Here is a 71,640-nt window from a genome sequence, read left to right as displayed (position 1 = left end):
AGAGACACCTAAGCGCTGGATGTCATGAATCAAGTCCAATTTTTGTGAAGGCTTTTTAACTGGAGCCATTATGATCATCTTCACTTTTTCCTTCAGTTCTTGGGCACGTTGCTTAGCTTTGATGTTTGTTTCCTACAAAAACAGATTGAAAGGCCATTAAAAAGATAGGAACTTCAGCATGCAAATTTAAACCATGAATCTCTAGTAATGAAAATATATATATATATATATATATATATATATACATATTCAAAATAATTGTTGCAGATACGAAGTATATATAGTATTAGCCTACCACAGAAGCATATGACAGAAAATGATAGCCCCACATGCTCGGAGAAAAATTAGCACAACGTCGATTAACATCATCAGGAGTGGCCTTAGGGGTTTGAGGTTGATCCGATGCAAGTGAAACTTGAACAGACATTGTATTGCTAGCTTAGAATCTGGAAGAGATCGGAGGTAGAGAATAATAATCTTAATTGCTCAAGGATTGGTGTGAGTTGAAGAGCTATGGTTCTTACCTATTTATAGTGAAAGCGTCTGTCTTTGTCTCTCCCTCACCCTCTCTAACCTAGCTATATAACTATAGATGGGCACAGCTGGAAGATATCCAACATGTGTTAAACATGAATCCCAACAGAAATTAAACGATCTCTCTGGAAGTGTTGGGATTTTGAATTTCTTTCACAATTAATTTTAATCCTTTGTTCATATTTTCTTATTGGGTTTGTTTGAATATAGTACATATTACAACAAATTTTATCCTGAAAGCACATGAGAACATTGATAAGACGTTGAAGGCTGTGGAGGCTGTGTTGAGATTTTTTTTCCCTAAGTTCTTACAAGTCATTTTATAAAGAGGTAAATTTGTTTTTAAAATTTTGAAGATAAAGTGTGTGGGAAATAAGAAAGGTGGGTGGAAATAGTAACACTCTTAAACTAACGTACTCATCAATTTTTTGCAAAATAACCACAATATGAAGGAAAGGTGCCATATTTGATTGGAGGATATGTCTTAGGTTCAACTCATATACGAACGTCGAGACGGTGTATATAATCGGTCTACTACTACCAATATTATTGATATTGTCCCCAACTCAACCACATATAATCTATCAGACCAATTAAGTCGGCACCCTTTGATACCAAATTATTTGAGAATTTATGCATGTATATATTAATCTCCATAAAGAGGGATTTACAAAGGGATTTGGATCCTTAATTTGCTGCGATTTTCTTTGCTAGAATCCCCTTGACCTTTTTTTAATATAAACTTTACGGCTTCATTCCGTCAAAATTGCCATTAAATAAACATAAATGATCTTTTTTCTCTTTTTTGTTGAAAACCTATAAACTTATTTGAAATTGAGCTGGGAGAAAGATAGGAGAGAAGCGAAAGATAGCTGGGAGAAAGATAGGAGAGAAGAGAAAAGGCTTTTAGATCTTTTTCTTTTTCTTTTTTTCTAACAAGGGAACTAGCCGTAATTTTAATTTGGCAACATAAACGCGGTTCTCTCACTATCCGAACTTACCACCGTCTCTCCTCTCTCTTCCAATCTCCCAATCTGCGATCCTCATACCCACCGATCCCTTTTAAAACCCACAAAATTCTTTCTCCTCTCACAGCAAAGTAAGTAAATAAGCAAAAGACTCTAGCTATATAGCTTCTCCGGTATTGCAGGCTGTTGCTGTGGTAGGCCAAAATCCAAATCCACAAAAACTAAAAACTATAGTGGTTTTTTACTGAAATAATATTATCCAACGTTAACTGAGAATTAACCCATCAATAATTCGATCGATATTTTGTAAACATGCTGTCATGACACGCCTTTGCCTCCCACGCTGAAAACATGCATGAAAAGGATATTAAAAGGGGCGGCCTTAACATGGCGCAAGTGGCAGCACTGCACTCCATTTTTAGTATTTTTTTTCTTCTTTTAATTGAGAAAAAAAGTAAGTTTTTTTTTCTTCCCTTTAATGCTGAAAATGGAGTGTAAGTTAGAAAATTAAGTATAAAGAAAAAGAAATAATATAAAAGTGAAGTAAAAAGGAAATTAATGTAGAATAATGGTAGAATAAGAAAGAGAATGAACAAAATTGATTAAAAAGTATTTAAAAGCAAAAGGGACTGTAAGTAGAGAAAAGAGGAGTGGGGAAATCAGCTCCCAAAATAAAAGGGAAAGATACAACAAAACTAACAATAGTATATATATCACATCCTTCTTTCTAACAGTATACTTTTCCTAAAAAAAGTACTTTCTTCCACTCAAAACAAAACCAAAACAAAAATTCATGTCGCCTTCTTTCTCTTAAACTCTAATTTTCTTACCAAACATTTATGATTGATTTGAAAAGAGTTTAATTACCATGCATGCACCTGTGGTTTTCATAGGGTGAAATTTTCATATACTCAATCCTCGTTTATCATATTCCCGTTACTTTAAGTAAGAGGAAAGAGAGTACTTTTGTCCACTACCTTAAATCATGTTGTAGCATTATCATTCTATTAATAATAATGCTAGGGACAGCAGCGGATTATAGCTGTTCAGGATTAGTGACTAATTCTGTACATTTAGTTAGCTACATTCCAGCTTAGTTAGTCACACAGTCTTTGTATTAACATGGGTATAAATACCAGAATACTTCATTTTGTAACCACTGGTTCATTCTAATACAAAGAGACGATTTTTCTCATCAGGGGTATTAGAGTACTACAAGAAAAATGCCCATTTACGAGGGTTGACGTGGCCTGAGTTTGGTAATGAGCCGAGAAACTTGAGATTGGCTCTTTCATCTGATGGATTCAATCCCCACAGTTCTCTAAGTAGCAAATATAGTTGTTGGCCGGTTATCTTAGTTACATATAATCTCCCTTCATGGCTGTGCATGAAACGAAAGTTCATGATGTTAACCTTATTGATTTCCGGTCCTAAACAACCCGAAAATGATATAGACGTCTACTTGGAGCCTTTGATTGATGATTTAAAATCTTTGTGGGTTGGGATTAGAGGAGTGTATGATGCACATAATGGAGAATACTTTACACTCCGAGCTGCATTAATGTGGACAATTAATGATTTCCCCGCCTATGGAAACTTATCTGGTTGTGTTGTTAAAGGATATAAAGCTTGTCAAATATGCGGCGATGATACACCTAGTCACAGGTTGAAAAATGGCCACAAAATTTGTTACATTGGGCATAGAAAATGGTTACCAATCAATCATCCATATAGGAGGCAACGTGCAGCTTTTAATGGGAAACCTGAATATGGCATACCTCCAGAGCCATTAACCGGAGAAGAAGTGCTGCATATGGTTGAAAATGGTGACAGAGTTTGTTGGAAGAAGAAATCAATATTCTTTGATCTCGAGTATTGGAAATACCTTCCTGTGAGGCATGCCCTAGATGTTATGCACATTGAGAAGAATGTTTGCGATAGTATCATTGGTACATTGCTGGAGATCCTTGGAAAAAATAAAGATGGGATTGCTGCTCGATTAGATTTATTGAACATGGGGGTCAAAACTGATTTGCAAACCCAGTATGGAGAAAGACGTACTCGTTTGCCTCCTGGGCCTTGGAATTTGTCAAGAGCAGAGAAGAGAGAGGTTTGCAATTCTTTCTATGGTATGAAGGTCCCCGAAGGTTATTCTTCAAATATTAAAAATCTTGTATCTTTACAAGATTCAAGACTTCTTGGCCTTAAATCACATGATTGTCATACCTTAATGCAACAATTGCTCCCTGTGGCAATTCGTTCTGTTTTGGAGAAGCTTGCAAGGTATGCAATAACTCGTTTGTGCTTCTTCTTCAATGCTATATGTGCAAAGACTGTTGATGTTTCCAAGCTAGATAAGTTGGAAGAAGATGTAGTAGTTACTCTGTGTTTGCTTGAGAAGTACTTCCCCCCTTCATTCTTTGATATCATGGTTCATCTAGTAGTACATCTTGTCAGAGAAGTTCGTCTATGTGGGCCAGTATATTTTAGGTGGATGTATCCGTTTGAAAGATATATGAAAGTGCTGAAGGGGTATGTTAAGAATCGTACTCGTCCCGAAGGTTGCATTGCTGAGCGGTATATAGCTGAAGAAGCGGTAGAGTTTTGTACTCAGCATTTATCTGATGTTAATACAGTTGGAGTGCCTTCAAGCCAAAAGATGGGAGTTTCAAAGCCATTATCAGGTTGCACAGTGAGCGTAGTTGATCAGGACCTGTTGAATCAAGCACATCTATATGTCTTGGAGAATACGGAAGAAGTCCTACCTTATATCGAGTACGTATGAGTTTTATTCTTTAAGTTTCCATTTTAAATTATTTCTTATGTTTATCTTATATATTTGGGACCGTAATGCTTGAATTTTTAGTGTCATGTAGGCAACATATGATCCACATCAAGACTGCTTATCCAAAATTTAGAAAGAGAACAAAGTGGCTGCTGGATAAGCACAATAGCACTTTCATTCAATGGCTACGCTTCAAGGTATATGTTGTTGAATAACATATTTCTCTTTTAATTTTCTTCTTATTTCTATGTTAGATTGAATTAAGATTTGATTAATTTGCAGGTTCAAAGTGAACTTGAGGGAGACAATCATGGCGTATCAGAAAATTTAAGGTGGCTAGCAGCTGGTCCAAACATGGCAGTGCCATTATATAGGAGCTATCTTATTAAAGGTATTAAATTCAATATCAAGGCACAAGATGATGTGTGGACAACTCAAAATAGTGGAGTTTATTTACTTGCACATACCATGCAAGTTGCTAGTGCCAAGGATAAAAACCCAATTCTCTCAAATATGGGTTTCTATGGTGTCATTCAAGAAATTTGGGACCTTGACTACCAAAAGTTTACAATCCCAGTCTTTAGGTGTGATTGGATTGATAGTTCTGGTCTTGTAGTCGACGAACTTGGATTTACCCTTGTAGATTTGAGTAAAATTGGACATAGGAATGACCAATTTGTTTTGGCTTCTCAAGTCAAACAAATATTTTTTTGTTGACGACCCGATGCATCGTGGTTGGTCGGTAGTGTTATCAATGCCTAATAGAGAATATAATGATGTTATTGGTGATGAAGTCTTAGGTGATGTGATAATTGAGTGTGAGCCATTTACTAGAGGGATGCCAAATGTTGACACATTTGATGAACTGGTGGGTGAGTTAGGTGGTCAAAATATTCGAGGTGGGTGTGAAGATATATGGATTGAATGATGCTTATGTAATTGGTAGTGTATGACATTAATTTTGTAATATATTGTAATGTGATTTCTTCACTTTCATTATACAGGTTTTGGCCACAAAACAATCAGTGCAAAAAATACTGGATCCAGATTATATCATTATATTCTGCATAAAAAACAACGTCTGTTCAAATAAAACACGACGTTATGGTGAACCAGTTATTCAGCATATTTACCGACGTCTTAAAGCAACGTAACAATGAAGAACCACGATGCTATTGTGAAGCAATTATTCAGGATATCACGTCGGGGAAGGATTAAGAACCGCCATGTAATTCTAAATAACACGACTCCAATCCCATAATACCGACGTCTAAAAAGCGAGATAAATAATCTGAACGTTAAAAAATACGACGTCATCATACATTTTCCACGTCGCAAGTTCTTTTATAAACGAAGAGGAATGAAATGAATTCCGACGGTAATTCATTATAACCACCATCTAATATCAATTAAACGACGTTATTTGTAATACGGCTCTAATCATAATCAACGCCGTCTATATGTTCTGTAATACGGCTCTCATTTATTTGGAACCGACGTTGTTTAGAAGTTCAACGTCGTCTACATTAATAAGTGCGTCGTGAGTAATGAATACATATAAATACAACGTCGACTATATAAATGCCACCGACGTTGTTTAGCATTTCAACGTCAACTATATAAATACATACGTCGTAAATAATGACACTGACAACTATTTCCACGTCATCTTTTTTAAAAAAATCGAAGTGGAAAATTTATTTCACGACGGTTGTTTGTAAATAAGAGACGTAGTAGATTTCAATAACGTCGTCTTCTCATGTATTTAAAGGCGTCATATTTTTTCTTGTCGTGAAAATTATATTTAACGGCGTAGTGTTTTAGATGTCGTCGTTGTATGTCTATCTTGCGGCCTTGTTCTTTTAATATGTGTCATATTTTTCCTTTTTAAAGACGGTGATTTGTTTGAGTTGGTCGTCTATTCTCATCCTCGACTATTTTTTAAAACTTTAGCAGACTAAACACGTCTTTTTTTATTTGTTTTCGACGTTGTTTTATTTAACAACGTCTAATATTTATCGTCGTTGTTTGTTTCTGAAAATAGGGCGTATAAATTTTGTAATACGACTCTCATATATTTGTAACCGACGTTGTTTCGTTGTTCAACGTCTACTCTATAAATACATACGTCGTAAATAATGACACTGACAACTATTTCCCCGTCATCTTTTATAGAAAAATCGAAGTGGAAAATTTATTTTACGACGGCTGTTTTTATATAGGCGACGTAGTAGGAATCAATAACGTCGTCTTCTAATGTATTTAAAGGCGTCATATTTTTTATTGTCGTGAAAATGATATTTAACGGCGTCTTATTTTAATTTTCGTCGTTGTATGTCTATCTTGCGACCTTGTTCTGTTAATATGTGTCATATTTTTCCTTTTTAACGACAGTTTTTTTAGAGAGTTGGTCGTCTATTCTCATCCTCGACTGCTTTTTTAGATCTTTTTGCAGTACAAAGGCGTCGTTTTGTATTTGTTGATGACGTTGTATATTTTAACAACGACGGTGATTTAGCGTCGTGGTTTATGAGGAAACATGAATGAAGAGGTGATTAAAACATCGTTCTGATTGATTGGAAAAGAGTTTAATTACCATGCATGCGCCTGGTTTTCCATAGGGTGAAATTTTCATATACTCAATCCTTGTTTACCATATTCCCATTACTTTAAGTAAGAGGAAAGAGAACGTGTTTTTGTCCACTAACTTTAACCATGTTGTAGCATTATCATTCTATTAACAATAATGCTAGGGACGGCAGCAGATTATAGCTCTTCAGGATTAGTAACTAATTCTGTACATTTAGTTTGCTACATTCCAGCTTAGTTAGTCACACAGTCTTTGTATTAACATTGGTATAAATACCAGAATACTTCATTTTGTAACCACTGGTTCATTCTAATACAAAGAGACGATTTTTCTCATCAGGGGTATTAGAGCACTACAAGAAAAATGCCCATTTGCGACGGTCGACGTGGCCCTTGCAAATACATGTAATTTTACACGCGGGTGATTCCCGCCAACATAATTGCGATACCATAATTAGTAACGTCGCATCTCACATCGCAAATAGGTTTGGAAGTGTTAAATTTGCGACATTACTTGATTATCGTCATATATCTCCTCTTAGGATGAGAGACAAAGCGTTGAAACTCTGTAGGGTAGGTGGTAGTTACTATTGGGATTTTGTACCTCTAGATTGGTTGTTTAATACCTTAGTTGGAGATGCTAATGTTCGTGTTCGCTTTAATAAAAGTATTTGATTCTTGGAGAAAAAAAAAATTCAATTTTGTCCAAAATAACCACAATGTGAAGGAAAGGTGCCATATTTGATTGGAGGATATGTCTCAGGTTCAACTCATATATGAATGTAGAGAGGTGTATATCTACTACCAATATTATTGATATTGTCCATAACTTAACCACTTATAATCTATCAGACCCATTAAATCGGCACCCTCTGATACCTTTAGTTTTAAAACACAATATAGTTTACTAATTTGGACGATAGGAATACAATTTCATCTAAGAGTAATGCTACACTTACCACATTTTTATCCCACATTTCTATACCACATGATGTGGCATGTCCATATCATATGCCACATCAATAAAATGAATGAAGTGTATTTTAATAAATAAAATTAGAAAAACAGAAACAATTATTTTACATGATGTGGTATGTACAATCAGCTGCCACATCGTGTGGTATAAAATTGTGGTATAAAAATATGGTAAGACTAGTATTATTCTTTCATCTAATTAGCATAAGGCCAAAGACCAAAATGTAGTACCTAATTTTACAAAAACATCATTAAAAAATATCAAAATTACACACAATGCCACTTCTTCTGAAGCAAGCATACGATGCCACATGTTCATATCTAATCAATCGCCACCGCCAGCCACCAACGCTACCTGCCACCTCCGTAGGCCACCTGCCACCACCACCACCGCCCGTCGCTGGCTTGCCATCTTCTGCAAGGGACCAACTCCGTTGCCCTTAATTCACCTTTAAAAAAAAAATTGTGCCCTTAATTCACTTTCCACACCAAATCTTCATACAAATTCATCTCCTTCCAATATTTTTCACTTTCCGCACCAAATTTTCTACTTCAAAATTCCATTTGTACAAAAATACAAATGGCCTCTTCCATCGAAGCCTTAGGGTCGTGGACAAACGTTCGAAGCTGTCAAAATTTTGGAGATGAGGTAAAAAAAAATTAATTGCCGTTTTATTCAATTTAATGTCATTTTTTATTATTTATATTTCTTGCATTTCCAATTTTATCTTTTTAATAGATTATTCAAGGCAAAACAAAAAAGAGGAAAACCATTACACATGGCTCCTTAAGTGAACAATGCCCGCAGTCGATTCCATTGGTGCATTCCATGTTAGAAATAATGACACTATTATGTCCTCCGAAGGAAAATACTCCCCCACGCCATGATTTTGGTGAAACCGCCTCCGCCAATGATTGAGTCGCCCTTATACTCAATTGTGTCAGACTATAAGGACCAGAAGTATTTTAATTGTATGATGAGTGAGATGTGAATTTTATAATAAATATGGACACATGGTAACCGAAAATCTTATTTGAAAATTTAATCCTAAAATTTAATTCGAAAATATTATCTGAAATTTGAGATGAAAATTTTATAATAAATAATGACGCATGGCAACCGAAATTTTTGTCTGAAAATCTTATCAAAATTAATGGTTTAAGTATAAAAAATAGAAAATAAATCAAAATGAATAGTAATTGCCATTTCCCTTGCTCTTTGGGGTGGAAACAAAAAAAAGGCAAGGCTACTACTATTCACGTGAATAGTGACAAACCTTGCCTTGCCTTTGCCTTTGCCTTTGCCTTGCCTTGTCCTTTGGGGTGGAGGTGCTCTTAGGAATCGTCCCTACTTGTAAGTTGTCATGGAACCCTTCAAACGGAGAGAAACTTTCATGTAACGGGGATAACACGTTTTACTATCCCCGACCAATAACGCAATGACAGGTAGGATAACTTTTCCACATGTTATTGTGTTATTGGTCGGAAATAGCAAAACAGTATTATCCTTATTATAGGTGAGTTTTTTTGCTTCAAACGATAAGATTTTGGGTAGTTGGGTCGATTTGGTGGTGTGAGGGCTGGTTGGAAGTAATTATTTAAATAAAGAAAAGGATGGGAATTCATTTTTAAAAGAAATAAAAACAAAGTCGAATTCAATATTGTCAGATACAAAGTACAAAAGCAGTGTTGACAATGTTAAAAAAGTCCTCAAAATGGAGCTCTACTCACTTTTTAAGAAATAGGTGAAAATGGCAGGATTAACCTTTGAAAGCAAAAGGTTTGAAAAAAAAAAAAGTAAAGCTACTACAACAATCAGAAATAATGGCCTTTTTTGTTGTCCGACTTATTTTCCTTTCATATCATGTACGACCTTTTCTCTTTTTAAAGAAAATATTAAAATGACAATTATTAAATAGAAAATTAATTAAATACCCATTTCTAAACATAAAACTATAAAAATATCATACACTATTTAATGTATATAAACACACCCAAAATAAACCCAAAAATAGACATTGAGTCTGTATATTTTTTTCAATTTAATTATTAAGATGAAATACCTTTATTACCCTTTTAACATAAAATTGGAATTTCTAATAAACACCATATCAGAACTCACGACCTCCAGTCTCTCATCTTCATCTTCAACCCCAATTTTCAGTTTTTGTTCTTCCACCTCAGTTTTGACAATGAAATCCTAAGCTCTGTTCTCAAGTAACTCTCTCTCTCTCTCTCTCTCTCTCTCTCTCTCTCTCTCTCTCTAAAAAAGAATAAAAATGATGAAGTCATAGGATTCTGGTTGTGTAAGGTAACTATTTCTTCTAATTCTAATTAATTAGTTTTTTGGATATAGGAAAACTAGGAGACCCCTTTCCAAGCCCGTGGATCAAAACTTTGTAGCCATCTTAATTTAGGGAACATCAAGCAGTAATGTTTTGGAAGATGGAGTTGACGAAGGCTCTGCCTTCAAGCATGTTAGTCCAAATGGCACGACAGAAGCTGAAGTCAGAGGCGTTGGCACTGGCAATCCATTAGATGCTGGATCTGTGAAAAATTTGGAGGATTTGCAACATAAGCAAATGGACAATGACTTGGCAGATTCAGGGGATGAAATGGCTCATGGTGCATTGGTGACTTGGCTCAGTATAAAATCCTATTCGATCTGCAATTTTGAGGTATTTGATTTTTTTTAATTTGAATTCATATTCAATTTTATTGTAGTCTGATTTGGGTGATTTCGTGTTCGATTAATTAAGTTGTTGGTTAAGTTTTCATAATTTTTTCAGTTTGTAGTTTAAATTTGAAATGTAGATCCAATTCTTCTTGATTTTATGTGTTCATTTTTGTTATTGTCGATTTGGAGATAAGCTATTGAATTTTCTGATTTCGTTCTAATTTGTATTTAGATATTTGTTTGAGTTTTAAATTGTGATTTTAATTTCTTTTTGTTTATAATTTTGATTGATTCCAGATTCGGTTTGGTTATGGATTTGCTTTTGTGTTTTGGTTTGAACTATGGTTACAAATTTGTGATATTTGATTCGGTTTTCATATTAATTTAGGTATGTTTTTTCAATTGAATCTGAGTATATTCGTGTTTTTTCTATTTATGCACTATTGATTTTTGAGTCGACTATAATTTGCTATTAGGTAGCAGTATTATTACCTTATATTGGAACTTTACAGACATGCGTTAGAAATAGGATTTCATTGGAAACAAGCAGTGTTATTACCTTATACTGGAACTTTACAGTAGTAGACATGCATTAGAAATAGGATTTTATATGAAACTAGCAGTGTTATTACCCTATATTGGAACTTGACAAGGGGTAAACATACACTAGAAATAGGATTTCAAAGGAATCTAGCAGTATTATTACCCTATGCTGGAACTTTACAAGGGGGTAGACATGCATTAGAAATTGGATTTCATAAGAATCTAGTAGTGTTATTACCCTATACTGAAACTTTACAATGGTAGACATGCATTAGAAATTGGATTTCATAGGAAACAAGCAGTGTTATTACCCTGTACTGGAACTTTACAGTGGTAGACATGCATTCAAAATACAATTTCATTGGAAACAAGCAGTGTCATTACCTTGTACTGGAACTTTACAGTGGTAGACATGCATTCGAAATAGGATTGCAGAGGAAACAATCAGTGTTATTATCCCATACTGGAACTTTACAGCCATTAATCAACATGAAAGTATACTAGCAGTGTTATTACCTTATACTGGAACTTTGCAGCCATTAATCAACATGACAGTAAACTATCAGTGTTAAGAATCTGTATTTGACTAAATATCTCTTTCTTTTTTGAGTAGCAGAAAACCGACTATTTTACAGTCATATGCAGTTAGTCCAATAGTGAAAATCCAATATAGTTTCAAGATTTTGTCTTGGATTTGAATCTAAAATACTGTTATTACCATAGACTGGAACTTTACAGTAATTAATCAACATTACAATAAAGGTTTGATTTTTAAATGTCTTACCTTCGAAGCCTTTTCTTGTTGAAATTGTTCTTTGAAATTTTGTCTTTATTTTGTAGGTGGAGGTTAGTGTGTGGTGTTGGTTTTTGAAAGTAGATCAAGCTTGGTGGTAGTTATGGAGTTTCAGTTTGCATAAATGATGAAGATGGTAAAATGAAGAGACGTTTTGCAGAGATGGTTTAATGAAGATGCGTGCTTGAAGTTACGGTTTTCGAGACAGTTTTGTGTTGTAATAAAATGTTTGGACTTTTTGTAACCAAAAAATAAAAAATAAAAAATTGGGCTTCTTTAAAAAATTGGGCTGAGCTTGTTTTGGGTGTTTTTTGAGTTTTTTTTTTTTTTTTTTTCTATTGGGCATCAGTGGCAATCCTGTAATTTATAGGAACTTCAACACTAATTTATTATATAGTAAATGAATTTTGGGTGTGTTTCTAAAGTGCATTCCATGTGGAGTTTTTTTTAAATATAATTTCAGCTCCTATTTTGGGTATATTAGTAAATGATTTAGAATTCGAGTGATTTTTTGAACGCATGATCTTTGAGACCCTTATGACATCTCTTATATACTTATTATGCTGGGTTTTTATCACAAAATATCAATGAGATTCACGAACTGTCTTTTGTTCTTGCGGCTTTTTTCTATCAAGAATAGTCCTCCAAATTCGTACTTCAAGTTGGTCCATGTTGTTCGATTCTGTTAAAAAGCCTATTAAATTGTTGACGTGGCACAGAACCACCTCTCCCTATAACCCCCTCCCGCAGCACCCAACTCCCCAACCCCTCACCCCTCTCCCATGTATTATACTATATATATACATGTGCCTTATTTTACTAAGCAAAGGAATAATTGTGTTCAATAATATTTATTTCTATGTCGTTTTGTCAATGGTGAAGCTTGATGGTTGGATAGAGCCTATGAGTCTATGACCACGAAAGAGCAAATGGGTATTTCTACCATACCTTCATAAGTTGTATAGGTATGGAACATGAGTCAATTGGTAAACTCATGCAAGAGATACGTGACCAAGTTTATTCTCAAAGAGAAGATTTGCAGTGGATCCAGGCCCATGTAAAGAACTGTGTATCAACTAAGCCATTTACCTCTTAATAATATAAACAAAACCAGATTCTCACTCTAAAATTGGATTGAATTGGCTTACAATGGAACTTCCCCTACAAGTCCCTACAACTGCAATTGGATTGTATATGCTAAAAAGTTAAACAAATTTTATTTCATTCATAGCATCAAGAACAAACAGAAACACCAAACTAATTAATTCAAATAATGGTTCCAATCATGGAAGACTGGCTCCTTATTTTACTACAGGACTTAGGTAAGGGATATTCTGATTCTACTATGATATTTCTAGACACTGATTTGGGCATCTGTGTGTTCTCTTGCAGGTACTCCCTTCTCTCTCATTTGTGGCAAGCGAAGTATGGTGATCGGCTTCTGAACAAGGACATAAGATTACTTGTTGGAGGACCAGAAATTTTATGCTCCAACAAAGGACAAGTTCAAATTCTAGGCCTATAGGGGCACAGGTTCTACAAACAGAGAAACTACAGAATCCTTGAGAAAAATTCCAGCATGAGTAAAGCCATCACCATGCTTGTATAAAACTTCAACCACACGTGCAAGATTCAAAATTCGCAGTAAGAGGGGCACGGGGATGGTGGTGTTCTGGATGCTCGTTTCGTTTATGTCCTTCCATGCATTATTCACTTGCTTGCTTAGTTCGATATTTGCTTCTTCTTCTGTGGCACCATATTCTTTCATGTAGCATTCCACAGCTGAGGCAACATGTCCTCTCTTTTGCTCAAACTGCATGAATATACACATGAAGGTTAAGGCTTGAAAGGGGTAAGTTATGGGGGACAATTCAAATAATTAAGAAACGAAAAAAACAAAATGTCTACATTAGAATTTTCAAAAAAAGTAATCTTATCTTATACACGTACGAGGCAAAGGACTTAGATCAACAACAACAAATGCGTGAACTAAACCCAACTTTTGGTTGAATTTTTGGATCTACCTGAAGTTAAAAGTTTGGTTTTGAGATCTATCTCAAGTTCTCTATAATTCAAATAAACTACTGTTATTTTAGTTAGTACTTTTGATATATAAAAGTACCTGGTGGGATTTGATGTCATTCATGATTCTACCAATTAATGATGCAGCCTTTACCATCTTAGGGTCGTCGAACACCCAATCCATGGAGTCTTTGGTAGCAATATCTCCCATTCCAACAAAGGATGTGGTTGCCAACGCGAAGTTGGATGCATTAAGCGCTGCCGACATGTAGTCATCCATTGTTGGTGTGTATTTCTGATGGAACCATTTGGCTTTTTGGAAGTAAGCTCTAACTAGGACTTTCATCTGAAAGACCAAACCATGTAAATAATAAAATATTCAAAATACTAAAAAATGCCCTTACTAATATTTATTATAAATTTTTTTTAAAAAAACTTTAATTGGTAATGGCATAATATTATGGGCACGAAATTATTAATACATGAGGCTCACTGCTTCTCTTGCGTAGTGGATGCTATATAAGTTTCCCTCATTTGCAAGATTTTCTTCAATTTCAACGTAAACATCCAATAGTGCTTGATAGCAAACTTTCATGTACTCTGGCAGATGATCCATAGCGGAGATGTCCCACCTTATCATACAAATAAAGATAATATAAGATGATATGAGACTATGCATGTCTTGTTACGGCTTATTCAGACACTCCAAAAAAAGTTGTCCTTTCATAATTATTTTGGATGAGTGCATGATGACTTTTTTGGAGTGTCATCTATAAAATTTCCTCAATCACTGAGGTTTTTTTTTTCAAAATACTAATACTAACAAAATAAAGACTATTATTTTGAACCTTTCAACAGCTTCAGTAAAGAGCTCTAGTTCCTCATGTGTGCCGTACACATCATAGATGTCATTAAGGATGGTTATCAAAGCAATAACTTTGCATAGTGTAATCCTAGCAAAGTAATATTGAGGCTCAAAGTGTACTCCCGAAGCCCAAAAGTAGCTCTCAACTACTCTGTCTCTTGCAAAAGGTAGCTTGTTTACAAAGTCTAAGTCCTTCCACCACCTGCATGAATTAATTACATTATGCTAATGTAAATAGGAGATTAATACTGATTGACAAAATATAATACATTAACCTTGAAATTTCACTTAGTTCTCTTTGATGAACTTGTTGCAGTAGATTGAAATCCAGCTTTGCGAAATTCAGGAGAGTCTCGTTCTGTGAATCGCGTTCCTGATAGAGAGACAGGTAATGCCTTGTTTCTAGCCTTGGCAAGCCCTTCCAGAATGGCTGGTACAGGGCATGAGTGACTTGTTTCGAAAGTATGGGGCTTAAACGGTGCGTTGCGGATTCAAGATGAGTGGTGGTGAAGGTTAAGGCCTCATCAAGTATATCCTCTCCGTGGATCCTAAGATGTGTGGCTTCGTACAAGCTTAAAAGTCCTACTACATCATTCACCAGAGATTCCTTAAATTTCCCATCACTGTCCTTGAAATTATTGAATATATCTGCATGATGAGGCATTTTTAAAACAAACCATGATCAGAGGAAGAAAATTATCCATAATTATAAAACAAACCATGAGGGCTACGTACCGCATGAAATATTATAACCTTGTTGTCTGAGTAATCGAAATCGAAGCGCTGCAGTGTAAAGCTCATTATCAGTTTCTTGGTCCCCAGACTCAGTATTGCAATGGGAGCTGGTGTGAATTTGCTGCAGAAGTTCCTCAATCTCATTTTCAAAATGGTGAGAGACACCTAAGCGCTGGATGTCATGAATCAAGTCCAATTTTTGTGAAGGCTTTTTAACTGGAGCCATTATGATCATCTTCACTTTTTCCTTCAGTTCTTGGGCACGTTGCTTAGCGTTGATGTTTGTTTCCTACAAAAACAGATTGAAAGGCCATTAAAAAGATAGGAACTTCAGCATGGTGCATGCAAATTTAAACCATGAATCTCTAGTAATGAAAATATACATATTTATTCCCCTCTTGTTCATAAAAAACACACACACACATATATATATATATATACATATTCAAAATAATTGTTGCAGATACGAAGTATATATAGTATTAGCCTACCACTGAAGCATATGACAGAAAATGATAGCCCCACATGCTCGGAGAAAAATTAGCACAACGTCGATTAACATCATCAGGTGTGGCCTTAGGGGTTTGAGGTTGATCCGATGCAAGTGAAACTTGAACAGACATTGTATTGCTAGTTTAGAATCTGGAAGAGATCGAAGGTACATAATAATCTTACTTGCTCAAGGATTGGTGTGAGTTGAAGAGCTATGGTTCTTACCTATTTATAGTGAAAGCGTCTGTCTTTGTCTCTCCCTCACCCTCTCTAACCTAGCTATATAACTATAGATGGGCACAGCTGGAAGATATCCAACATGTGTTAAACATGAATCCCAACAGAAATTAAACGATCTCTCAGGAAGTGTTGGGATTTTGAATTTCTTTCACAATTTTAATCCTTTGTTCATATTTTCTTATTGGGTTTGTTTGAATATAGTATATACAAATTTTATCCTGAAAGCACATGAGAACATTGATAAGACGTTGAAGGCTGCGGAGGTTGCGGAGGCTACAGGTGTGTTGAGATTTTTTCCCTAAGTCCTTAGAAGTCATTTTACAAAAGGGTAAATTTGTTTTTAAAATTTTGAAGATAAAGTGGGTGGGGAAATAGGACAAGTGGGTGGAAATAGTAACACTCTTAAACTAATGTACTCATCAATTTTGTGCAAAATAACCAAAATATATATGAAGGAAAGGTGCCATATTTGATTTGGAGGATATGTCTTAGGTTCAACTCATATATGAACGTCGAGACGGTGTATATCATCGGTCTACTACTACCGATATTATTGATATTGTCCCTAACTCAACCACTTATAATCTATCAGACCAATTGAGTCGGCACCCTCTGATACCAAATTATTTAAAAATTTATGCATGTATATTTCCATAAACAGGGATTTACAAAGGGATTCGGATCCTTAATTTGCTGCGATTTTCTTTGCTAGAAACCCCTTGACTTTTTTTTAATATAAACTTTACGGCTTCATTCCGTCAAAATTGCCATTAAATAAACTTAAATGATCTTTTTTCTCTTTTTTGTTGAAAACCTATAAACTTATTTGAAATTGATTTTAAAAATTGAATTAATTTAAAAATATATTGAAACTTCATTAAAACCAAAACCTAACAGTAGGAAGAAAGAAAAAAAAAGTGGATGGGCATAATCAGGGAGGGGGAGAGGCTGCCCAGCGATTTCAGAAAGGAAGGGGGGGCTGGTGTGTGTAGTGGGGCGACGACCAGAGTGGGCTAGAGGATCTGGGTGGCGCAGCTGGGGATGGGACAAATGGCCAGGGAATGGTGGCGTTGGGGAAGATCTTGTTGGGACATGGTCGGGCGGTGGGGGTTGTTTGAGAGAGAGAGAGAGAGAGAGAGAGAGAGAGAGAGAGAGAGCTCAGGGGTGGGGAGGATTCGTGTTCAGGAGGTGAGTGTGGCCAAGGTCTAAAATATCGATGGTATTGGAAATATTGAGAGTCCAAAATGTGAGATCCCACATCGACCAAACGGAGAGCGGGTGATGTGCCTTATATGGCACACCTCGCATCCTCATAGCGCGAGGCCTTTTGGGAGCTCACTGACTTCGGAGTTGTAAGAACTCCAAAGTTAAGCGAGTTGGAGGCTAGAGCAATCCCAGGATGGGTGACCACCCTGGGAAGTTGCTCTGTGAGCTCCCAGGAACAAAACCGTGCGGGCTGGTGAGAATGTAGCCAGGCCCAAAGCGGACAATATCGCGCTACGGCGGAGCCGGTCCGGGGTGTGACAGTTTGGTATCAGAGCCACTCTGCCGTGTGGTGCGAGTGTGCCGACGAGGACGTCGGATCCCTTAAGGGGGTGGATTGTGAGATCCCACATCGACCAAACGGAGAGGGGGTGATGTGCCTTATATGGCACACCTCGCATCCATCTAGCACGAGGCCTTTTGGGAGCTCACTGGCTTCGGAGTTGTAAGAACTCCAAAGTTAAGCGAGTTGGAGGCTAGAGCAATCCCAGGATGGGTGACCACCCTGGGAAGTTGCTCTGTGAGCTCCCAGAAACAAAACCGTGCGGGCTGGTGAGAATGTAGCCAGGCCCAAAGCGGACAATATCGCACTACGGCGGAGCCGGTCCGGGGTGTGACACAAAAACACGGAAATTTCGATGAAAATATTGGGATATTATAAATATCGATAAAAATTGAATAAAAACCACGAAAATTGTCAGAAAAACTTGAAATTTTTTATTGAAACTTTGGAGGATGTTTATTTTGTCAATTATCTATTAGTTTATCACAAAAAATTGGAAGGAAATTCATTGCATGATGGGTTTAATTTATTTAAGTTGATTATATAGCGAGCTGATAAACACTGTGAATGTAAAAAATATGTAGTAATTAATGAAAGAAAATTAAACACACCATAATCATTTATATATAATAATTTACTACAATATTTTACACTTTATACATTGCATGGTAAGATACATGAGTGACTATGATGTTCAAAAAATTTCAATATCTTCATCATCTCTATGTGTAGAGTAAGTGTATTGTGAGTAGTCATCAAATGATAAATCCCCAAAATAGTTTTCCATGTAATTGCTAACATGCCACCCATATGAATCCGAGATTGGTTGACATTGTCTATAAGCAAAATCATTTGAAGATTGGGTCTCGGATTCTTTCCATGAGCCGCCCGACTCCATCCCAAAAGGAAAGGTCAAAAACTCACATTCTCATGTGAAAATCTAATTATTGCAAAAAACAGTTCAAAACAAAACAATATAAATATACATATTTTAGCTTATTATCATAAAAACATAAGCAACATGGTGGTTAAGGCATTGGAGGAGTGAAATGGCAAGGGTTTGAATTCCCTTTACGTGTGTGCTTTATGTTTCTTTTTTTCCATTACATCGATATTTTCGATATTATAGCGATATTTTGACAAAATATTACTGAAGTGTGAGCGAAATTATCGTCATCGATATTTTCAGATATTATCGTCATCGATATTTTCAGATATTATCGATATTTATATAATATGTATATGGATACATTCCGAAATATCCGTGACCCAAAAGAATGATAATATCCTCGATATTTCGTCGATATTATCGATATTTTAGACTATGGGTGTGGCTAGGGGAGTTGGGGCCTTTGGGTCTAGCTGCGGAGAGTAGCTGGGAGAAAGATAGGAGAGAAGAGAAAAGGGTGGTAGGGGTGGCGTCCAGATTGGATGGTGGTATCATCCCTTGATTTTAATTTCTTTAGTTTTAGATCTTTTTCTTTTTCTTTTTTTGTAACAAGGGGACTAGCCGTAATTTTATTTTGGCAACATAAACACCGTTCTCTCACTATTCCAACTTACCACCGTCTCCTCTCTCTCTTCCAATCTCCTAATCTGCCATCCTCATACCCACCGATCACTTTCGCAACCCACAAAATTCTTTCTCCTCTCATAGCAAAGTAAGTAAATAACCAAAAGACTCTAGCTATATAGCTTCTCCGGTATTGCAGGCTTTGCTGTGGTAGGCCAAAATCCAAATCCACAAAAACTAAAAACTATAGTGGTTTTTTACTGCAATAAAATTATCCAATGTTAACTAAGAATTAACCCGTCAATAATTCGATCGATATTTTGTAAAGTAAACATGCTATCATGACATGCCTCTGCCTCCCACGCTGAAAACATGCATGAAAAGGAGATTAAAAGGGGCGGCCTTAATATGGTGCAAGTGGGACCATTGCACAGGATCCTCATTTTTTAGGGCCTCGTATTTTTTTTACTTTATAATATATATTAATGTTATAAAAACTTTATATATACTCAGGCATGCAACACATTGACACAAAAGTGTATTTGGTGGAGATGACTTCTATTGCATATCCTTAAAGCACTTCCACCCATTTTCCATTGCAAAGGACAAGGGGAGGAAAGGGCTGTTACTATTCACGTGAATAGGCAGCCCTTGCAAAAGGCTTGTAGTATATCCACCCATTGTCATGGCAACCACTATTCACATGAGATATGAAGAGAGGAATTTGTATAGAGTTTTCGTGTGGGAGGTGAAAAATATGAGTAAGTATTTATTTTTAAAAAAAATATGAAATTTTTAGTATTTTTTTAGATTTTTTTAAAAAAAATTTGGTTGCTGACGTCAGCAAACCCATGCTAGAGCAAGGGCTCGTTTTGTCTGCGGGCTGGGCTAGTTTCGTGGGACCCACAACTTGCTCTATCAAGTTTGGGCGGCTGGAAGGCGTCGCTTGGGCTTGGGCCCTGTCCTGCCTTGGCTTGGGGCAACCGGTGGAAACACTCTTAGTACAAGGCCCATGTGTTTTGTCTTAGTGATGTTATTCTATTTGTATTTTTATTCTTTTTTCATTATAACAAAAAAAAAAAATTTAATTGTTTAAAAAATAAAAACTGAAGCACATGAAAAATTAAAGGGATATGATTTCCTCACTCCCCTTTTCTCCACTTACACTCCCTTTTGCTTTTTAATCAATTTTGTTCATTCTCTTTCCTATTCTACCCTTACCCTACATTAATTTCTTTTTACTTCACTTTTATATTAGTTCTTTTTCTTTATACTTGATTTTCTAACTTGCACTCCATTTTTAGTATTTTTTTCTTTTAATTGAGTAAAAAAAATTAAGTTTTTTTTTTCTTCCCTTTAATACTGAAAATGGAGTGTAAGTTAGAAAATAAGTATAAAGAAAAAGAAATAATATAAAAGTGAAGTAAAAAAGAAATTAATGTAGGATAATGGTAGAATAAGAAAGAGAATAAACAAAATTGATTAAAAAGTATTTAAAAGCAAAAGGAGGTGTAGGTGGAGAAAAGGGGAGTGGAGAAATCAGCTGCCAAAATAAAAGGGAAAGATCCAACTAAATTAACAATAGTATATACCACATCCATATGATTTTTCCTAAAAAATGTACTTTCTTCCACTCAAAACAAAACCAAAACAAAAATTCATGCCGCCTTCTTTCTCTTGAACTCTAATTTTTTTACCAAACATTTATGATTGATTTGAAAACATCATTTTGATTGATTTGAAAAGGGTTTAATTACCATGCATGCACCTGTGTTTTCATAGGGTGAAATTTGATTGAGTATTGTTTATCATATTCCCATTAAGTAAGAGGAAAGAGAAAGTATTTTTGTCCACTACCTTTAACCAGGAAGTGTTGAGATTTTGAATTTCTTTCACAATTTTAATCCTTTGTTCATATTTTCTTATTGGGTTTGTTTGAATATAGTACATACAAATTTTATCCTGAAAGCACATGAGAACATTGATAAGACGTTGAAGGCTGTGGAGGCTACAGGTGTGTTGAGATTTTTTCCCTAAGTCCTTAGAAGTCATTTTACAAAGGGGTAAATTTGTTTTTAAAATTTTGAAGATGAAGTGGGTGGAAATAGTAACACCCTTAAACTAATGTACTCATCAATTTTGTGCAAAATAACCACAATATATATGAAGGAAAGGTGCCATATTTGATTGGAGGATATGTCTTAGGTTCAACTCATATATGAACGTCGAGACGGTGTATATCATCGGTCTACTACTACCGATATTATTGATATTGTCCCTAATGTAAGAACCCAAAACAAAATATCTAAAAAGAAAGAAGATATCTAAAAAAAGTAAGGAAAATATCTTCTTGCAAAAAGACGATTTTGCCCTCGCATTATTTAATGGGGGAAAATTTGACTTTTTGATCGAGAAAGAATTTGGGAATTTCGCTTACGCCATTGCGTAGAGCGCGGCGAAAGGAGTTCGTAGACACGAAGTAGACCTGAATCGGAGTCGTAACGAAGAAGTTATGGTCTAAAAACTGCGAAGGGCAAAACGGTAATTTGGTCAAAAAGTCAGATTTATATATCTCTCTCTCTCCTCTCCCCCGTCAGCTCTCTCTCTCTCCTCCCGAAGCTATCCCCGCCTGCGACCTTCTTCCCTTCCCGACGTCGCACCGGCCACCCTGCTTGGTGCTGATCTCCGAGACCGGTGCCAAACGAACCAGCACACGACGGCCGACATTTCCCGACCCACCTCCTCCGCTTCCGTGGTCGGAATCGGCCGGAATCCGCCATTGAAGCCGACGGTGCAGTTCGAACTTCCAGTTCAGATTTCTCCTCCGTTTCTCCACCAAATCTATCGAGTAAGGTATGGTTTCTCAGCTATTTTACACGTTCTAGCTGATGGTTGTATGGGCTTCGATCGATTTTAGCTCTAAGGGGTTCGATTTTCGAATTGAAATCTGGCCGGAACTTCGGCCGCTCGAAAATACCATTTCCGGCCACTTTTTGGGGGTGGTCCAAGAACAAAACTGACTCCAAATGGCGTGTTTTACCTAGGGTAGGAGTTTGGAGTCTCGGTTCCAAGATTTTTCGGCGCACCCAAATCGCTTTGGACACAGGATCTGCCCGCGCGTGTGGCGGCGCGTGGGCCGGGGTGGTAGCATGGCTCTTGCCAGTTTTAAGGTCCTTGTGTCGTCACGAGCGCGTGGGATTTCGCAGATCTCGATTCGGAGTCCGTTTGAGCACCGAACGGATTTTTCATATCGCGCGATCCGTGGGTGCAGTGTCGTGTAATCGTTGGATCGCGCTGAATTTTGGATATGTCGGTCTAAGTGATTTCAGGAGCACGTAGGATTCGACGGATTGCGAATCGGAGTCCCGGATACTCCGGAATCACGAACCCTGGTGCTAGGGTTTGGATTTTAAGCGATAACGCAATTTTAGCTAATCCGACCGTCCATTTCAAGCCAAATTCGCAGAACATGGTTCCCTCTCTGTAAGGAACCTTCAGGGAAGCCCAGATTGGCCATCAGAGATCATGGACCCACGGGGTCCTGGGTCGGCCGATCGGGCAGTGTATCACTTAGCTCAGCATTGGACCTTTTAAAACTGGTCCAATTGTCTGAAAAGGCTAATGTGGGCTTAGGAGTAACTTGGATTTGAACGCATGTATTTCTAGGAGCCGGGGACAGGGTGTTTAATTGAAATTCTTTTATTCAACAGTTTATTAATTTATTATTCATGGTTAATCAGGCATCAGAGGTCCAGCCGACTAGCAGGAGAAACCTTCGAAGGGTCGAAGTAGCTCGGACCAGCTGTGAGTGGACTTTCTTTCATGAATTATTCTATATGAATGAGTTATACAGAGGATTTCTATAAGTAAGATTTTATAAGTGATTTTATAGTGATTTTACATAAATGAGTTTTTATAAATGAGTTTATTTAAGTAAATTTCCTTATTTGATCTTGAGTAAGTTTTATTATGGTTCCGAACACAATTATTACAGTAATAGTTTTATAAATCTGGGCTGCTTATTTACCAGTTATAGAAACAGAGTTTGAGATTGGAATCAGTTGAAATAGCAGCACCATTTGAGATTTCAGATATTAATCAGATTTTCTTATTCTAAAGGAATTTATTTTAAACCCACCTCGTACCCATTTTCTTTGGTGATTACCCATAGTTGGGCCGATGTCTACGGACATCCAGCCCGATTTCAGTTTATGTCAGTGCACTCGACTTTGCCTCACGAGTTTCGGGGACTCTCGAACCGTGAGTACCAGGATTGCGGCTCGGCTGACTCTGTGTCCCCGAGACCTGCCAAGATTGCGGATCAGGCTGACTACGGTCCCCTGCATCCTGCCAGAGCGACTCGAGCTGACTTGGTGTCATCGAGGAATCTGCCGGCGGGACAGGCTGATCATAGTCCCCTGATTTCGCCAGTTTGCGGCTCGGGTAGCCTGTGTGACGCCCGAGACCTGCCAGGGAATTGACGGATATAACAGGGGTACAAATTGGTGGTATTTTCGAAGAATTTTGAGTTTCTTTTATATAAGTATGATTTCCAGTTACTTTATATCAGCTTTTCTGATTTTTCAAGCATGGATACCTTTACATTTGTTCAATTATGCAAGGTTTGAGTACAGAGTTTTTATACACGTTTGATTTCAGCATTTTTATGCAAGCTTTGATTTCAGTAGTTTTGTATGAAACTTTCGAGCTTGAATATGACTGATATAGAATGCCTTGAGTTGAATATGCTTGATGTAAAGAGTACGTATTCAGTTTTATTTAGCTAAATTGTTTACAATGGGGGATATTATGTTTATGAAAATTGTTTTGAAGAACATTATTTTTGTCCACACACATTTTCAACCTGTTTTTCGCCCCCAGGCCGTAGAAGTACGCGGGATCCACCACCGGGCCACTCATAGCTTCTGTGCCTCAAAGCCAGGTATAATGTTGCAAGAAATCCTCACAACCCTGAAGGACCTAGAAAACGCTCTGATATCTAGTTGAAAATTTAGTGATTAGAGTTGAAATTGGTTACTGGAAACATTCTGGCAGTTGGGAGGAAATATTTGAGATTGTTTGACAGGTGAAAATTTTTTGGGATTAGTCAAAAATACAGGGGAGATTCTGCCGAATTTTCGGCAGAAGTCTAAGGAAATTTTAAAGAGAAATTGAAGTAAGAAGGGTAAAAAGGTCTTTTGTGCCCGACCTTCGCCAGGTGTCGGACACGCACAGGACTTGGCTCGAATTCCAAAGTGGAAATTGGGTCGGGTCCTGTCACCTAACTCAACCACTTATAATCTATCAGACCAATTGAGTCGGCACCCTCTGATACCAAATTATTTAAAAATTCATGCATGTATATCTCCATAAAGAGGGATTTACAAAGGGATTCGGATCCTTAATTTGCTGCGATTTTCTTTGCTAGAATCCCCTTGACTTTTTTTTAATATAAACTTTACGGCTTCATTCCGTCAAAATTGCCATTAAATAAACTTAAATGATCTTTTTTCTCTATTTTGTTGAAAACCTATAAACTTATTTGAAATTGATTTTAAAAATTGAATTAATTTAAAAATATATTGAAACTTCATTAAAACCAAAACCTAACAGTAGGAAGAAAGAAAAAAAAAAGTGGATGGGCATAATCAGGGAGGGGGAGAGGCTGCTCAGCGATTTCAGAAAGGAAGGGGGGCCTGGTGTGTGTAGTGGGGCGACGACCAGAGTGGGCTAGAGGATCTGGGTGGCGCAGCTGGGGATGGGACAAATGGCCAAGGAATGGTGGCGTTGGGGAAGATCTTGTTGGGACATGGTCGGGCGGTGGGGGTTGTTTGAGAGAGAGAGAGAGAGAGAGAGAGAGAGAGAGAGAGAGAGCTCAGGGGTGGGGAGGATTCGTGTTCAGGAGGTGAGTGTGGCCAAGGTCTAAAATATCGATGGTATTGGAAATATCGAGAGTCCAAAAACACGGAAATTTCGATGGAAATATTGGGATATTATAAATATCGATAAAAATTGAATAAAAACCACGAAAATTGTCAGAAAAACTTGAAATTTTTTATTGAAACTTTGGAGGATGTTTATTTTGTCAATTATCTATTAGTTTATCACAAAAAATTGGAAGGAAATTCATTGCATGATGGGTTTAATTTATTTAAGTTGATTATATAGCGAGCTGATAAACACTGTGAATGTAAAAAATATGTAGTAATTAATGAAAGAAAATTAAACACACCATAATCATTTATATATAATAATTTACTACAATATTTTACACTTTATACATTGCATGGTAAGATACATGAGTGACTATGATGTTCAAAAAATTTCAATATCTTCATCATCTCTATGTGTAGAGTAAGTGTATTGTGAGTAGTCATCAAATGATAAATCCCCAAAATAGTTTTCCATGTAATTGCTAACATGCCACCCATATGAATCCGAGATTGGTTGACATTGTCTATAAGCAAAATCATTTGAAGATTGGGTCTCGGATTCTTTCCATGAGCCGCCCGACTCCATCCCAAAAGGAAAGGTCAAAAACTCACATTCTCATGTGAAAATCTAATTATTGCAAAAAACAGTTCAAAACAAAACAATATAAATATACATATTTTAGCTTATTATCATAAAAACATAAGCAACATGGTGGTTAAGGCATTGGAGGAGTGAAATGGCAAGGGTTTGAATTCCCTTTACGTGTGTGCTTTATGTTTCTTTTTTTCCATTACATCGATATTTTCGATATTATAGCGATATTTTGACAAAATATTACTGAAGTGTGAGCGAAATTATCGTCATCGATATTTTCAGATATTATCGTCATCGATATTTTCAGATATTATCGATATTTATATAATATGTATATGGATACATTCCGAAATATCCGTGACCCAAAAGAATGATAATATCCTCGATATTTCGTCGATATTATCGATATTTTAGACTATGGGTGTGGCTAGGGGAGTTGGGGCCTTTGGGTCTAGCTGCGGAGAGTAGCTGGGAGAAAGATAGGAGAGAAGAGAAAAGGGTGGTAGGGGTGGCGTCCAGATTGGATGGTGGTATCATCCCTTGATTTTAATTTCTTTAGTTTTAGATCTTTTTCTTTTTCTTTTTTTGTAACAAGGGGACTAGCCGTAATTTTATTTTGGCAACATAAACACCGTTCTCTCACTATTCCAACTTACCACCGTCTCCTCTCTCTCTTCCAATCTCCTAATCTGCCATCCTCATACCCACCGATCACTTTCGCAACCCACAAAATTCTTTCTCCTCTCATAGCAAAGTAAGTAAATAACCAAAAGACTCTAGCTATATAGCTTCTCCGGTATTGCAGGCTTTGCTGTGGTAGGCCAAAATCCAAATCCACAAAAACTAAAAACTATAGTGGTTTTTTACTGCAATAATATTATCCAATGTTAACTAAGAATTAACCCGTCAATAATTCGATCGATATTTTGTAAAGTAAACATGCTATCATGACATGCCTCTGCCTCCCACGCTGAAAACATGCATGAAAAGGAGATTAAAAGGGGCGGCCTTAATATGGTGCAAGTGGGACCATTGCACAGGATCCTCATTTTTTAGGGCCTCGTATTTTTTTTACTTTATAATATATATTAATGTTATAAAAACTTTATATATACTCAGGCATGCAACACATTGACACAAAAGTGTATTTGGTGGAGATGATTTCTATTGCATATCCTTAAAGCACTTCCACCCATTTTCCATTGCAAAGGACAAGGGGAGGCAAGGGCTGTTACTATTCACGTGAATAGGCAGCCCTTGCAAAAGGCTTGTAGTATATCCACCCATTATCATGGCAACCGCTATTCACATGAGATATGAAGAGAGGAATTTGTATAGAGTTTTCGTGTGGGAAGTGAAAAATATGAGTAAGTATTTATTTTTTAAAAAAATATGAAATTTTTAGTATTTTTTTAGATTTTTTTAAAAAAAATTTGGTTGCTGACGTCAGCAAACCCATGCTAGAGCAAGGGCTCGTTTTGTCTGCGGGCTGGGCTAGTTTCGTGGGACCCACAACTTGCTCTATCAAGTTTGGGCGGCTGGAAGGCGTCGCTTGGGCTTGGGCCCTGTCCTGCCTTGGCTTGGGGCAACCGGTGGAAACACTCTTAGTACAAGGCCCATGTGTTTTGTCTTAGTGATGTTATTCTATTTGTATTTTTATTCTTTTTTGATTATAACAAAAAAAAGAAATTAATTGTTTTTAAAAAAAAAAACTGAAGCACATGAAAAATTAAAGGGATATGATTTCCTCACTCCCCTTTTCTCCACTTACACTCCCTTTTGCTTTTTAATCAATTTTGTTCATTCTCTTTCCTATTCTACCCTTACCCTACATTAATTTCTTTTTACTTCACTTTTATATTAGTTCTTTTTCTTTATACTTGATTTTCTAACTTGCACTCCATTTTTAGTATTTTTTTCTTTTAATTGAGTAAAAAAAATTAAGTTTTTTTTTTCTTCCCTTTAATACTGAAAATGGAGTGTAAGTTAGAAAATAAGTATAAAGAAAAAGAAATAATATAAAAGTGAAGTAAAAAAGAAATTAATGTAGGATAATGGTAGAATAAGAAAGAGAATAAACAAAATTGATTAAAAAGTATTTAAAAGCAAAAGGAGGTGTAGGTGGAGAAAAGGGGAGTGGAGAAATCAGCTGCCAAAATAAAAGGGAAAGATCCAACTAAATTAACAATAGTATATAACACATCCATATGATTTTTCCTAAAAAATGTACTTTCTTCCACTCAAAACAAAACCAAAACAAAAATTCATGCCGCCTTCTTTCTCTTGAACTCTAATTTTTTTACCAAACATTTATGATTGATTTGAAAAGGGTTTAATTACCATGCATGCACCTGTGTTTTCATAGGGTGAAATTTGATTGAGTATTGTTTATCATATTCCCATTAAGTAAGAGGAAAGAGAAAGTATTTTTGTCCACTACCTTTAACCAGGAAGTGTTGGGATTTTGAATTTCTTTCACAATTTTAATCCTTTGTTCATATTTTCTTATTGGGTTTGTTTGAATATAGTACATACAAATTTTATCCTGAAAGCACATGAGAACATTGATAAGACGTTGAAGGCTGTGGAGGCTGCGGAGGCTACAGGTGTGTTGAGATTTTTTCCCTAAGTCGTTAGAAGTCATTTTACAAAGGGGTAAATTTGTTTTTAAAATTTTGAAGATAAAGTGGGTGGAAATAGTAACACCCTTAAACTAATGTACTCATCAATTTTGTGCAAAATAACCACAATATATATGAAGGAAAGGTGCCATATTTGATTGGAGGATATGTCTTAGGTTCAACTCATATATGAACGTCGAGACGGTGTATATCATCGGTCTACTACTACCGATATTATTGATATTGTCCCTAACTCAACCACTTATAATCTATCAGACCAATTGAGTCGGCACCCTCTGATACAAAATTATTTCAAAATTTATGCATGTATATATTAATCTCCATAAAGAGGGATTTACAAAGGGATTCGGATCCTTAATTTCCTGCGATTTTCTTTGCTAGAAACCCCTTGACTTTTTTTTTAATATAAACTTTACGGCTTCATTCCGTCAAAATTGCCATTAAATAGACTTAAATGATCTTTTTTCTCTTTTTTGTTGAAAACCTATAAACTTATTTGAAATTGATTTTCTCTTTCCGCCGATTTTCAGTCGAAACTTCATCTCCTTCGTTCTCCTTCGTTTCTCAACAAAATATTTCGAGTAAGGTATGGTTTCTCAGCTATTTTTCATGCTCTAACTGATGGTTGGCTGGGTTTCGATCAATTTTTGCTGTAGAACACTCGATTTTCAATTTGAAAATCGGCCGAAATTCGGCCGCTGTGATCGGCCATTTCCGGCCACTTTTTGGGGTATATCCAAGAACAAAAGTGACTCCAAATGGGGTGTTTTACCTAGGATAGGAGTTTGGAGTCTTGGTTTCGAGTTTTTCCAGCGACCCGTTATCGCTTTGGACACCCAAACTGCCCGCGCGTGTGGCGGCTAGTGGATGAGGGTAGTGAAGTGACTCTATATAGTTTTGCGATCCTTGTGTTGTCACGAGCGCGTAGGATTTCACGGATCTCGATTTGGAGTCCGTTTGAGCCCCGAACGGATTTTCCATATTGCGCGATCCACGGGTGGAGTGTCTTCGGGCCATTGGATCGCACCCAAATTCAGATATGTCGTTCTACATGATTTCAGGATCGTGTAGGATTCGACGGATTGCGAATCGGAGTCCCGGATACTCCGAAATCACGAACCCTGGGGCTAGGGTTTGGATTTTAAGCGATAACACGATTTTGGCTAATCCGACCGTCCATTTCGGACCAAACTCGCAGGAAATGGTTCTTTCTCCGTGAGAAACCTTTAGAGAATTCCAGATTGGCCATCGGAGATCGTGGACCCCACGGGGTTCCGGATTGGCCGGTCTGGCAGTTTTTCGCTTAGTATAGTTTCGGGTCTTTCAAGGCTGTTCTAATTGTCCGAAAGGCTAAAGTGGGCATATGAGTGACTTTACAATGAGTGCACGCATTTCTAGGAGGCAGGGCAGGGTGTTTAATTTAATTCTTTTATTGAGCAGTTTATTAATTTAATATTCTTGGTTAATCAGGCACCAGAGGCCCGATCGACCCATAGGAGGGACCTTCAAAGGGTCCAGCTAGCTCATACCAGCAGTGAGTGGACTTTTCTTTCCTAAACGATTTTATAATTAAATTTTATATTTGATCTTGAATAAGTATTATTGCATGTTTTCTGAGCATGAGTTGCATCGTGAAATATCTTTATTTTTATAGTATTTAGTTGAGCAGCAGAGTTGAGATTTATATCACAGAAATAGCAGCAGAATTGAAATTACAGTTATTTATCAGATTTTCGTATAGTAAATTAGTTAAGACCACCACGTACCCGCTTTTGATTTGGTGATTACCCTCAGATGGACCGATGTCTACGGACATCCAGTCTGTTTACAGTTCTGTCAGTGCACTTGACATCGCCTCACGAGCTTCGGGGACGCTCGGACCGTGAGTGCCAGGATTTGCGACTCGACAGACTTGGTGTCCCGAGACCTACCAGGATTTGCGGCTCGGCTGACTCTGTGTCCCCGAGACCTGCCAGGATTGCGGATCAGGCTGAATACGGTCCCCTGTATCCTGCCAGAGCAGCTCGAGTTGACTTGGTGTCATCGAGACCTGCCGGCGGATCAGGCTGACTATAGTCCCCTGAATCCTGCCAGTTGCGGCTCGGTTAGACTTTGTGTCTCCGAGACCTGCCAGGGGATTTGACGGATGTTACAGTGGTACAATTAGGTGGTAGTTTTAAAGGAATTTGAGGTACTTTTATACAGCTGTTGTTTTCAGTCATTTTATATCAATTTTCTCGATATTCGAGCATGTTTCATACGGCATAGATATATATACATATACTTGTTGATTTAAATGCTTTACATTTGAATACAGATGAACTTTAGGTTTATATACATAGGTATTTTAACCACGGGGGTTATTATGTTATAACTTGTTTTTAAGAACATTATTTTTGTCCACTCACAATTTCAAACTTGTTTTTCGCCCCCAGGCCGTAGAAGTGCGAAGGAATCCACCCCGGGCCATTCTCCCAACTTCCGCACCACCACAAAATGTAGGATTTCGTTGTAAATTCTTAAAAGTCTTGTAAATATTTAGAAAATGCTCTGATATCTGGTTGAAATTGAGAACCAAAGTTGAGACTTGTTTAGTTGAGTTATTCTGGCAGTTGGTGTGGAATTATTTGTTTGATTGACAGGTGGAAGATTTTGGGTTTAGACAAAATACAGGGGAGACTCTGCCGAATTTTCGGCAGGAGTCTAAGAGAAATTTTGAAAATAGTTGTAACGAGAAGGGTAAAAAGGTCATTTGTGCTCGACATTCGCCAGGTGTCGAACACGCACAGGACTTGGCTCGAATTCCAAAGTGAAATTGGGTTCGGGTCCTGTCAATTATAGCTCTTCAGGATTAGTAACTAATTCTGTACATTTATTTAGCTACATTCCAGCTTAGTTAGTCACACAGTCTTTGTATTAACATGGGTATAAATACCAGAATATTTCATTTTGTAACCACTGGTTCATTTAATACAAAGAGATGATTTTTCTCATCAAGGGTATCAGAGCACTACAAGAAAAATGCCCATTTGCGACGGTCGACGTGGCCCTCGCAAGTATATGTAATTTTACGCGCGAGTGATTCCTGCCAACATAATTGCGACACCTTAATTAGTAACATCGCATCTACATCGCAAGTAGGTTTGGAAGTGTTAAATTTGCGACATTACTTGATTGCTGTCATATATCTCCTCTTAGGATGGGAGACAAAGCGCTGAAACTCAAAATTTTGAGGAGGCGTTTCAGTTTCCCGCACGAAATCAAAACCGATATCTTCTGATTTGTCATAGCCCCAAATCAATATCCTTATGCTTCTGATTACTCTTAGCCCCAAATCGATACCCCAAAAGGCCAGAGATCACTTCAACATTCGGTTGGTTTCTCTTTCTTCCTCATTCTCTCTCTCCCTCCCTCTGTCAGTCTCTCTATTGGGCTTCTCTAATTTGTTTGTGTTTTGAATTTCGTGTATTGATGCAAAATTTCTAGGTTTTCAGGCAATTCAAAGAGACGATTCTAACTTTATCAACGACTTCTAGATTTTGGGAAATTTTCCTCCTCTTATCAAGGTATGTATTTGGTGTGGATTTTTTTTTCTCAATTTTGTATTTCATTGGTTTTATGCTTTATGGAATTGCTTGGTTTTGCTCCCTTTTCCTATTTGGTTTATGGATTTTCTATTGTCTTAGTATTTGTCTTTGGGATTGTATCATGCCTTGCCTTTAGCCCTGTGTTGTTTGGCTTTTACTGAAATACAAAAAATAAAATAAAATTGTTATTTGAGTATTTGGTGTTCATATGATTAATCGTTGATTTTATTTAGTCCTATTTATCATATTTTGTTTTTGTATTGTATAGAATTTGGTTTCCCTGTTCTTTTACACGAAACTACCATGATTAGGGGTGGGCATAAAAACCGATAAATCGAACGAACCGACTGAACCAAATCAAATCGAACCGAAAAATGAGGTTTTTTTTACCAAACCGAAAAAGTCAACACTGGACCTGACCCGAACCGAAGTCAACAGTTCGGCCTTCGGTTCAAATTTTTTTGGAACCGGTGAACCTGACCCGAACCGAGCATTAATTAATAATATATAAATATACCACGTGGCCTCTGTTTATTGAGTAAAAGAAGAGTTTACCTTGAGGATGCTTGCACTAGATCACAACCACAACTAAACCTAGCTCCTTCCCCTTTCTCTCAAATTCAATCGACCTCCCTCTGTCAGTTTCATTCGCCGCCTCTCTCTCACCCTCTACCTCTATCGTTTCTCTCCCGACCTCACCCTCTACATCTATCGTTTCTCTCCCGACCTCACCCTCACCCTCACCCTCACCGTAATCTCTCTCTCTCTCTCTCTCTCTCTCTCTCTCTCTCTCTCTCTCTCTCTCTCTCGCGTCTCGCCTCATCTCTCTCTATCTCATGTCCTGTCTCACCTCATCCTATCTCATCTTCTGGTTTTTATTTATGTTCTTGTATCTTATTTGAATAACGATTTGTTGATGGCGGAACTGTGTTAATTTTGTTATGCAGGTTTCGACTGTGTTAATTTTGTTGATGGTGGAACTGTGTTAATATATGGAAGGTTTTCAAATTTTGGCTTCAATGGATGTAAATATTTGTTGCTAACCTTATATTTGTTTTGTTTTGAGTGTGTTTAATATGTTGATTTCTGTTGCTAGCCTTGAAACTGTTTTTGATTATTTAGTTCGATTTCTGATTTCTGATTTCTCGTTATTTAGTTTAATTTCTTATTTTTAACTGTGTCTTTTAGGTTCGATTGTTAGCCTTGAATCTATTTCAATTTATTTAATTGAGTTGTCTTGAATCTGTGTTTTTGGCATGAATCTGCTTAACTCGTTGTTGATTAAATGCATTCATTGTTTTATCTATGCAAGTTTGAAGCTTCATCTTACAAATGCTAATATATGTTTTATATAATTTTAGAACAGAGCTTATATAGTTTGGTTTGCTTTTCTCTTTTTTTGGAACAGAGCTTATAAGATGTTTTGATCTGTGTATTTGAGTTGATTAAGGTGTTATAACTTGTTTTGATTTGTTAAAATGATTTGAGACAAAAACTGCAAACACTTACTTTTTTGGGTGAAATTAACAGACCAAATCAAAACGTTTACTGTTTTTTTTATCCTTACTGATTCAGTGCCTTCGAGAAACGCTCTCTTAAATAATTGTAAGTTCTTGTTTCATTTTGAATCACCATAAATTCAAAAGTGTCTTGCTTATTTTTGCTATTTTATGTTTTTTTTTTCTTTGCCAATTTGACCTGATGAGCTATATGAAATTTTCTCTTTTCTGGTATATAGAGACACTTTTGAATTGGGATGGGTTTGGCTTAGTTTTTAATTCTTGTGATTTTTTATTTTTTTTTTGGCTTAATCTGTAATGGGTTATGTGATTCTTTCCTGTTTCTGGTATAAACTTTGATAATTTCTCTCGTGTGGTTTAATCTGACATGAGTTCATGGGTCATGTTCATGTAGATGGAGGATGACGAAGAAGAGGAACAGTAATCATTCTCTAAACTATGTGGCTAATGCTTTTCAGTTAGGGGGTTTTTAATATGGTGCTGGGAAAGCACAGGGACATAAAGCCTCTTTTGTTGAAATTTGGGGTGGCCTTTGCCCTCTCTTTTGCTGGATTTCTCTTTTCTCGTCTCTTTTACTGGTACAAGTCTATTTTTTTGCAGCTCCCTTAACTGATACAAGGGAATCTGTTTGGTATTTAAAATCTAATTTGGTATTTTACTTATATTTTTTGTCATGGGTTGTAAAATATAATTTGGTGCTTTGGTTTTTTTGTCATGGGATGTAACTTGTAAGAAACAACTAATTTGATAGTTGGATGATGCATGTGCTTGTGATTGTGATTTAGTTTAGAAACTTTAAGAAAGCAAGTTATAGTTGAGTTGAATTTACATGATTTGTGTATAGGAAAAACAAAATGGGCTTTAATGGATGGCCTGTTTGAAAAATTGGCAATGGGAAAAAAAACCTTAAAAAATTGGGCTTTTGAATAAATGAACTAATTAGGTTTTAGCAATTTGGCCCAAGAAAAAGGGACTTCGGCCAAAAAAATAGTGATTTGGGCTAAAGCCCAAAACTGACCAGAAAGCCAGAACCGAACCAGACCTTAACGAGTCGGCTCATTTTTGGCTTTGAGTTTGGGGCCGACCCAACCCGAGAATTGATAAATTGCTTGGTTTGGCTTAGATCCCATCCGAACCGTGCCCAGGCCTAACCATGATACTTAGCTCCAAATTTTCCATGTTTGTAATTGTGTGAATAGGCTAGGATTTATTATAGTAATGAGTCTTTGAATTTGACCACAGTTTGGTTTGGAGTTGGTGTAATAATAGTGTAAATAAGGTTGGAGTTGGAACTTGATTTGTTTGTCCATAGTTATATAAAAAAGAAGTGAATTGGATTGAAATCTTAGACTTGTTTTGTCCTGACTCTCTTATTTCCATTTAGCACTGTATGTGAATGGAATAAAAAATGCCAGTTGAGAGAGAGAGAGAGAGAGAGAGAGAGAGAGAGACTCAATCTTAGAAAAATATGAATTTCTAATGAAATATCTTTTGATTAAAAAAAATGAAGTCAAAAAGTCAGTCATTAATATTGTACATATTGACACTCAATCTACGGTGGCAGATCCTATGACAAAGGGTTTAACAGGGAGTGGCCAAGGGCTGGTTTCTCAAATGAGAATGCATGATTCTTTCAATTCAGTTGATCAGTGGGATTATATTCATAGAAATAACCTTGGAAGTATTCACCATTGGGTCAAGGTCAATCCACGTTGCTTAAAGACGTTGATTCAAGAGATTGGTTCCTTGAAGACGTTGCTTATTAAGAGATTGGTTGTGATCTTGAGTGCTAGCTGACATATTGTTTAGGATGTAATCTTACATGTTTGACATATTGGTTCCTTCAACAAATCATATAGGTACCTAAATACGAAATAGAGTTAGTCATCAATGTTCTGAATTTGAATTGTGAAATGAACTAGCAATCATATAAATTTGTTTGTTACCTCATGTATATAGCTACAACAGTGGATTCAATTTTTGTCATGGCACCAATATGCAAAATATCTTCATGCAAGATGTGGGTATCACGACTTTGGACTTTAGCGTCCTCAGTTCTACTAACAAAGTTAAAATGTTTCCCTTCCTAATAGATGATCTCCCTTAATCCAATTATACTTTCAGGTTTGACATTTTCCCTTTAGTTTCAAAAGGTTGTAGGATACAGCCGAAAAATAATAATAGATCTAACTCCAACTGATTTAGCTTTCTCCAATATCCTACTTAACTTCATGAATATGTGTGTGTATATATATATATCCACCAACTTCAGATAATATTCTAATTATTCCCATAAAAAAAAACTTAATATGTTTTAACAATGGAGAACTAAATTAAAATGGCACATATAATACTTGAGCTCGCCTTACTTACGATGGCAAGAACTCACGTTCACTTATTATTACCAAGCATCTAGAATGGATGAAGATTCGAATGATTGGTCATAGTCAGGCAGGAAGAACGCATATGAGTCATGCGAATCTTGCAAAATAATTCATAACCCCGACGTTTTTTTTCTTCTTCAATTAGAATAATCTACAACATTCCTGATTGAAAATAGCTAGGTACTAACAGTGAAATGGTCGGGGCCAGGTTGTTTGCCGCCCTCGGTGTAATTTTTCTACTTTTCAATAAAGTTTCCTTCTTACTGTTGAGGTTCTCTAAAAAAATTTAATAAATATTGGCCATAATCTTTTCCTTCAGGGTTAGATTGGATTATAAGAACTTTCAAATGGAATTTTGGATTATGATTTAGAAAAAATAGTACAAGTGGGGGAAAGAGAGAGTCCATAGACACACTTCGACCTGAAATTGTTGTGGTTGTCCCTATAAAATTTGAGAAAGGCTATAGGTCTTCGTTTTTAAAAATTTTGGATACATAGTTTTTATTTCAGAAATTGGATGTAGAGTTAATGTAAATGATCAGAGAAATGAGAATTAGATAATAAAAGTAAAAAAGAATACTCATGTTTGTGATGTTTATTCTTTTATTATCAACGAGGTTGAAGGAATTTAAACTTACAACATTTTCTAACATTAAAAAAAATGTATCACTAAATTAAAAAAAATTTCGTTAAATCACTAAATTAAGGGTGAGTTGACAGAAAATTACTCATAACGTACAAATTGCTCAAATAGAAACCTTTAAGCAGCATTACTTAACCAGAAAAAGTGTGACACTAAATTCCTTTTGCTCATTACCTCTATCTCCCTGTTCAGTTTATTTTCAAAATTGCTAAATGTGCTTCATCATGCCCCCATCAATCTGAGACATCCAGTCACAACCACCATTCATTGATCCATCAGCCACGTGGCATGGGCCCCATACAAACACTCAATCTATATGTGCCACACAGTGAAAATAATTTTCCCAACAAAACGAAGGGCTTGTTGTGAGTTGTGATGCGACGCCCCAAGATAAAATGTGGATAGAAAGATATGAGTTGGAGATGCTTAAAAATCCTTTGAAGCCTTCTCATTGGTTGATTCAAACCCTCAGAATCCCCACCATAATTTCCCCCCCCTCCATTTTCAGCCACCCATCTGTGCATAATATTGCACACAGCAGCTTCCCTTTCTACACACTTCCAAGCTGCAACACAAATCTTATTAACTTATCAGAAGACAAAGTCAACTGAATTTCCTGAAAAGCTTGAAAGTCATGGCATCTACACTAATGGCAGCAACTGCTAGCTCCAGCACTCTTCTTAGACCAACCCCATTTCTTGGCCAAACCAGAGGGCCAAGTTTCAACACTCTTAGAGATGTTGCCCCAATGGGAACTGGGAAATACACCATGGTATGCATGTTTTCCAAGTTTCCAACTATCTTTGTAATTGGTTTGAATTTGGGTTTATGAATTGGGTGGCCAAGGCTTATTTATGGGTGTCAACTTCTAACTTGTTGGTGACATGAACAGGGAAATGAGTTGTGGTATGGGCCAGACAGAGTGAAGTATTTGGGACCCTTTTCTGCTCAGACTCCTTCGTACCTCACCGGAGAATTTCCCGGTGATTACGGATGGGACACTGCAGGGTTATCAGCTGACCCAGAGGCCTTTGCTAAGAACAGGGCTCTTGAGGTAAGTTCAACAGTTCTACCATTATTTCTTACTCTCATCTTTCTTTGACAACTACCCAAATGACCCAAGTGCTTGGAAAAGATTATGAACTAATGAAACAAGAAAAGGATGTTCAACAAAAATGACTTTGAAGTCTTATTGCCTGCTCTATTTTCCAATACTGTATGAAAGTAATTTGACACTTACTTATAGCTGGCTTTGATTAGCAGCATCACAATTCATGATTGAACATGCCCCTCTATAAACCCACCCCCCCTCCCCCAAAAAATAGATACATCATCAAATTGCTTTTCTTTTTTTTTTTTTATATTAAAAAAAAAAATTCAAAACGAGTCGAACCTAAGTGGGAAATTTTCTCTTGCCAAACTATCTGACATGTTGAACAAGAATCAAAACTGTTAGATGAGCATGATGAAAAGTGAATGTGCGGTTTTGATTCACAATCTGTAAATATTTCCAAGATCTAGCAAGAGACCCTTACCTCATATATATAATTTGGATTATGTGGTGGTAGCAGCAATTCAATTTTTTTAGTGACGGTACTTTATTAATGATGTGCAACTTAATTTAGGTGATCCACGGCCGGTGGGCTATGCTTGGAGCACTAGGCTGCATCACCCCCGAGGTGCTTGAAAAATGGGTTAGAGTGGACTTCAAAGAGCCAGTGTGGTTCAAAGCCGGAGCTCAAATTTTCTCAGAAGGTGGCCTTGACTATTTAGGCAACCCCAACCTTGTCCATGCTCAGAGCATCCTAGCAGTGCTAGGATTCCAAGTCATTCTCATGGGGCTTGTTGAGGGATTTCGCATCAACGGTCTTGACGGCGTAGGAGAGGGCAACAACCTCTACCCTGGAGGGCAATACTTCGACCCTCTCGGCCTTGCCGATGACCCTGCCACATTTGCTGAGCTCAAGGTCAAGGAAATCAAGAATGGGAGACTAGCCATGTTCTCCATGTTTGGCTTCTTTGTCCAAGCCATTGTCACTGGGAAGGGTCCTCTTGAGAACCTCTTGGACCACCTTGACAACCCTGTGGCCAACAATGCATGGGTCTATGCCACCAAGTTTGTGCCTGGGTCATAAATTAATCTTCAGTCCTCTAATTGATTGATCTTGTTTGGGAGAATGTAATTGAATGGATTTTATGTAGATGTTTATATAGTTGCCGTTTTAATTTTGGTCACTTTTTAAGAAATTCACATTGCGTATCGGCTTGAGAACGTGACCTGAAATCTTGTGACATTTGCTTTTTGGAAACATAGAGCAAACTTAATCATAAATTCATGTAATTATCTCCAACATACGAATGCAACTAGTGCTCCAATGTTCGACTGAGAACCTCTGACTGCCCATTCGACTAAGAATGATATATAGGCCGAGCTGTGGAAAAAAACACTTCCCTACTCCGGTGTCATCGGCATTGCCCCCTTTTTCTTATCTCTAGATTCCCAAATGACTTTTACTTGAGGCATGCTGAACATCAAATTGGGAGGGCTAAACTATAAAAGCTAATTGTGAAAGATGAGCACCCACATTAGGTTTACTAATCTATCTGACGGTAATCCTCATTACACGCAACTATGATTCACCAGGCAACTGCATTCGTAAATTTCCATCCATTCCAACCGAAATAACCCCTTCGCATTAGAGACACGTGCTTTTACTTCATCACAAAATATGAATTGCGATGGATATCAAATTATATGAGTCAAATATCCATAACTGAAACTAAGTGATTAAAGTGGAAAATCTGACAAATTGCACAGACCAAAAGTGACTCTGTCAAAAAAAAATCAAATCAAATCAAATTTTAAAAAACAGAAAATAAACTGTTGCCGTCTCACCACGCTAAAAAGGACCTTATTACAGAATAATTATACAATTCTACATGTAATCTGTTTGTAGAAGGAAAAGAATATATATATATATATATGTGTGTGTGTGTGTGTGTTTGTGTATGGGAAAATAAAGTACTAACCACTTCATACACGAGGCAATATGAACTTTTCTCTTCCATATCTTCAGTAACAAGATCTACATGGTAGGGCGTTAAACCAGTACCGACAGGTTATACACAAATTACCTAAGCTATTTAAAGAAGAAATAGCGGCTGAAAACACATAACAATTTCCCTAACTGGCTATTCACATAATTATCCATATTTCCACCAAGTCACAAAATTTTGGTAGATATACAAATTTCTCTCCCTAAACTGCCCCACACCAAGGATTCATCAATATGTGATGCCATATGCATAAACAAGGGAGCAGCTGCTGAAGGAGAGGCCATGTACTGAGAAAATTACTTTCTCCAATCATCCTCTAAGATGCTACGATTCACCGATACTAGGATGCTCTTGAGCTTATCTTTCCCCACCATTTCCTACTACGCCTTTTTTCCTCTTCTGAATGCCAAAGTTTATGAACCTTTGTCTTTGTCTCCCGTAATCTTGCCTTGTACTCTTTCTTCCATGACTCAAATCGGTGTTTAAGTTTTCGTAGCTCTTCCTCAGGATTCATATTTACACCTGAATGCCCAGGTTTTACCTCCACTAAAGCTTTCGCATCATCATCAAAATGCTGTTTCCGCTGCTCAAATTCCTTCATCAGATTGCTGACTGCATGCAAAGTACCGTTAGTCTCACGCCCTCCTCCATTATTGGGTGTGCTTGCACCAGGAGTTCGAGATCCCATGGACAAGGCTTCTTCAGAATCACAGCGAGGTGATGAAGGAACAACTAGTCTTCCAGGTTGACCAGCAGTACTGTCAGAAGCAAGACTCTTTCGGGCTGCAGCAAGACTCGTCTGCATAAAATCATCACAGGTATGCCTCTCAGTCTCAATAACCTTTCACATATCTGCTGGTGTTCCTATCTTATTTTACTTGATAACTAATTCTCAATAACCTTACTTTACACATAATGGTCATTTGAATTTTATATTCAATAAAAGGAACCGTCCATTTTTCTCGTAGGAGACAGAATATACATATAGGGTGAATTATATGCAAGTGTGCCTCTTTGCATGTGAAGATGCATGTGTATGAGTGTGCATGCACATTGGCTGTGGTGAAGTAAATGATCCCAAAAGCTTAGGACTAAGGTGTGGACTCAACGATGCCATCAAGCTCAACTCAAGCACATAAGCCAACAATTTGTTTCTTCTAAGTAGACATAAACCTTGGCTGCCTGTTCGACTCATTTCACTTCCCTTTTAGTTCAATAAGCACACTATGTTTTGTGCATACTTTTTGAAACTGAGATTAAGCATACACAAGCAAACTTACTTGTAAAGACACCATCTGCTTTTGCCACACGTCCTGCATAGATTTCATCTTTGCATCATATTCTGACCATCTTGTCTCAAATTGTCGTAGTTGCCCCTGCAATTCAGCATTTTCCTCTTCCTTTCGCTTCAGAGTTGCTTCAGCCTGAAGCACCCGCCTTTGAAGCTCTGCCAAATCTGATGGCAAATCCTGCTCGGCAAAGATATTCCACTTTCAGTTATTCTGAGATGAAACTCAGACATATAACAGAGTAATTTCAATAATAAAACCTTCAAATGGTAATATTTACCAGGATGCATGAGTATTTATTGCAATTTCTCAGTTTTAAGTGTAAATATATCTCTGTCTCAAAAGAATATTCTTTACAGAAAGAAGATATTTGCAATACGTAAATTTTGGAGCCTTGGTGACAGTCTTCTATACAGCGTGCCGCCTTAAAATTTCATAAGCAAGGGCAATAAAGTTTGTCTAAAAATACTGTTAAAACCTTAATGGAAAAGACATTTTATTTCAAATTGAAAACTCGAGCATAAAGCTAATCCAGTGCCTTTGAAAACTCAATATTAAAATTTAATGGACGTGCTCTTGGTTATATCAGATAAAGTTAGATTTCTTATGCGGTTCTGTACAATTATTGAATAGATTTTTAGACAACCAAGTTAAAAGGGGTTAAGATCTTCACATAAGGAGAACCCTCCAATTCCAAATACCCCAGTGAAAAATTTCAAAGTGAAGTAAGTGGTTGAAACAAAAAACCCTTGGAAAAAAAAAAAAGGGAGAGAATGAAACCAAGGGCACAACAAAAGAACCATTGAGAATAGAACTAGATTGAAGAGTTCCATTGGCTAGCCTCATGGATTGTTAAGCCTATCCCATGGAACTCTTGAAGATCTCCAAATAAGGAAAATCTACAATTTCAAACACCCAAGCAAGAAGTTTTGAAGCGAAAAAAGTGGTTGAAGAAAAAAAACAGAAAGAAAAGAAGAAAAGGAAACCAAGTCTCAATACAAGAAAACCATTGAAAATAGGAATTAAAGAGCTCCATTGGATAGGCTCATGGAACAGAGATTAGTAATGAGGCAAACAGAAGAGCCGTATACTCTAGCAAGTAGAAAGTAATTACTTTATCGGGAGTACCTTCACTTCTGAATTCTTCCTGCCAGCCTTTTGTTTAAATTTCGCATTCTCAGGATGTAACTTCTTCGAGTTTTGCGGGTCATCAAGAGTTTCACGAGCACCAGCTCTCCTTCCAGCTTTTTCACCAAGAACATCTGCATCTTAAAAGTAACTTCCATTAAAACTAAAATGTACTAAATAGAGATTGTTCCTCAATATAAATTAATCAGACAAAAAATGGAGTTTAAGCCACAAATTCAAGTGTGTAAGACTTCACAACATAAAAGACAATGCAAGGCTCCTGAAGAGAGTGCAAAATTAGTATTCAACCAGGGTTTTGTTTTTCAAAAGAAATATCCAATTGTACTCGATAGTGCTACAATGTATGATCATAAACCAGTTAAGCATCCTAACCAAATGGAACTAGAAAAATAGTAAGCATTACTTGATTGTAACGTTGTGGTTTATTCCGTAATAAAACCAGTTCAGTATCCTAACCTTCCTTAAGTTGATGGAAATGGTCACGAGCCTGATTACCACGGAAGTATTTTTGAATACCAATTATTCCTTGCAGAACTTGCTTTCTCTTATCCTCCAATAAAGCAATCTGTGAACAACCAGACTCAACAGCATTAGGAAAACCATCAGACGAAATAAACTTAAATAAACCAGAAAGAGATGTATTAAGTCACTGCTATAAAACTCTTTGGAAAAAAAGGGGGCAAATACAGGCTTTCATAAAACAGAAGTCAACAAGAGAAAACTTATCATGAGCTAAGTGGGTAGAAATGAAGAGAAAAACTGAAAACTATTACAGGAGCTTACCTGCCCTGTTCGAAGATACACTTTTGTATAGCCAATTTGATACATTTCAGGAAGGACATTGAATTGTTTTAGAACAGCAATGGATACACTTAATGGATCCTGAGGTATGCCAGCCCCCAAAAGTAGAAAACCGTACCTAAAATGAACAAACACAAGAAAAGATAACTCAGCAGTTGTGAAAACCAAAAACAACTAAAAATCATAAACTAGGGTTCACTTTATACAAACCTTCCTGCAAACTCTTGATGTGTCATTCTAGTAGGATATCCAGATCGTGTTATCCTGACAACCTCCAAAATTCCACAACACCTAAGTTGTTGTAAAACAAGGTCTACTTCGTACACACTGGGAAGCTGCTTACTGTTTGGCTTTATGCAGCAAATGAAGTGAGGTCTGCTGCCCTCCAAATGGTGCATTAGTTTAAATAATTGACCCTACAAGAATGCATGATAATTTTTAAATGTTGAAAAACTCAATCGGCTATGCCTCAGAATACCAATTTCAAAGAAAATTTGAAAATTAAAGGTGAACAAATAAGATCATCCAAAATCATCTCGTAAGTCACATCTTAATCAGATTAAATTCATAATTTTGGCATCTGATCTAGACATACAAGAGCTACTCGCTCAAAGTTGTGCAAGCATGTGTACCTTGAACTTAATACCAGTGCTTGGTTTTGGAGGATCCAATGAATTTATCTGGCACGAAGTATTTTCAGGTTTCTGGAACTGCTTAACCACTTTGGAGGCAAACAACTGCAGAAGTTGGCAACTGCATGATGATAGGAGTTGGATGGAAACTGAGGGCAAAGGATCTCTGTTCTTTTCGAGGAAGCCACTTGTGTCATATAGAACCTTTAAAAAAACTCAAAATGTTAATGAAATTATAACACATAATGAAAATCATAACCATCTGTATAAATGTAAAGGTCCTCAAACTTGCATAAATCTATACAGGCCTCTGAAAACATTGAGTTTTTCTGTAAATAGCATGCTATGCTATTTCTACCCCACTGTGGGATGACGAAAAGAGATATCTGCACTAATGAATTCAAAAACGTTGTCAAGGTGCCCCTGAGGCACATCTTGAGGCAGTGCAGCAGAGAAATGCAGGCGGTTTTTTTTCCAAAGCTCTAAGGCCAAACATGACAATACCAAAATGAGTAGAATAATTCATTAAGTTGGCTTGTATGTATCTAATAGTAAAAGTTAAGTCATCATAAAACCAAAGTTTGTGAACATGCTCAAGCAAAAACTAACCTCTCCAGCATGATGACGAATACTGAAAGCTCTGCCTCTTTCTGCTTTAAAGCAAGAATTAGCATTCAAGTGTTGCTTAAATTTATCAGCAAGAGTCAAATCATTTGCCTTGGAGAAGTTTGACTCCACGTCCAACAAAGATAGTAGCCCTAAAGGTCTCTGCACACAACACAGAAAAGAGTGGCATTAACTATAAAGGCAAATACTTTGGTAATTTGATGAGAAACAAATAAAGAGAGGAGAAGATTAATAGCACCAAACTCAGACAAATTACTTTTATAGCTATCATGCAATGTAAAATTCTTCCATGATATAGTAAAGCATTTAAATTAAGGTAAACTAAATTTGTAAAGAACACCCATACTCTAATTGTCACAAATTTTACAAGTAGAAGTGTACTACAGTGGAGAAGAATCTAATTAACTCCTGATTGAAAATTAGCAAGTCAATGATGTAGAAGGCTTTAATCAATGAAATACCTTCTCAAAGAGATTCAAGCACTCTTGGTTGTCTTCAAAATCCACTTTAGTCCAATCAATCCCATCCAGTTCATACTCCTGCAATAGAAGGAATAAACAGTCACATTACTATTCATGCATTTAATCATAACATCTAATTTGACAATATCATTTTAATGAAGATTCTTTATAAGCTGCTTTGACACCAAGCGATCCTAAAGCTACATTACATTTGAGATGCTCACCTCCTGCTCAAGCTTAAATAAATGCCGGTTGAAATGTTGTTGCAGCCTCTCATTTGCATAATTAATGCACATTTGTTCAAAGCTGTTCTTCTGAAAATAAAAATAAAAATAAAAAAATAAAAAAATAAAAAAGGCATTATGATCATTACTGAATATACAGATCTTATCAAAAATATCACCAAAAATGAAATAAATGTCTATACCTGAAATGACTCAAACCCGTAAATATCAAGTATACTGATGGATCTCCCAGAACGGCATTTTCCCACTGCAAGTGACTTGTTAATTTGTTCTACAAGCCAGTCAAACAAACTCGCATAGATAAATTTTGCCCATGCATCCCTTGCATCAATTGCCTGAATAAATAGAGAGGCGAAAAAAAACCTTCAACTTACGTTTAAAAAGTGCATTTAAAAGATGTCAGCCAGGACTCGAGGATGAAGAGATAAATTGTTGCACAACTTAACAAACCTGTTGCAATGTCAATCTTTTGTCAATACTAGCATTGGCACCATGGATTTCATGGATGGATAAAGCTAGTATCAGATCCTGGGAACTACAACCCATCAGCATGGCAGCATTGGTTAAAGCTGCCAAAGGGAAATATGAAGAGAAGTTACTTATATGTAGACAACTATTCACATCCTCAAGTGTAAGTTTGAAAATAATATATGTTTGACTTCACAGAACAAACACACACTAAGACAGAAGATAGTTATTTCAAGGAACGAAAAATGGATCTTAACAGCAAAGCTTCTGACAACAATGGGAAAGAAGCAAATTTGAAGGTCTGTTTAAATAAAGAAGTTAAAATGCAGTGCTTCCAAATCCCATTATCTGTAAACTGTAGTTTGGATAACCACATTTAGATTAACTGAAAGAAGCTACCATCAAATCAACCATTAACGCAAAGCCCCATGGCTTAAGACTTCCATTGACACATCAAACCTATTACTTCCACATTTATGTGCCCAACATTCTAGCACTATTTGACACTATCATTATGCAGTAATAGACCTCAAAATGTCATTATAGTGATCCAGTTTAATACCAAAGTAAAAAACCTTGGTTGTTACAACTTTCACCAAAAATTCAAGGCTGGCAATGCAACTGCCTTAGAACCAGCATCAGGTGCAAAATACCTATGGAAAGATCACCAAGGGAATCACATATATCTTACCTTCATCAGCAAACACTTCCACATGATTTTCATTCTCAGTTGCTTGAAATGATATGTTTCCCAGCCATAATACTGCAGCCAGCATGGAAAAAACATGTTCTTGATCTTTCTTAGAAACTCGAACAATGTCTAGTGCTTCCTGGGAAAATGCAAAAACAATAAAATAAGGGCAAAAGTGATAAGGTACGTTGACTGAATAAATGGTAATGGTAACAACTATCACTTTAGTTACCATGAGCATACGAAACTTCTCTGCATCATCTACACCATCAATTGCCAAGCAATTACTCTGATTAAGATACTTGTACTCACTAGCCCTTTTAAGTTTTAGCTTCTCTGCAACCAAAAACATAGAATGATTCCCAGAAAATGTGAATCAAACTGACATGTATAGACAAAGTTCACAGTAGAATAGACAGAATACTGTTGAAGGTTCTAATTTATTAGAAAACAAAAATGGAAATGGTTGTCATAAAACTTGTATAGTATATGACCCCTTTTGAAAGGTTTCCATGCCAGCTTTTGAAACATAAGCGAGGGCCATTATCAATCACTGATCACTGCTAAACTACTGTATAAACCAAGTTCTAAAAAACAATCAAGAAGACTGGAACAAGTCAACTCAATACCTCTAATACGTGGCTCAATTGCCCGAGGGCGAGGGGACAAATTTACTTGTACCAAAAGTAAGCTCTACTGGTTCAGGTCTAGCTAATTTGTCAAATCACATAAAACTTTCACCCTAGGGGACATACTGACTTGTCCCAAAAATGAAATAATGTCTATTGGTTCAGGTCTAGCTAATTTGTCTAATCACGTATAACTTCTGTAGTCTAACTTCCTGTAATATTTGATGAGGAAAATTAGTGATTCTAGTGGGTCCAAAACATTAGGTTACATGCCAACAACCACACAGAAAGGGGTTTTTTTTTTTTTTCGTTTCTTTCTTATAAAAAGAATTGAACCTAAGATCTACTCTTCACTTGATCTCACTTCATGTACTTATGCTAAGGCAACAAAATTACCAGCAATATAGACTCCCAAACTAATGATGTGACAATTTCCTAATCACAAGAAGTCTAAGGATCCAATGAAAAGCACATGAATTTAGAAAAAGGTTCAGAGGTTTGGCTGAGGTCTGCTATTTTGCCACAACGCACCCATATGGTGAAAAACACAACAAGAATTGATGATTAGAAAATAACTTCCCTACCTTTAAGCATTGATGGAGCGCCAGCACAGAGTTGATAAAAGATATGGTACGACCTCTCACCATCTTCCAATCGAGCGACTCTTGACTGCTCAAAGGAGACATTATAATTTCAGATAAGGCACATTGAGATGACTTAAGTTCATATGGAGCAACTAATTACCTTATCCAAAAAAACTGTTCACAATCATTAAAGGCGCATTGGTGATGACATGTACATGCGTTGGTAAAAACAAGTCAGTTACTATGATTGAATTTATAGTCACGTAATAGTATACGGAAACATCAATTTATTCAATTTAAACAGCTTACATGTTTCGATTTCGGCACCACATATTTTTCCCAGTGTGCTAAAATGAATTTCAATCAACTTCCCCTGCAGCAAATTAGAAATAATGTTACCGAAACTGCATATCCTTCAGACCTCATTTATGAAATGGGAGAAAAGAGACCAGCTACCATTGAGAAAATAAATGACTAACTCCAAACAATAAAGTTCAATAACAAGAAAAACGTAGGACCACTGCCTGGAAACACGAAAGAAAGAAAGGAACTCACAAATCGGCTAGCATTGTCATTTCTGGATGTTTTTGCATTTCCAAAAGCCTCCAGTATACAGCTGGTCTGAAGGATTGCACGCTCTATGCCACAACTTCCACCACCAAGAGCAGCCAAGTATTGCATTGCAATTTTTGCTGTCTCAGTTTTCCCAGCTCCACTTTCCCCACTGTAAGAGAAAATTTAATGACTCTTTACTTAAGACTACATTGTGATTTTAATCGAACTATAATAATGATCTTTATGATCTCATACAGGATAACATTGTACTCAAACCATAACCACAAACAAGCTTCTATTAAAAGAAAAACTAGAACTGAAAAGACTCTAACCTTATGATTATGGACTGATTTACATCATCTGCAAAATATTACAGCCAGGAAAAGGGTAAACACCAGTTACAGACACAAGTTAAACAATGCCACCAGAAAAGGAAATTTTCAACACAATGGAACATATATAAATAAAATTTGTCATGCACACCTCTTATCATCTCATTATAAGCACTATCTGCTATGGCATAAACATGAGGTTTGTCTGCTAGTTTCTGCCTGTAAGCTGTGACAAAATCATCTCCATAAATTTGGACATCTTTGAAAGGATTGATTGCAATCAAAACTGGCCCTGCTTTGCTCTACAGAAAGAAAACACGAGAACTGTAAAAGGAGAGACATAAATCTGACTGGAAAGCACAAGCAACAAGAAAATGTGATACTTACATAAATCACGTCCTGAGAATATCTACTTTGAAGATTGTAAAGAACGGAAGGCTCATTCAAATAACTAAGCTGCATAAGATCATCCACGCCTTCCAGAACATCTGGGTTTGCAGGTAGGAGCTCAACTCTGCACACCTTGATTACCTACAGTAACAGAACAAGGGCATACACAACAGTTGTAAAATAAAAAATAAAAAAGTGCCAACAGTTTTACAAGAAGCTTATAAAAGTCAATACGGATTTGGGGTGAGGCCAAAAACTGATGAACTTACATTTCCATCAGAAAGTGAAACAATTGCCTCATCCCCTGAAGTTGACTGTATTATTCCTAACTCCCACAGCCCACTGCGTAGCCGACACCAAACATGAAGTTTCTGAAACAAAATACATGCAACATAAATTCACGTGTCGCAAATAAAATTCCTAAGTTTAAAGAACAAACTTACAAAACTTCCACAGATCATATCATACAAAAATTATATTTTCTTAGGGACGAATAAATTGAATGCAGATTTAAAGCGTCAAATGGATCATACAGTTGGTCGGGAACCTTAGACCTCCGATATTACAGTATAGATGTTCATCATAACTAAAATTCAAATTCTCGTGAATCATCGCAATCAACTAAGACAAAACTAAATAGCTTCAAGACCCAAAACATATCTAAGAGTAATGAAACATATCTAACACTGGAAAATTCAGTCAAGACACAAAGGTAATATCTAAGAGTAAAGAAACATAAAAACAAAACTAGATCAGTGAATGTACTGTCACCCTCCAAAATTACCTTATTGATGAAATAACCAATGTTGTCATCCCAATCCGACTTTCCAATCTTCTCTGGCCGAATTTGACACTCCTCCGGTGCTCCATCGTACGGAGACTCAACATTCTGATCTTTATCCATCCTCTTGACACCAAAATGACCTGCCTTGAACCCTGAATCTCTCTCTTTCCTCTTGTTCAGACTAGACAAACACTCTGGCGACCCCTCTGCGTCTTCGACCTTGAAGTTGTTGGGCAAAGACCGGCGCGCTGACGGCAGCCGAGCCTTGGAAGTGGGCCGAGCTGGCAATGCCGGGGGCAATTCCTTCGGCTTCTCGCCCTCATCTCTTCGCCGAAGCGAATCCAACATTTCCTCTAACGAGCTCCTCGCTATCAGCGACGGAGACGCCGATACCATCATTTTCACAACAAAAAGCTAGGGATTCAGTCTATGCAGACCCACCCTCTCCCCCAAATTCACCGAAATTCACACCTCAAATTCTCAATTCAACCTCTCAGACTTGTACTCCGAGCCAATTCAAAACCAGCATTGCATTGCGAAAAACAAAAGACAAAGAACCCAAAAACCCTAAGATCGAAGTGTCCGAAAATCCCGGTCCAATTCTTCAAAATCTATCATGAAACTGAAAGGTCAAAACCCAAAAACAAACGAAAGCGAAAGCTGAATTGGGATTCGTACGGACGGCGAGCTAAGGATATGAAATGCGCTCTCTTTTTCTTGTTACTTGGAAAAGCAAATCGAGAAGGAAAAAAAAAACCAACTCCCAAAACTGGGTTTGCTAAATCGAGGGGTTTACGATTGGGGATTCTGATACTGAAAGCGTGAGTTACGAGGTTTTGGTAGAGATATGATGGAGAAGAAGGAGGAGGAGGAGGAGTATAAATTGGAGGTTACGTTTGTTGAGGAAACAAACCTCTTTTCGAAAAAGAGAAGGTAGGGAGAGAGAGGAAGACGATGAATTGGAAAATAAAGAAGGAAACGAAAAGCTGTTCTTGTATGTTTTCTGAAACAGAAGAAGGCTGTTTCGGTTGAGTTTGTTTTTTCATTTCTCTGTTTTCAAAAGCACAAATTGGAACCACCTGGAGTTGGAGCGTGGGAAGATATATAAAATAATATATAAATAGATAAATAATAATAATATATATATATATATGAATATAATTTATGATAAATATATTTGTTGACATGTTGTTGCTTTAAAGCATTGTTTTCTTTTCTTTTTTTTCTTTTTTCTCTTGCTTGAATTTAAATTTTTTTCTGTTTTCAGAGAGCCGTTTGGATCCGATAAGGATAAAAAAATATATATATTAAACAAATGCAACTTTTGAAAAAAATGGGGCCTACTAACCTTTTAGGTGTGACGCGCTACAGTATAGTTGTTAATTAACGGGGTTTTGAATTTGGACGGGGATTTTCAGGAAATTACAATAATAGCATCCTATATTTGGATTGGTCAGTTCTTTTTCGTTACCTAAATTCTTTTGGATTGGGAGTGGTCAATTTTCTATTCACGCACGATTTGCTTATCACCCCCAACAAACTTGAAAATGTCAATATTACCATTTATTCATTTAAATTTCTATATTTTATAAATACTTCCTTACAATGGTTGACCCCTTTTTTTCTATTTTTTATATTTATTTAGAAGTTTTAAGGAAAAAATTAATAGGTATTTAGGTAAAATTAGAAATTTCTAGATTTTTTTTCTTTTTTTGAGAAACTGAGTAACTTCATCAAAAGAAAATACATCGGTTACTAAGGAGATAGACATTTCTTAAAACGGTATGTTATAAGTAAGCTCATTGTAAATCGAAGCATTTATTTGGATTCTTAGGTTAAATTCCTTATGTAACCTTTTAGCCTTCTGGAGTTATTACCAAACATCAAATTTAAATTTGATGGCGGATATGGCAATTTGACATCTTATACAGCTTTAGAGTCCACTCGATATGTCAAATTAAATTACTATTTTATTTCATTTTAGTGTTGATTTATCTTTAATTAAAAAGAAAAGAGAAAAAATAATAAAATATTCATTTGACATCTTACTTTTGGGATGTCAAAAATAACATCTCAACCTCCAGCCTTCATTCTACATCAGCTTTGACACATCGATTGGAGTGATATGATATGTTATTTCTAGCCGTTAAATGTTTATGTGGCACTTTTGACACATCAGTTGAAGATGCTCTTCGGAATTTTGGAAATTTGGATTAACCTTTTTATACAATTTCTTTAGGGAGCTAATTATAATTTGAGGTGAAAGACATATTAGGGTAAAGAAGTAGGTGAAATACTATTTTGCACATGTATTAGGTGAATGACTCAAAACCCTAAGTATAATATTAATACACTGCCATTTTGTTTTTTAATAAACAAATGTACTCTCAATTTCTTTTTGGGTAAAATAGACAGTCAACATACTCAAATCAGGACATTTTCAAATCTAATTGGACCACACTTCACAAACTTTAGCAAATAATTCAAATATAGATATATATATATATATATATAAACTAAAATAATGGTGGACCAGATAGCAAAACTTCATTCTGGTCCCCCAACAATAATAAGCATAATGCATATCCTTTCCTTTAAGTATGAGCCATCAAATTACTCTTTCCATTTTCAAACAAAAAAAAAGTACTCTTTGCATTATTAGACAATGGACAAGATGAAAATATATTTGTTACTTAATCCATTGTTTGTAAATCACTTCCAAAGTAACTGAAGTAATCTTTCACTTGAATAAATACCGAAACAAGCAAAAGGTTCATATTTTGGTTCACATATCAAAATCAGAGCTAACTTTTTTTAGCTAAAGTAACGGAAGAAATCTTTTAATTTAAGTAGTACCAAAACAAGCAGAAAATTCCATCTTAATTCATAGATCACATCACTGTTAATAATTTAATTTTCTTTTATCGTTCAATATTTATCGTAAAGAAGTTTGTAATTTAAGTGGTTAAAAATATTTATCCAGGTGCCTGAATTCTAAGTTTAATTTCCTTTTTGTCTAAATATCGCTTGTGTCCCTTAGCTTTTATCGTTATTTGGAAAAAGAAAAAAGCTAACCAACCATCATAAAAATCCAAAAGGACTGCTATCTAGTGAATTTAGATTCTGTATTTAAAGTTTTCACATGAAAGAATAAGATGAGTGATTATCCACAAAAGGGTAGATGAGTAATTTGAAGGTAGCAAGTCAGACATGAATGAATTCATAATTTAAATGGAGGAGAAGAGAACTAATCATAACGGTAACGTGGCCCGCGCTAATTAGGGCAGAAAGCGGCAAAAGGAAACTGATAAAAGTCAATAAATAAACAAGTTGCAACAACTGTCCGTGGCCCAACAAACAAACTCCACCTTACCCCTCGGGGATTTTGGAACTTAATGCTCGTTGCTTTCCCTTTTTAAATTGCCAAATCCTTTTCCTATATCATGTTGTTGCTACATCAATCTAATTTGTGACCCCATTTGGTTGAATTCAGAGTCTTGCTATTAGTTTGAATTGTGAGAGTCTTGGTATTAGGTTGAAGGGCTACAACTAATCTAACGTTTTAATTCCTTTTTCAACCAATTATGAAGAGTGTAGAGTCGAATTTAAGACATTTTTCAATATTTTTTTTAAAATAAATTATTATATAAGAGTTAGTTGATAATGATGTAATAACCTCGGCAAAAACAAAAACATTTGAAACGAATCCTGAAAACTCAGGTGTTTGATGTATACATTTGTCCCGAGAGTTTTCTTAACAAAAAATTAAGACATTTGATGTATACATTTTTATCCGCATGTTTATATATCTGTATCTTTCTATGTTAGTGTCATTGGTTAATAGAAAAACTATTGATTCTCATAAATAATATAGTAATTCAATACTAAACTATCACAAAATTGTTTATAATAATATAAAAAAAAACTATCATAAAATTGGAATGCTTTTTTTTTTTTTTCAATTTTATTGTGCTAGTGTATTTATTTTATTAATGTATATATAATGCCGATATTATTGACACTCTAGAAATGTCAGTATATGCACTCCCATATACAATTCTCTTCTTTGTTTTATTTATAAGGAATAAAGATATGAAATTTTTTTCGAGTGCCAATAACATGTATGTTAAATTTACAATAATGGAAATCTAATCGTATAAAGTTGACAGTCATAGATCATGCTTCCCACAATCATGCAGATAAGTGGTTTTTGCAAAACCCAATTGATTATAGAAGACTCATGACTGTGTCTCTCTCTCTCTTCAAGCGAGGCCAAATAGCCATTATCTTGCTGGAGGAAACACAACAAACGCCACCACGTCCACGTTCATTACTTTCAAATTTCATGCATGTTTCCTTTTTATTGCCTCAAGACTTACACGATACAAAAAAAGAAAGAAAGAAAAAGAAGAAGAATAGTTCTCGTATATACTTAAAAGGGTTTGGATATACATTCAAATAAAAATCAAGAATTGTAATAGTTTTGGATAGACATTAGACAGCATGATAATAGAATATTTTCCTATATTAGGAAATATTATAATTAAAATAGTTTAATTATCTAACCGTGACTAAATAAATAGATAGACACACTATTTTTAATAAACAAGAAAATGTTCACGACATAAGGCTAAACGATCTTTGATTTCCATGAAATTTAACATGGATGATCTTTGTATACAGACCTAAAAATTAAACGATTATGGTTATAAAATTGTATTGTGAAGTAAATTCAAATGAGTATCTTTCTTTTGCACAGACAATTCGGCATAACGGCATATGCATATCGGCTTTTTATGGCGAATGGCATCTCTAATTTTATCTGCAAAGCTGAAGACAGAGAGGAAAAAAGAGTAGTAGGAGGGGTGGTAGTTCCAAAAATCTCGAAATCCTAATTTGGTTTAGCATGAGCCTCGTGATAGATTAAGCCATGATGCATGTAAAGTGCTAAGTTTGATTGACCTCTGGACCAACAACAACTCATACAAATTAATTATAATTAACAAAATCCCAAAGATAAAATAAAACCTGCCACTTGCTTAATTTGATGATAGTGTTTCCCAAAGGGAACCAATGGCATTGCTCCCAAAAGTTTGTCTGGGATATCATAATTAGCTCACCTAATAAATTCCAAATTTATATATTACCCTTTTAGCAGCAACCCAAATAATTATTGCATGCACCAATTCCACCTATTTTAATGTTCTAATTTTATACTAACCCAATGCCCTTTTGTGCATGTCAAGCACCTAAAAGCTTTAAAAGCACTTGAAAGTTGGTATTGACAAGTAATTCAGCCTCTAAAAGTCTAAACTCACTATTTTGAATTTAAAAAGTTTAGGGCCATCATTTTCTTAAAAAATTAGTATCATTCCTCGATTTATGCTTGTCATCCTCATCCTAGCGCGGGACCATCATTTGCTTGAGTGATGTTTGCAAATTGTAAGTGAGAAATTTGAGTGATTTTTGTTTTCTTTAATTAAAAAAAAGTTGAAGAGGAAGAAGAAAGAAAAAGAATTGGGGTAGGCAAATACTTTTACATCAGGAGCATGTGTCAATGTTACTGGTGGCTGACCCTACCTTCTTTATGCTGTCATGTGGCATGTGGCATAGGATTGAGATGACACTTTAATCATTATTGGTGAAGGTAAAGTTTTTCTGACAACAACTGAGGTGTCTGGTAAGATGGAATGTTGTCTATTTGGTCTCAAAAGGGTTGCCAACTTGCTATACTTAATTCTTCACAGCAGCTTTGGTTTATTCTTCTGCCATCCTGCTTGAGTAGATTCTAAGTAAAGGACATTGGTACAAAAACTCATACACCCATACTTAATCATTCAGCATTCTTTCACACATTAAATTCAGCAATTTTGTGTATGAATTCAAAGTCCTTTATCTCTCTAATTAAAAATACTCCTGTACCTAGGTTCAATTCCCTCCTCACCTAATATCACTTGTATAAAAAAAAAAAAAAAAAAAAAATTGTATTTAATGAAAATGGAAAGAATGACATGAGAGTTTAATTGTGTTGAATGTGGATTAGATTAGGTTCATACTATTATGTGGTCTGATAAAAGTGGGAAACAAATACTGGCTGGTTGTTGCTGTTGCTGGTTTGTTGTTGTTTAGAGCCTTAGAGTTGTGTCTAAGTTGTTGGTTGTTTGTTGTGTTCTTGTTGACCATCTTGGGCTTGTCCTTTGGTTCTTAATTTGCTAAACTTGAATTCCAAAAACAAGAAATAAAAATAAACAAGTGGTTAGGCGACAATTGGACCCAATTGTTCACATTGTAAACCAACCAGATGCTTATATATACTGGCGGATTCGGGAATTTCTTAGCAGAAGTGCAATTTTAAAATGCTAAAAACTTTTTGTGGATTGAATATCTAAGACTTTTTACCTAGATTGACCTTAGGTCTCTTCATGCATTCATATCATACATGAAAAATTATTTTATGTAACAATATTGACTAAGTATGAAAAATGGTTTTTTGAAATAATCATTTTCTCAATATAATTTTTGCTAGCTTTTATTCCTCACACATAAAACAAGAAAACTTGATGTTATGAGAATTTATTGTGAAGTATATGTTGACTTAATGAGCCATCATTTTAGCCTAAATCGTAGTTTGCACTAAAATTGATTTTTCATATTTTGATTAGATGGGAATTTGATTTTTTAGTATTTTTATTTGAATCCAAGTGAGGATACTTCTTTATTTACATTGTAAAATTAAGTAAATTGAGTAATATAAAAATAAATGAAAGTAAAAGGATAAAGACATTTACTTCAACTGGAGTGCACCACCATTAGTTGAATAAATGGGCAATTTGAAGTACCTACGACAGTTTTTCCGACAAAAAGAAATACAGCTACACCTCATTGTGCCATAATAAGTCCACCACTGTTTATATACACATCATTAATATTGCTGCCCAAAACAAGGAGGAGAGTGTTCCAAGTAACAAATCCTGATCCATTTGATAGCTAATAGCTTCTTGGGGCCATTAAGAATTTGGCAGTTAATTGCCAAAAACAAAAACCCAAACCTGTCAGATTCAATAATTATGTCCACTAATTGACATATCATCTGACCTAGCAAATTGCCCTTCCTAAAAATCTTATTAGCTTGCCACTCACACTGAAATATATATGTGGTGGGGAAGAAAACATGAATTAAAGACTGATGCTAAGATTGCTTAGGACAACAAGCATGCCAGAAGAAAGTGCTTGTCATGTTGGGTTGTCACGTGTTGTGTTAGGTAGTTTTATTTCAGGCTTATTTCAAGTAGTAGTTACTCTAAAACCTAAATTTTCAACTATTTGTCATGTGTAATCAACTAGCTTTTGTTCTAGTGGTATTTGTCTTCAGTTAGTTGGAGGAGGTCTCATGTTCGACTCACATGGAGTGGTGATGACAATATATATTTATAATGAGTTCGAAATCTAATTGTGGTTTGTTGTTGATGTATTGACCCATTATAAAAGTATCTTATAAATATATTCTTATCATTTGTAAAAATAACATGGGCACAAATTTTTTTTGTTTTTTGTTTTGGGAACTTCAAGTCATGCTTTTCCATCACAATAGACAGCACTTGTAGATATAGACATCTATACATAATCTCACAGAATCGTAAAGAAAAAAAATAATTGTCATCTGGTTTATGAGGAAAAGTGGGTATGGGCCAAGTTCAAGCAAATGCTGATGGGTGACTAAAATGGGTATAATAGACATCTATACATAAACTCCTGCAATCTGCCCAATATATATTTTTAAAATTTTTATAATACAAGTGGTATTTTAAACTACAAGGGATGGGGGTTCCTCACACACACATACACACACTACCAGGGTGTCTTGTGAGTTCAAATCTAAGACCACTAATATGCAAATTAAGGCCCGCAGGGCTAGACCCAGTTAGCGTATGCCTAATAAAATTGACTTCATTTCTTTTCACGCTTTTGATCCCATACCTCCTTTAAACTAGAACAAAAAAAAAAGAGGAAAATAAAGACCTACTTGTTTTTTTTTTAAAAAAAATGGTAGTATAGCCGCACGGCTAATACCAAAAAAAAAACAAAAAGGACCCCCTAGTTGCATTAGTTTGTACTTTATAGATATTAATTTGCTAGTTTCAACATATCCAAAGTAAATATTAATCGGCAGCTATATAATATTTAATATAATTTTTATGACATATATTATTCTTATTCAATAATATGTGAGAATTATTTGTATAATAATACGTGAATTTTGTGTGTCTTATTGAAAATTTTGTAAAAAATACGTGTATTAAACATTAGAAATACATACATACATGTACAATACGACTATTTTATGTTTACTTAAAAAAAAAACGTAAGACGTGTATAGAACACGAATGTATTATTAAAAAATATGTACGTACGTGTATAATAGAGTATTAAACGTGAAAGTGCTAAATTCTTTATACAGGTAATAACTCTGAAAAGAAAAAATTAAAAGGGGGACAATAGAGACTCAGATAATGGCCTAATAGTAATGGATAACTACTCTTATCGATAAACGAAAATCATTGAAAAAATTTAAAAGGAAAAAAGGATCCTAGTATGTGTATATATATATAGAGTATAGCCGTCCGGCTATACTATTTATGAAAGACAATTAAAAAAACCAGTAAAGCTAACTGGCTATACTATTTTTAAAAAAAAAATTAGAAAAAAATCTGGTATAGCCGTGCGGCTATACTATTTACCAAAAAAAAAAAAAAAAAGCTTCACAGGCCCTAAGCGTCCATGCGTAGAACGGTATAGTCGTGCGGCTATACTATTTTTCATATAAAAAAAGAGGACCCCCGAGCAATTATGCGCCACGTGTCAAAACAAGTCTATTTTTTAAAAATAATTAAAAACACCGAGTATAGCCGTGCGGTTGTACTATTTTTTATTTATAAAAAGCTTTAATTGTTACAGTGTAAGAACCCAAAACAAAATATCTAAAAAGAAAGAAAATATCTAAAAAGTAAGGAAAATATCTTTTAGTGAAAAGACCATTTTGCCCTTGCATTAATAATGGGGGAAAATTTGACTTTTTGATCGAGAAAGAATTTGGGAATTCCGCTTGCGCCATTGCGTAGAGCACGGCGAAAGGAGTCCGTAGACACGGAGTGGGCCCGAATCGGAGTTGTAACGAAAAAGTTATGGTCAAAAGAGTCTCAGTGGCATAACCGTAAATATTTCGAAGTTGCATCTATATAAACCCAGACTCTGCGCGAAACGGGCCACCGACTTCCAGAAGGTGCTGGCGCCGCCTCCGAGCTCCAATGGCCACGGGACCGGTGGCGTTGGAACCACCATCGAGTCCCCTACCTTCTCCAACCGACCTCAACCCTGGGGCCGCCCTGAGCTGGCCGGAAAATCGTGTTTTCCGACGGAGGTTCGTCCGAAGCTACCCAAACTTCCAGCTCGAAATTCTCCTTCGTTTCTCCACCAAATCGATCGAGTAAGGTATGGTTTCTCAGCTATTTTTCGTACTCTAGCTGATGGGTATATGGGCTTCGATCGATTTTAGCTCTAAGGGGTTCGATTTTGAACTTGAAAATTTGGCCGAACTTCGGCCCTTCGAAACTACTGTTTCCGGTCGCTTTTTTGGGGGTGGCCCAAGAACAAAAGTGACTCCAAATGGGGTTTTTTACATAGGGTAGGAGTTTGGAGTCTTGGTTCCGAGATTTTTCGGCCACCCGAAATCGCTTTGGACACCCAAAGCTGTCCGCGCGTACTGGAGCCCGTGGGCGAGGGTACTGATGTAATTCTGTGTAGATTTGTGACCCTCGTGTCGTCACGAGCGCGTGGGATTTCGCGGATCTCGATTCGGAGTCCGTTTGAGCCCCGAACGGATTTTCCATATCGCGCGATCCGTGGGTGCAGTGTTGTGTAATCGTCGGATCGCGCTGAATTTTGGGTATGTCGGTCTACACGATGTCAGGATCGTGTAGGATTCAACGGATTGCGAATCGGAGTCCCGGATACTCCGGAATCGCGAACCCTGGGGCTAGGGTTAGGGTTTTAAGCGATAACGCGATTTTGGTCAATCCGACCGTCCGATTCGGACCAAATTCGCAGAACATGGTTCCCGCTGTATGAGAAACCTTCAGGGATGATCAGATTGGCCATCGGACACCGTGGACCCCACGGGTCTCGGGTCGGCCGACCTGACAGGCTTATCGCTTAAGCTGAACGTCGAACCTCCCAAAACTGTTCCAAGCATTGAAAAAGGCTATTGTGGGCATAGGAGTAGTTGGATTGAGATGCGCGTATTTCTAGGAGCCGGGGGCAGGGTGTTTAGTTGAAATTCTTTTTATTCAGCAGTTTACTAACTTAATCTTTCGGGATAATCAGGCACCAGGAGCCCGACAGAATTATAAAAGAGATCTTCGAGGGATCGAAGTAGCTCGGACCATCTGTGAGTGGACCTTCTTTCATAAATCAGATTTCATGAATGATTGATGTGCTTTTATATAAATAAGTTTTATAAATGAGTTTATATTGATTTTATATAAATAAGTTTTTAGAAATGAATTTATTTGAATAAGTTTCTTTATTTGATCTTGAGTAAGTTTTATTACGGTTCTGAACTTGATCAGTACAGTAACAGTTTTATAAATATGTGTTGCTTATTTAAAAGTCATAGAAACAGAGTTTGAGGTTGAAATCAGATGAGACAGCAGCACAATTTGAGATTTCAGTTTTAATCGGATTTTCTAAAGGAATCTATTTTAAACCCACCTTGTACCCATTTTCTTTATGGTGATTACCCAGAGTCGGACCGATGTCTACGGACATCCAGTCTGATTATAGTTCAGTCAGTGCACTTGACTTTGCCTCACGAGTTTCGGGGACGCTCGGACCGTGAGTGCCAGGATTTGCGGCTCGGCAGACTTGGTGTCCCGAGACCTGCCAGGATTGCGGCTCGGCTGACTCTGTGTCCCCGAGACCTGCCAGGATTGCGGATCAGGCTGACTACGGTCCCCTGCATCCTGCCAGAGCGACTCGAGCTGACTTGGTGTCACCGAGGAATCTGCCGGCGGGACAGGCTGATCATAGTCCCCTGATTTCGCCAGTTTGCGGCTCGGGTGGACTGCGTGGCGCCCGAGACCTGCCAGGGAATTGACGGATATAACAGGGGTACAATTAGGTGGCAGTTTTAAAGGATTTTAAAGCTTTTACTGCAGATATTGTTTACTCATTTTTTTTTTTGTAAATTCAGTCGAACGAAGTTTTAAAGGATTTTGAGCTTTCTTTTATTCAAGGATGATTTTCAGCCATTTTATATTGGTCTCTCAGTAATTGCACATGTGTATTTTTGGTATTTTTATTCAGTATACCAGTTCTTTGATTCTTCCAGGCAATAATATCTTTATATCAGATCGATTATGTAAGTTTCTTCATTAGTATACTAATTCATGCTTATAGAATCTTTTATATGGCGATATAGTTAAATTATCGATATATATATATATATCCCTAGTTATTTTAAAATGGGGGAATTATATTTTAGCTGGATTTTAAGAATCTCACTTTTTGTCCACTCACAGTTTAAAACTTGTTTTTCGCCCCCAGGTTGTAGAAGTGCATAGGATCCACCACCGGGCCACTCTTAACCTCCACGCTTCAAAGTCAGGTAAAGTTGTAGAAATTTTTCCTGAAAACCCGTGAACTTTAGAAAATTGCTCTGATATCGAGTTTATTGGAAAATTTGAACCTGGCAATTCTGGTTTATCCTATTCTGGCAGTTGGGTGGAAATATTTGAGATTGTTTACAGGTGAAATTTTGGGACTGGTCAAAATACAAGGGAGACTCTGCCGAATTTTCGGCAGAAGTCGAAGAGAAATTTGAACAGAATTTGTGACAGAAAGGGTAAAAAGGTCATTCGTGCCCGACATTAGCCAGGTGTCGGACACGCACAGGACTTGACTCGAATTTCAAAGTGAAAATTGGGTCGGGTCCTGTCATACAGTGCATCATGAAACATTGGTCAATTCTCACTTTACCCCCTTAAAATTAAAGAGACCCACTTTGCCCCATTGACCGATGTTTTATGTCTCACTTTGCCCATCACCGTCAAATCTGTTAAAAATTATGTTTAAAAAGCTGATGTGGCACTAATATGACCTACTATTTGACTAAACTAAGTGACAAGTGTGAAGAAAAAAAATTAAAAATTGTCTTTTAAAAATTTGAATTTAGGGCTTTGACCTCACCCATCCCCCACCAAATTATGGATTTAGGGCTTCTCTTAATAAATTAGGTGTATATAAATATTTAAATATAAGAAATTTAAAAAAACAAAAAACCCATCATCCCCCCCAGCCACCCTTCCCAGATTTCTTCTCCCTCGTTCTCCCTCTCTCTCTCTCCCTTTCCTTTCTCTGTGATCTCTCTCACCCGTCTGTATTTTCTTCTCCCCAACAACCTAGACTACCCCCAGCATCAGTGGCAACCTAGGCCCCACTCCCACCCCCAGCCGAACCCAACCCACCCCTCTCTCTGCAAATTCAAAAACCAACAAATTAAAAGAAAAAAAATTCATTGTTTTTGTTGTTTTGTACTCGAAGGTCTGCAACCAAATTTGATGGCTTCCGAATTCAGCAAGATAAAGATGGTGGGTTGTAGCTGCTGGAGGTTCGACAGAAAGAGAGGCCAGGGCTCATTTGGGTTGTCGACGACTGTGCGGAGGGTTGGGGCTGCTGGGTTTAAGGGCTAGGGGTGGGAGTAGGGCTTGGGTTGCGGCTGGAAGTGGGGGTGGTCTGAGTTTTATACAGCCCATGTTTCTAAAATTGGTGTAACAGATTGGCATGCACAGAAAGATTAATTGAATCTTTGTTTTGTCTTGCTAAAAGTGGAAGATGTTGGATTGAGGCACAGATGTGGCAAAGGTTGAAGTTGGTGGGGTAACGAATTCAGCACAGAATTTCAGGGGTGGAACTTGGGTCTGCGTGAGAAGGGCAGTTGTTGTGGTTGTGGTGATGGCGACTGGGAAGGGATAATGGGGTTAGGGAGGGGAATTGGGGATTTTTTTTGTTTTAAAGAATTATTTTTATTTTTAATAGTTAAATTAAGAATTTTAAAAGACAATTTTTAATTTTTTTTTTCTTCACACATGGCACTTGGTTTAGCCAAATAGTGGGCCCCATTGGTGCCACATCAGCTTTTTTAAAGAAATTTTTAACAGACTTGATGGTGAGGGGCAAAGTGAGACACAAAACATCGGTCAATGGGATAAAGTGAGAATTCACAAATGTTTCAGAGGACACTGTAGCACTTAAGCCTTTATAAAAAAGAGGATCCACTAGCGATTAGGCCCACGTGTCAAAAAACAGTATAGCTGAACTACTATACTATTTAAATACATTATAATTAAAAGGTATAGCCGTAATTAAAAAAAAATTAAGAAAAAAGGACCCTCCTATTGCATTAGTTTGTATTTTATAGATACTAGACTTTCTGCACACGCTTCCGCGCCTACGAGAAGCTTTTTTTTAAAAAAATTTTTTTAATTTATTTTAGAATTAAAAAAGATAATGGGTAGTTGTGTTCTATAAAAATATGATCAATTATCTGAAATTTCTTTTAATTTTAATTTTTTAAAATATGAAAAAGTATAAATTTACCATATTATCCTCATTTAATTAATAATTTCAATTCTTAATGTTTGCATTAACCAAGGGCAATTTCTGGCATTTTGAATGTTTCACCGTTCTCTGTCTTTTGCTTTATGTATATAGATTAATCTGCTAGTTTCAACATATCCAAAGCATATTAATTGGCTACTATATAATATTTTAATATAATTTTTATAACATATATTTTTCTTATTCAATAATATGTGACAATTATTTGTGTAATAAGTGAATTTTGTGTCTTACTAAAATTTTTGTAAAAAATACGTGTATTAAATATTAGAAATACGTACGTACATGTATAATATGACTATTGTACGTTTGCTTTTTAAAAAACATGAGATGTGTATAGAACACGAATGTATTATTGAAAAATACGTATGTACGTGCACTGGGGGACCCAGGAAATTTTTGGAGAAGGGGCAAAATTTGAAAGGCTAAAAGCTAAAAAAAAATTTAAAAAAAATTACCAACTAATACCATCCAAAATTCGTAGCTACATGTACATGGCCTTCATTTGTACCCTTCCACAAGCCTCAGACTCCTAGTTCCTACTAAAATTTTAAAGGGTGATACCCTTTTGGTGGCTTAAGATCATATGTGAGCCTTGAGATATTGAGGCGTAAGCCTTTCATAACATGAATTTTTTTTCTTTCTAAAAAATACCTTTAAGTTTTCATATTAGACTAAGCTAATGCAATATTGAATAACAAAGATGTTCCAAAAAATTTAATAAAGGTTTTACTACAGACAAAAGGCACCATTGCATTTAAAATAACAAAACCTAATAATATGATTATGAGTGAGTACTATTGCTCATGATGACATGACTTGAAAGGAAGGGATGGAGAGCATCCATCGTTCCATTCTTTATTTATTTTTTAATTCGGTGACTGTTCCACCAAACGTGCCTTTTTTTATATCCTAAGAAGGTTTGAGCAAACGCATCGTTTCATTTTAAATGAAACTCATATACTAAGACGACATCGTTTTAAGGAGAAACCCAAAATAAACAGCACACATCTTCTTCCTGGTGCATCTTCTTCCTCGCGCATCCTCTTCTTTGCACATCTTCTTCCTTGCGTAGCGTCTCTATGCTAGAAAAAGAAGTATGCAATTCTAACTAAACACACATCTGAAGGAGTCTTGTCATAATAGATGCGATTTTTCACTATCAAAACAAGAAAGCCTCTTTGAGACATTTAATCGAACAAATGGTGAGCACCATCAAAGGGGCAAATTCCAGCCTCTCCAGGTGATTTTCCGGCGGGGGAGGTGCAGCTGTACCTCCTTGAGCCTTAATAGATCCGCCACTGCGTACGTGTATGATAGAGTATTAAACGTGAAAGTACTAAATTCTTTATATGGGTAATAACTCTGGAAGAGTAAAAAATTAAAAGGGGACAATAGAGACTCGGGTAATGGCTTAATAGTAATAGATAATTACTCTTATCGATAAACAAAAATCATAGAAAAAATTTAAAAGAAAAAAAGGATTCCAATATATATATATATATATAGTATAGCCGCTCGGCTATATGATTTATTAAAGACAATAAACCCGTAAAGCCGCCTAGCTATACTATTTTTTTTTTAAACAAAAACAAAAAAACGAGTATCGCCTCACGGATATACTAATTTTTTTATATATAAAAAAGAGGACCCCATACCGATTATGTGCCACGTGTCAAAACAAGTCTATTTAAAAAATTAAAAATTAAAAACATTGAGTATAGTCGGGCGACTATACTATTCTTTTTAAAAAGAGGACCCGCTAGCGATTAGGCGCCACATGTAAAAAATAAGTATATCCGTTCGGCTATACGTTTAAAAAAAAAAATCGTAGTATAGCCGCCCGACGATACTATTTAAACACATTATATTTAAAAGGTATAGCCGCACGAATATACTCTTTAATAGAAAAAAATTAAGAAAAAAGGACCCTCCTAGTTGCATTAGTTTGTACTTTATAGATATTAATTTGCTAGTTTTAACATATCCAAAGCATATATTAATCGGCCACTATATAATATTATAATATAATTTTTACAACATATATTATTCTTATTCAATGTGAGAATTATTTGTATAATACATGAATTTTATGTGTCTTATTGAAAATTTTGTACGTACATATACAATACGACTATTGTACGTTTGCTTTTTAAAAAACGTGAGACATGTACAGAACATGAATGTATTATTCAAAAATACGTACGTACGTGTATAATAGAGTATTAAACGTGAAAGTGCTAAATTCTTTATATGTGTAATAACTCTGGAAAAGTAAAAAATTAAAAGGGGATAATAGAGACTTGGGTAATGGCCTAATAGTAATGGATAATTACTCTTATCGATAAATGAAAATCGTCGAAAATTTTTTAAAGAAAAAAAGGATTCCAGTATATATATAGCCGCTCGACTATACGATTTATTAAAGACAATTTAAAAAGCCAGTAAATCCGCTCGGGTAGACTATTTTTTAAGAAAATTAGAAAAAAATTGACACGCGACTATACTATTTATTGAGAAAAAAAAAAAAGAGAGTTGTCGCACTGCGACTAGGTGCTCACGTGTAAAATGATATAGCCGTGTGGCTATATTATTTTTCATATAAAAAAAAGGGGACCCTCCAGTGATTATGTGCCACGTGTCAACCAAGTACATTTAAAACATGTAAAAAACCAAGTATAGTTGAACGGCTGTACCATTTAAAAAAAAAAAGAAAAAAAAAAGAGGACTTGCTAGCGATTAGGCACCACGTGTCAAAAATAAATATAGCCGCCCGACTATACTATTTTTTTAAAACAAAATCGTAGTATAGGCTTTGACTTCAATTTTTTCCTAGCACAAATATCTTGTAGACACTAATCAGAAAAGTAGATGCATAAAACAAGAAGTAAATAACACTAGATGCCAATGGGCATAGCCTAGTTAAAAAAGGCCTTGATTTATAAATGAATGGTCACAAGTTTGAACTCCCATGAAACCTTGCAATGTGTGTAAGAAACCCCCTTACCTTTGTAGTATACTATCTCTTATAACCCTCAAATAAACTCCTCACACTAAACTCCTCGTTATAGCCTTTCGGGTCTTGTAATAGTAAATAACACAAGATTTGTTTGCACCTTCGACTCTTCTGAACCCTTCTCAAAATGGCCCAACATAATAAGGTTAAAGGTGGTCCAATTGAAATTCGGTTGGTCCGCTCAGGCAATTACCCACCTTTAACCGGGTCCTCTGTGGTATCTGCGCTTGTGTGCTCAGCCTAGGGTTTATTCCCTCAAAGGCTCAACCTTTCTAGGATTATTCGGCTCTCTCTCTCGAAAGCCATGGCGAAGAACAGGAACAAGAAGAAGAGAAACGATGCCGCTTCAATGGACATCAATGAAGAGCCCGTTTCAGATTTGCCTCAAGGTATTAAGTCCTGTTCTAATTTCATAAAATTCTATGACTATAACTCTCCTCTCTCTCTCTCTCTCTCTCTCTCAACCCTTCGCTTTGGGGAATTTTGACCCTTTCTGTACATTGATTGTGCAGCAATGGACACCTCAGAGTCTGGGGCTCACAACCCAAGTGGTGGTGCTTCCAGTTTGTAAGTATCAATTATTACCAAGCACACATTTTTATAAGGTTAATGGGTTTTTCTATTAGAGGAGTGATAATCAAGACCACAAATTTAAAATCTTAAACCTTAAACACACATTTAAACATGATTTTCTTCGACTGATTGATTTGTGGTCTGATTTGTGTTAATTGGGTGTTGTAGCTATTGCTAAAAGATTATGGGTGAGGCTGCTTTCTGGGTTCAATTCAAATAAACGAGGGCATATGTGGTGCTACAGGGTCTTTAATGTTTGTGGATGTTTACTAGTCCTCTTTTTGTAGTGTGAACATATAGGTTGTTTACTCGATAAGATATTGCATAATTTCAAATTTTAAACAAAATCAATTTCATTCATAATTATCTTGGAATGTATTTTGTATTTACTATTCACAGTCCTGATCTCTTGGACTACAGGTGTCCAAGAGATTTGTGGTCACTCACCGTCGGATATAAATTTAACGGTTCACTCACTCTTGTACTCATTTTAAGAAACTTTTATAAACCATTGGATGTATATCCAACGGTGGGTGACCACAATCTCTTGGACCATTGTGGTCCAAGAGATCGGGCCTGTTACTATTCATTAGATAGATTTAACCAATTATATGCATATTGTGAGAATTTTCAAATTTCTATAAAAAGTCTCGGATGCATTTCATATGTATAAAAAATTTGCTGCATTTTTTAACGGTTCAACACCTTAAGTGGCGCTGATGGGTTGGGTTGTATAAAGTTAACGTGTTAGGAAAATGGCTGTGTTAGATGGCCTGTGGTATTACTGCATGGCATGACAAACATTGCAAATCGTCACTCTGATAGTCAACCTATGATGGTTTTCTAGTACTGAGTTCTTCGACAGGGGAGCATCTCTGCTACTCTCACTATGAAGTACTTTTTGCCTGTGATCTAGCCTGGTTACTTCTTCATGTTTTGTTGTTGAGAAGGAACTACTTTAAAATCACTCTGTTTTTGGGGGTCATTCGAGCATGGTTAGAACGGGTAATGAGGATACTTGTTTTTGTAGCTTGTTGATACTGCTTTGTGACTGATCATGTCAAAAGAGCAGGAATAGGGTTATGATTTAAGGCATGAGAGGAGAGAAATTTGGGGAAGGGAAGGGTTCAATGATGTGGCACGTGATTAGAATTTGATTAAAAATGTTTTTCCTGTGAAAATAGGGTTGAGGATTTTGCCCTCCTGATTAATATATTTCTCTTTCTTATGGACTAAGGGTGGCTAACGATGAATGAAGAAATTCTACCTCATCCCATTAACTTATATGTTGTTTGTTTGTTTGTTTAATTTACCCATTTAATGCTTCTGTGATTGAAGTCATTGATTTGCCTTTCCTGGTTTCATTTCATTTCCAGCTCCTTTGTTTATTGCATCTGTCTGTTTTCTGTTTTTTTTGTTTACAGCTCTTCTAATTGTGAAAATTTTCCTGTAACAGAAAGATAAAGGGAAGGCAAATGAAGAGATCAAAAAATGCCCGAAAGAAAAAAGCCATAGTAAGGGCTATATCGAAAAAAGAGCAGGCTGTTGAAAAAACTAAGAAGCATGAAAGCAAAACCTTGAGAACCCAATCTGCAAAGCTGCTATATGATTGAGGATTCTCGCCAGTTATTCTTGTAAAAGGAAAAGCCATACTTTTTTTGTGATTCTTGTATCAGTTTCATTATAAGTGTCTTTCTCAGATTGCAATTTTGATAATGAATGTAATTAGTTGAATTTTTTTGACCCTTTGACTACTTGAACAGTGTCAATGGATTAAGAAACTAGTAAATTACTCTGATCTCCTCTCCATGAACGTAGGCATAAAGGCTGAACCAGGTTAAATCTCATGTGTTCTTGGTTGGTTTGGTGAAGACTGCCAGTTTCGACCCGGCCAACGAGGTCTGGCCCAAGAAAAGGGCCTTCACTTGCAGACTAGTGATCTCATGTTCAAACTCTCATGGCACTTTGACAGTGTGTGAGAACAACCCCCTCTTCCGATTTGCTTTCAAATTATTTAAATGTGGTCCTCTTTAGTGACGTATCGACACGTGGGTGGCATACACGTAGACATTTGGCAAATATTTGAAGTGATTCTGCCTAATTCATATAAAAATTCCACCCTCAATTTGGTAGTTCTCTTCTCATGGGGATTACATACCTTATGGAGAAATGGCAAAAAATAAGATGAATATTAATAGAATTTCTATTGTCTATCTTCGTTGGTAGCCAATGTAACAATTCTTTGATCACGTGTCCACACGTGGGCCTACACACACATTTAGAAAAGATTTAAAGTCATATTGGCTGGTTCATGTAAAAATTCCCCCCCGAAATTTAACTGATATATGTAGTATTATTATCGCAAAAGTAAATAATGAGGATGAGATATCTTACCATATGCAATAACAAAGAGTGCAGTCAAAAAAGCCATTTTTTATACAAACTTGTCCATGTATTTTTCAGTCAGCAATCAGATAGCAAGACAGGAATGTATAATGTTGGTAATGGCGTTTGTTGTTTGTTGCACTCAAGTACTTGCTTTGAATCCCACATAGTATATATTTATGTAGGTGAAGCAATTAGCTAAGAATAATGCTACTCTTACCACATTTGTATACCATATTTTCATACCACCTTATGTGGCAGATAAGGTGGACAACCACATATCAATTAAAATTATTTAACATTTTCTTTTCTTTTATGATTTATTAACACCTTAAAAAAATTGTCAATTAAACTATCTTTATTAAAATACACTTCATCGATTTAATTGATGTGGCATATGATATGGACATGTCACATCATGTTGTATAGAAATGTGGGATAAAAATGTGGTAAGTGTAGCATTACTCATTAGCTAAAGATGGTAACAAATTTAATACAGTGAAAAATGCATATTTTTCTTTGGTAAGCAAGTAAAAAATGCATCTTTATTTTTTGGTAAGAAAGCCAAAAATGCATTACACAACTCAAATTATTTACAACTGTCTCACATGGAATGGATTGATATATATATTTTGTTTGTGGGGTTTGTCACCCATAATTGGGCTGAGCTTAAGTCCACATAGAAGTCACAGACGAGAGAGGCCCAGGCCCAAAGTTTTTGCCTATTTTCACTTTCACTTTTTCACAAAGGCCCTAATGCCAATTGTTCCATGTGTAATCAGCCCAATTAATTCATGTTTCAAAGTGCCTTATAAGTTTTAATGAAATATTAAAACAAATTACTAAGATAAATTTCAAGTAATTCCGATTATTGTTTGTATTAAAAATAAATAAATATATGCAAGGCGTTTGTAGCTCAAGTGGTTAAGAGCATTATCGTTGCACCTTAGGTTTGATCTCCCCATCGCAGATATCGCTTGTATCATAAAAAATAAATTAATAAGAGAAATATAGCAGCTATATTTGTATTAATTCTTCATCATCCCTGTAAACTATGGTTTACAATTTTATTGAGCAAACTAGGCAACAACACCATGTCATGTGTGCCTGAAATTAATTGACTTTAGTTCATGGCCGTGGTGGAAAGGGGAGGAGGAATGGCATGATGCGCCTCTACTTTCTGGTTCGCACAGCAAAAATTCGCACATTCTGGATCATAGGGGCAAGCAGGATCTACGACTCCGAAGGTTCTTGCTTCAGCACATAGCTCCATACCTGCCAACAATTAATTAATTATTTACTTATATAATGAGTATAATATTGTGATATTAGTCGATATTGAATCCTGGGAGTTATCCAAATTTAATTTAATTTTAGACACCAAGTATGGCGAAACAAGAATGAGAGATTTTACCGGATGCAATGACCACGAGCACAACCAGAAGAGCCAATTTTGATGAAGACTTGTCCATGTCTTTTTGAGTTAGCAATTAGATAGCAGGAATGTATAAGATACGTATATAGTATATAGGAAATTGACTGCTTCGCTCGAGTACATGAAGTTCCTGTAGTAATAGGATATTTATATAGGTGAAGCAATTAGTTAAAAGCTAAGAAATTAGGTAAAGTGGAGAGGATAGGGTTGGGAAATGGGTTAGAATTTGATTAGGCAAAGGGCTCAACTCCCTTATGGAATAAAGAAAAAAAGAAGGTAAGAAATTTAAAATACATAGAAAAATGTATCTTGTCTCTTTTGTTGAGTAAGCGAAAAAATAAATTTTGGTGGATTGTGTTTTATGAATTTCTAAAAGAGTTATGATTTAGATGCGAGTTTGATTTCCTCCCATTGTAACAATAAGAAATTTAATATGGAGAAAAATTCATGTTTTCTCTTTTGGTAAGTAAGCAAAAAATGCATCTTGTTGGATTGTGTTGTATGGATTGCTAAAGGAATTAGCTAAAAAGGTCAGAAATCTAAACCTCGGGGTCAAACCAAGTGGTGGAGGTTGGTCGTGACATGTGTTAGATCTAAAGTTTGATTTCCTCTCATTGTAACAATAAGAAATTTAATATAGAGAAAAATTCATGTTTTCTCTTTTGGTAAGTAAGGGAAAAATGCATCTTGTTGGATTGTGTTGCTAAAGGAATAGCTAAAAGGGTAAGAAATCTAAACCTCGGGGTCAAACCAAGTGGCTAAGGTAAGTGACGACATGTGTTATACGAAAAGTTTGATTCCCTTCCATTGTAACAATAATAAATTTAATATAGAGAAAAATGCATCTCTTTTTTTGGCTAAGCAAGTAAAAAATGAATCTTGATGGTTTATGTGGTAGCTACACACATTAGTTGCACCTGTCTGACTTGGAATGGATGAAATGAAGAATGATTAAAACTTAAATACTAATTATTCATTATATAAAGGGTAATTAAAATATAAATAATAATAATAATTGGTCAATAATGCTAAGACATTACTTAATTGCAAATATTAAACTAAAGGAAACTAATTTTGTATATATATATATATTGTAATAACCCAAAACAAAATATCAAAAAAGAAACAAAATATCTAAAAAGTAGGATTAATATCTTCTAGCAAAAAGACGATTTTGCCCTCGCATTATTTAATAGGGAAAAAGTTGACTTATTGATCGGGAAAGAATTTGGCAATTCTGCTTACGTCGTTGCGTAGAGCACGGCGAAACGAGTCCGTAGAC

General features: G+C 36.2%; 5 protein-coding genes across 6 annotated transcripts in view; 2 read left to right on the top strand and 3 right to left on the bottom strand.

Moving 5' to 3' along the window:
- LOC117625883 ((-)-germacrene D synthase-like) overlaps positions 1–427 on the bottom strand; it is a 3,094-nt gene extending 2,667 nt beyond the window's left edge. The window contains exons 1-2 of the mRNA XM_034357473.1: positions 296–427; positions 1–132 (exon numbers count right to left, since the gene is read on the bottom strand). The exon at positions 1–132 is cut by the window's left edge and continues 157 nt beyond it. Coding sequence (XP_034213364.1) covers positions 1–132; positions 296–427 — 264 coding nt within the window. The remainder of the gene's footprint in view (positions 133–295) is intronic.
- A 12,734-nt stretch (positions 428–13,161) lies between these two features.
- On the bottom strand, positions 13,162–16,109 carry LOC117625865 ((-)-germacrene D synthase-like). The gene is made up of 7 exons (XM_034357449.1): positions 15,978–16,109; positions 15,487–15,775; positions 15,027–15,399; positions 14,735–14,953; positions 14,380–14,518; positions 13,987–14,232; positions 13,162–13,677 (listed from the first exon to the last, which is right to left on the bottom strand). Exons 1-7 carry the CDS (start codon positions 16,107–16,109, stop codon positions 13,384–13,386), a joined length of 1,692 nt encoding a protein of 563 aa, XP_034213340.1. The 3' UTR covers positions 13,162–13,383.
- Positions 16,110–37,025: 20,916 nt separating this feature from the next.
- Positions 37,026–38,841, top strand: LOC117624470 (chlorophyll a-b binding protein 3, chloroplastic). Its single transcript, XM_034355742.1, has 3 exons — positions 37,026–37,353; positions 37,474–37,635; positions 38,207–38,841. Exons 1-3 carry the CDS (start codon positions 37,216–37,218, stop codon positions 38,714–38,716), a joined length of 810 nt encoding a protein of 269 aa, XP_034211633.1. The 5' UTR covers positions 37,026–37,215; the 3' UTR covers positions 38,717–38,841.
- Positions 38,842–39,618: 777 nt separating this feature from the next.
- LOC117624378 (myosin-2) lies at positions 39,619–50,349 on the bottom strand. 2 transcript variants are annotated; one of them, XM_034355578.1, is made up of 23 exons: positions 49,276–50,349; positions 48,761–48,862; positions 48,489–48,632; positions 48,253–48,403; positions 48,102–48,129; positions 47,770–47,938; positions 47,524–47,587; positions 47,375–47,388; positions 47,215–47,299; positions 46,234–46,337; positions 46,002–46,140; positions 45,293–45,411; positions 45,025–45,177; positions 44,822–44,911; positions 44,598–44,675; positions 44,119–44,277; positions 43,510–43,713; positions 43,088–43,293; positions 42,860–42,995; positions 42,533–42,641; positions 42,056–42,189; positions 40,919–41,107; positions 39,619–40,437 (listed from the first exon to the last, which is right to left on the bottom strand). In XM_034355578.1, the coding sequence occupies exons 1-23, from the start codon at positions 49,672–49,674 to the stop codon at positions 39,979–39,981; spliced, it is 3,435 nt and encodes a 1,144-aa protein (XP_034211469.1). In that variant the 5' UTR covers positions 49,675–50,349; the 3' UTR covers positions 39,619–39,978. The 2 variants fall into 2 exon arrangements, with proteins under 2 accessions (XP_034211469.1, XP_034211470.1); XM_034355579.1 differs by lacking the exon at positions 39,619–40,437 and having other exon boundaries at positions 40,940–41,107; positions 42,042–42,189.
- Positions 50,350–66,137: 15,788 nt separating this feature from the next.
- Positions 66,138–68,336, top strand: LOC117625028. Its single transcript, XM_034356591.1, has 3 exons — positions 66,138–66,354; positions 66,478–66,532; positions 67,995–68,336. Exons 1-3 carry the CDS (start codon positions 66,270–66,272, stop codon positions 68,149–68,151), a joined length of 297 nt encoding a protein of 98 aa, XP_034212482.1. The 5' UTR covers positions 66,138–66,269; the 3' UTR covers positions 68,152–68,336.
- The last annotated feature ends 3,304 nt before the right edge of the window (positions 68,337–71,640 follow it).

Source organism: Prunus dulcis, chromosome 4 (genome assembly GCF_902201215.1).
Source record: "Prunus dulcis chromosome 4, ALMONDv2, whole genome shotgun sequence".
NCBI lineage: Eukaryota > Viridiplantae > Streptophyta > Magnoliopsida > Rosales > Rosaceae > Prunus > Prunus dulcis.
The sequence above is the reverse complement of the archived record's forward strand: the minus strand, read 5'-3'. Positions and strand labels throughout refer to the sequence as shown.

Excerpts from the sequence above, each read along its gene's own strand:
- LOC117625865 (XM_034357449.1), bottom strand. The coding sequence starts at position 16,109 with ATGTCTGTTCAAGTTTCACTTGCATCGGATCAACCTCAAACCCCTAAG. Across the intron at positions 15,400-15,486 it reads AGGTTATAATATTTCATGCG|ATATATTCAATAATTTCAAG; the intron begins GTACGTAGCCCT and ends CTCATCATGCAG. Across the intron at positions 13,678-13,986 it reads ATGACATCAAATCCCACCAG|TTTGAGCAAAAGAGAGGACA; the intron begins GTACTTTTATAT and ends ATATTCATGCAG.
- LOC117624470 (XM_034355742.1), top strand. The coding sequence starts at position 37,216 with ATGGCATCTACACTAATGGCAGCAACTGCTAGCTCCAGCACTCTTCTT. Across the intron at positions 37,354-37,473 it reads GAACTGGGAAATACACCATG|GGAAATGAGTTGTGGTATGG; the intron begins GTATGCATGTTT and ends TGACATGAACAG. Across the intron at positions 37,636-38,206 it reads CTAAGAACAGGGCTCTTGAG|GTGATCCACGGCCGGTGGGC; the intron begins GTAAGTTCAACA and ends AACTTAATTTAG.
- LOC117625028 (XM_034356591.1), top strand. The coding sequence starts at position 66,270 with ATGGCGAAGAACAGGAACAAGAAGAAGAGAAACGATGCCGCTTCAATG. Across the intron at positions 66,355-66,477 it reads CGTTTCAGATTTGCCTCAAG|CAATGGACACCTCAGAGTCT; the intron begins GTATTAAGTCCT and ends TTGATTGTGCAG. Across the intron at positions 66,533-67,994 it reads AGTGGTGGTGCTTCCAGTTT|AAAGATAAAGGGAAGGCAAA; the intron begins GTAAGTATCAAT and ends TTCCTGTAACAG.
- LOC117624378 (XM_034355578.1), bottom strand. The coding sequence starts at position 49,674 with ATGATGGTATCGGCGTCTCCGTCGCTGATAGCGAGGAGCTCGTTAGAG. Across the intron at positions 48,633-48,760 it reads TTTCACTTTCTGATGGAAAT|GTAATCAAGGTGTGCAGAGT; the intron begins GTAAGTTCATCA and ends CTGTTACTGTAG. Across the intron at positions 44,278-44,597 it reads GCTTGAATCTCTTTGAGAAG|AGACCTTTAGGGCTACTATC; the intron begins GTATTTCATTGA and ends TGTTGTGTGCAG.